Source organism: Hippopotamus amphibius, chromosome 12 (assembly GCF_030028045.1).
Source record: "Hippopotamus amphibius kiboko isolate mHipAmp2 chromosome 12, mHipAmp2.hap2, whole genome shotgun sequence".
Lineage (NCBI taxonomy): Eukaryota > Metazoa > Chordata > Mammalia > Artiodactyla > Hippopotamidae > Hippopotamus > Hippopotamus amphibius.
In genome coordinates this window covers 1,220,921-1,289,914 of record NC_080197.1, presented here as the reverse complement: position 1 = coordinate 1,289,914, position 68,994 = coordinate 1,220,921, and the positions used below count along the sequence as shown (strand labels likewise).

General features: G+C 63.8%; 1 long non-coding RNA gene across 1 annotated transcript; it reads left to right on the top strand.

The window, feature by feature from the left end:
* The first annotated feature begins 59,072 nt into the window (after positions 1-59,072).
* LOC130832480 (uncharacterized) lies at positions 59,073-61,102 on the top strand. Its single transcript, XR_009048291.1, has 3 exons — positions 59,073-59,332; positions 60,384-60,548; positions 60,980-61,102. It is a non-coding gene; the product is annotated as an uncharacterized LOC130832480 (long non-coding RNA).
* Positions 61,103-68,994: the final 7,892 nt, after the last annotated feature.

The following is a 68,994-nucleotide window of genomic DNA, read 5'->3' as shown; positions in this document are numbered from 1 at the left end:
ATGTCAAAGTTAATTATTTCTGGGAGAAATGTCAGCCGGGCCCTAATGAGTGGGAAATGTGCAGGCAGAGCCGCTCCCTGGCTTTGGGTGGGGGGAGGGTTGGGGGGCTGCGGGGGGGGGGTGCAGGATGGGGGCGGGGGTGCAGGACGGGATGTGGGCACAGGGGGCATGGGGGTTGCTAGGGAGGACACAGGATGGGGAGGTGTAGGCTGTGGGACGGGGGGCAGCGCCTGTGTTCAAGCCTGGCACCTCTGTGGGCAGTGGGAGTTTGAAGCCCCTGCTCCAGGCCTTGGTGGCCTTGGTGAGTGGGGACGAACTGGGGTGGAAGAGGTCACTGCTCCGGGCTCAGAGTGCAAAGGACCCCAGGCCCAGAAGCGAGGTGCTGTGCAGGCGTCCCTGCCACGCCCACCTCCCCTCTCAGCCCCAGCACGGCCCCTGCTCTGACCTCCCACCAGCTCCCCTCCTGGACCCATCATTCTCGCCTCGAGAGAACGCCCGAGGGTTCCTGTACCCTTAGAATAAAATCAAAGTTCTCATCTTGGCCTGCAACCCACGCGGCCCCTCCCGTCTTTGCTCCTTCAGCCTCTGGTGTCTGCATCGTTCTGTTGTTCATACACGTCTCTGCAGCTGTGCCTGAGCCCGGCCCCCCTCATCCCTGGGAGCACACTGCACATGTGGAATTAAGCAGAATTGCAGAAGACATACACTCTGATCTGTCAGGGGCGCTGGGGAGCCCTGCCACCCTCTGACGTGGAGGGTTTTTATTTCAGTGCCTCCCGTGCGTCTGAAGTGCACGTGTTTCTGTAACAGCAGCTGCCCAGGCCCCTCAATGCACCTAGCCGAACATTAAGAACATCCTGGACTTTTGTGCATGTCGTTAGAGGTTTATACTCAGAGTAACGACCGCCCTTAACTGAACGAACGCCCCAAGGCAGGTGCTCCCGCAGGCCGTGCCCGCGTCCCCGGGGCCAGGCGAGCCTCCTCCAGGTCGGTATTTCACTTTAGGGACGAAGAAGCGGTGGCCCTGAGGGGACTCGCCCAGCGACTAGGAGCCGGACACGGCTGTGCCAGGACCGACCCTGGGATTCAGAACGGGTACCATTTCCTGCAGCCGCACCCCAGGTCGGCCACCCTGCCCAGGGGCCTGGGGGCCCGGGCTCCTGGGAGGACAGGCCTCGTGTGTGGAGCGGGTGGTGTGGCCCCCACCAGGCCTGCCCTGCGATTGTGGATGTCAAAGCCCCACGCCTGCCCCCGTGCCCCAGCTTCCTGGGAGGGGACCAGAGATTAGCTGCTTAAACAGTTAAAAGTCCTGTTTACCGGCAAGGGGACTGCTGCAGGTTTCGCCTTTCAGCCAATCAATGCTCAGTCTGCACGGTCAATACCAGGCTTTCTGGTGCTCAGGAAGGCAGCCGGAGGTCCACCTGGGGGATCCGAGAGGGGGCGGCGGGGGTGTGTCTGGGGGCTGCGGGGGTGGGGGCACGCTCTGGGGGCCCTGGGGGGCCTGCGTTCTCCAAAGGAGTCAGCGTCCCTCCCCCCCAACCCTGCCAAGCCAGAACCGGGTACGGCTATATTGTGAAGATGCTGTGTGAGGAATACAAAGTGCAGGTATACAGCAAGCGCTCAATGAATGTTGGCTGAGCCAATGGTGAGAGCCTCCAACTGCCTCCACATCCGCCTGTGTTCCGTGGCCTCGGCTGGGGCTTGGAGGGGAGCGTGGTCCAGGTGCCCTGGTGGCTCTGGGCCCAGGCCCTCCGCAGGCGGTGGGGAGGGGGCTTTTCTGCCACCCGCCTGGTCCCTCAGCCCCGCTCAGGGCACTTAGCCTCCTCTGCCTCTTTCTCTTCCTCGTCCGGGAGAAGCTTGCAAGGAGCCGTGGGCAGGTGGAGGAGGCCCCGCCTGCAGTGGGCCCCGCCCCCGGCAACTCAGGACCTCCACCCCTGTCCTTCCCTGCCCAGGGCCACCCGCACGCTGGCAGAGCCCCTGGCGACCCCTGCACTCAGCGGGCCCTGGCTTCGAGCAGCCGCCTCGATTGGACAGTGCCACCTGGAGAGGGCAAGGGGGCACCCGCTGGACTTGGGCTCCCACCCAGGCCAGGCGATGGGGAGAACGAGGAGGTTCTGGACCCTCCTAGGAGGTAGAGGGGTTCTTGAAATCACCCTCCGCCCGCAGGGGGAGACGCCAGGTTAAAAAGCCTCCATGCCGACCCCACTCCCTTCCTCCCAGGAAGCAGGGGCTGGAAAACCAGGACTAAGTTGTGGATGTGAACGTCTGCGTCCGGTGTCTCTCTGACCCGCGCGGTGCCCACTGAGAGCGGGGGCTGGAGAGAGGGGTGTAAAGCCAGTTACAAGTCCCGAGAGGGTGGGCACCCTCCCAACATCCCAACAGACCCCGGGACAATTCTCTTTGGAGAGACACCCCCCCCCCAGGACACCAGGATATCCCCTAAGACACGGGTGGAGGCCGAGAGGCCCAAAGGAAGCAAACGCCTGCCTCCCAGCCAGGGCGGGGGTTTGCTGCCGAAAGGGGCGCTTCCAGCCTGCCGGCCGCAGCCCCGTCTCCCCACCGTCCCGGGAGAAGCTGGGGCCCCGGGGCTCCCACCATGGTCAGGGTCCTGGCGGGGCTGAGCATTTAGACCCTGGTGGGTGGGGGGGGCTCCTCCATCCTCAGGCAGGACCCTCGGCATAAGGAGCTTGAGGCAACCAGGCCTGGTTTCTAAGCCCCTGCTTACGTCGTCACTCAGTCTGGCCTGGGGAGACAGATATATTTTTAAGGGGACGTCTGACATATTTATTGGTGGGGCTCATTAAAAAGCGCGACCTGATCCGAGGGGCAGGGGAGGCAGCGAGGTGGTCATGCTTAATTACACCTCTGGAAAGCACGATCAGAAATTACTAGAGAAGTGGTGCTGCCGGCGGTGGGGGCTCCTGGCGGGGGCTCCGGGCGAGGCCGAGGTGAGTCCCTGTCCCTCACAGCTGCCCAGCGGCCTGCGGCTCTGGGAAGGCTCCTTCCTCCCCTTCGTCTCCAGCTCGGAGAGGGGCCCAGAGGAAGCCGGGGGGACCAGACTGGGGCGGGGGTCTGGGGAAGAAGGAGGGGGAAGCCCCTGCAGGGGAGCCGGGCCCCAGCCGGTGTCTGATCATCCCTGACTGTGCTGCCCCAACACGCGTCGTGGGGCCTGCGAAGACGTATTGAGCACCTACTGTGTGCCAGTCCCATCCTCGGGCAGGTCTGGAACATGCCAGGAACGAGCCAGGGTGCTCTGGGCTCCGGGCAGACGGCCCGCAGCAGAGTCGCTGTGACGGAGGTGGCTGCGGTGCCCACGTCATGTGACTCTCACCGTGCCGCCCTGCTCGCCTGCGGGGGAGGCGTGGCTGGGCTGAGAGGGACGGCAGGCCCCTCGGCCTGAAGGGGAAGGGACTGCAGCGGCTGCCCTCTGAGCTTGCCCCCCAGAGCCCCCACCCCCCAGCCCTCCGATCACCCAACCCGACTTGGCTTCTTGGGGAAGGTTATTCTGGGCCTGCCCAACAGGTGCCGAGGTAGAGCTGGAGATCGTGCTGATGTCAGCCTCCCAAAGTGTCCTGCTTGGGCGCCTCCGGCCCGGACTGGACAAGTGGCCCTGGGCTGGCTCTGCAGGGATGGCTCCAATCTCACCCAGGAGCTAGAGAGAGGGCCTGAGCCCTGGCCTGGGGATGGGCACTGCCCCTTCCAGGAAGTCCTCCCTGCCCCGCCTCCATCCTGTTACCACGTCACTGCTGATTCTAAGCTGGGCTCTCCGAGTAGGGGGTGGAGGGAGGCCTGGGCTGTGTCTGAGCTAGCATTTGGGTCTGAATCGACACCATTCCCTGTGCCAGCCCCCCTCCCCAGGGGCGCAGAGCTGACCCGATTCACAGAGGAGGGTCAGAGCCCCGGCACTCGGCAGACAGGGCACGTGGTGTGGGCCCAGCCCGTGTCTCCTGAGTGACCGCGTGAAAGGACATGCCCAACCTCAGTGCAGTCCGTACAAAGGGGGCACAGAGGACCCGCTTCAAGGGGGTTGGTGCTGCTTCTGGGAGGCCCTGGTTCCTGGGGAGGGGCCCAGGCCCCAGTGGGCACAGCCTTCAGCCTGGCGCCCTGCCCTGAGCCCGCACCCTTGGTTGGAAGGCACAGCCTTCCCGGGGGCCTCCCCATCCCAGAGCCGCGGAGACCACCCCACATCCCCCCGCACCCCACCCCCCGCTGCCGGCCCCTGGCCTCTAGGAAGGAGCCCCGGGGCCTGGAAGAGCCTGGCATGGCCCCCTTGTCTCACTAATTAATGAAAGTGCAGGGAAGGAACCAGAAAGGAGGCCGGCGTGGAGGCGGAGGTGTCAGTGGTGGACGGAAGGAAATTTATATTTTTTGGCATCCGCCGGCCTCTGCAATGACATAATCAGGAGGTTTTTTTTACTGACGGGGCAATAAAATAGCTCATAACCGTGAACACAGCGCTTCAGCAGAGCTGCCTGCAGGCCTCCCAGCCTCGGCGAAGGTCACTCCTGGGCTCGAGAGGCTGCCTAGGGGGTGGGGGCCCCCGGGGTCGGAGCCCCCAACACAGCGGAACGCAGAGGGGGGCTGCGGTTGGTCCTGGGCCAAGCGCACGGCAGAGATTTTCATCCCCCCCCGCAGTGCCCCTTTGGGCTGACCCTGCCTCGCCCCCTGGGGCTGCGGGGATTCTGCCCCACCAGGCAATGACCCCAGCACCAGCGTGAGTTAGCTGTTTGACAGTCTCAAAAATCTTGGTGAGATTAGCTCGGGGGAAGTTGCTGGGGTGTTGTTGTTGGGGAGGAGGTGGGGGTGATGAAGGGTCTCGGGGGAGGAGACGCGGTGGACCAGGGAGACCGGCACCAGGTCACGAAAGGGGGGTGGGGAGGGTAGTGGGGTCTCCTCTTGCCGCCCTGGGTGGGACCACCAGAAGCTGTGAATCCCAGCTTTGCTGTCCTGGGGCAGGACGCTCACTGCTGCCTGGACCAGAAAGCAGGACTGACGACCCGTCACCCCCGTGAGGAGGCACAGGATCTGTTATTCTCTTCTCGCCCTGGGGTCGGGGGGAAGCACCTGTCGGGGAATCTCCCCAGCAGGCGCTCGTACGCCCCATCACACTGTGAGCCTTCTGAGCACTGAGCCTGGGTACAGGGCCCACGGGGCACCTCTGCCCTGTCGCTGCCCTTCCCACGGAGCCAGGGTGCACCTCAGCATCCTCGCAACACTGCCCAGCAGCCCCGGGAGACGGGAGGGGCCGAGGACGCGGAGACCAGCTGCCCAGCTTCCCTAGAGGAGCCAGTGGACGCGACTTGAACCGTGCCCTGATATTTTATAGTTTGAGATTTGGTTTTGTGTTAGTTTTCTGCTCTGCGGGACAGATGACCGCCCAGGTATCCTCTCCCCGCCCCCGTGGGCTCAGGGTCTCCCTGGGCTGAAATCAGGGGTGTCCGGGGCTGAGGTCTCTTCCAGGCTTGTGGAGGTCGTGGGTGGGGTTCATTCCTGCAGTTCCATGTTGTCTGCAGCTGTGGGCCGGGGCCACCCACGGACTCTTGCCACGTGGCTCCTGTGGGCAGGTCACAACCTGGTTCCTTCCCTGAGGCCAGCAGGACAGGCTCTTCCTGATGCTTTTCCTTTTGAAGGGCTCACCTGGTTAGGCCTGGCCCACCGGCAGCATATTCCTTCTGATGGACTTGCAGTGGATAGAGTAACACCCTAATCTTGGGAGTGATTCCCCATCACGGTTGCTGGTCCCGCCCACACGCAAGGCAGGCAGGTGGCTGATGGGGCAGGGATTTCTGCCTCCCACCAGTTTGTTTTCAAAGGAAATAGGGGAAGTTCCCCAGGAGGGCTGGCCAGAGAAATACTGACACCCTGGGCCAGGGGGGACATAGGGTTCCAAAGACCACTCTGGGGGTGCCTCTCAGGCTTTACTGCCCTTTGACCCGGGATTCTGGATTTCCAGCCCAAGTTCCCAGAAGAGCATTTCCTGGGCAACATTAACCCACAGCAGGCGAGTGCCCAGACCCTCAGGACCTGGAGTGTGAAGCCCAGCTGCCAGGCCTGCTCCAGGTAGGGGAGGACTCGATTCAATAATTTATCAGGTCGCATAATAAATTCAAGGAATATCTCCAAGGTTTTGAGAACCCGAATTTGACTTCCTCTGGAGTTTTACGACCCGGCAAAGCCATCCATCAGGGCCGAGCAGGGTTCCATTTGTTACGTGGACGGCTCCCTTCAGGGCCCGGTCTCGTCTGCACACCTGCTATCAGGGCATACGCGGTCAAGGAGCAAACTCTCCCCCAGGGGCCCCAGCGCGTGGCTGCCCCCGCCCCAGCTGGGGACCGTCTGCTGCTCTAGGTGCTAAGAAACGTGGCCAGGCAGAGGCCGGGGGGGTGCGGGGGGGGACACAGACAGATGCGGGTCTGGAGTTTGACGCGCAGGGCGCAGAGGGAGAGAGGAGTCCTCTCACAGAACTCCCAGTGGACGCAGCGGCCCACGTGCACGCAGGGCGGTACACGCGGTACAGCCTCCTCTGGGGGGACTGGCCAGCGGGAGCCCTGCCTGGGCAGTGTGGGCAGGTCTGCCCAGCCCCCTCTCTAGGCCAGGCAGTGGGCCGCCCTGAGGCGTGTCCACCTCCCCTAACATCCAGGGCCCAGGCGAGACAGGCCCGCGGGGCCAGGAGGGGCCTGGGGGGCGGGGGCGGGGCAGGGCTGCCTCAGGCAGGAGAGGGAAGGCCTGTCACCGTCCCCGTCACCGTCACCCTAGGGCCAGCTGCCGGCCGGACTGAGACGCCCGTCAGTTATTGGGGTGCTTGGTGAGGGGCGGATCTGAGCGGCTGGGGGGCCCTGGGGCTGGGCGGGAACCCCTTTTGCCAGCTGCCCTGGACAAGTGGGATGGGCCAGGCCATGCCCACCAGGACGGCGGCTGAGATGAACGTGCGGGGATCTGGGTCTGCTCACAGGAGGGTGCGAATTGCTGAGGGAGCCGCCCCCCGGGGCCCCGAGGGTGTGCACGCCAGCAGGCACCCCTGCCCCTCTCTCCCCTGCAGGGGCTCTGGGGTCCCGGCTGCCCAGCCCTGCGGGGGCGCCCACGTTCCCGACCCTGGACTCTCCCCCAGGCCCCGGTGAGGTGGGGGGTAGGACGCGTTCACATTAGGGGGGCCCCCCAGGACGGGAGGAGAGCGACGAGGGCAGCTCTTCCGCAGCTGGGGGTCTGAGCCCAGGTCCCTCAAGGGACTTCAAGCTGTCACTCCAGCATCGCTCCCCAAGTGACAGGGGCGGGACCCTGGGAAGCTGGTCGAGGCGAAGAGTCCTGGCGGCAGCCCCAGACCCCTGGACCGGGGGAGGCTCTGGGAAGGCTCGGGAAGTTATGTAGAGACGCCCCCACCCAGGACGCTGGAGCCGCCATCAGGAGCCCTGCGCCGAGACGCCGACTTCACGCTGGACACGCACCAGCCTCCACCCGCACCCCCCCTGACCGTCACCCGTGGTGGAGCCGGCGACGGGGCAGCCTTCGCCCCGCCAGGCCCAGGACGTCTCGCTGGGGCAGGTCTCGGCCTTCCACGGATGTGTCTGACGTGGCCCCAGAGAGGGGCCTGAGGGCAGAGCAGCCGCGGTGCCAGGAAGGGCAGCTGGAGAGGGAGGGGGGCTCCTGAGCTGTCCCTGCAGCCAGGCCGGGGTCATGTCCCTCCACACAGGGGGTCGTGGCTGTGAGGGCGGCCGTTCCTTCCGCCGATGCTGCGCTTGTGGCCGGCTGCTGGGGACGGCGGCATTTATGGGTGGGCAGGTACCTCGCCCTGGCCTGGTGCCCGCCGGGCTTCGATAGCCTGACCAATGGCCAGCATCGTTGCTGCGTGCCCTGCCGTCAGCTCTTGGCTCCCCGAGGTGGACCGCTGACTTTGAGGCAGGCAGGCCACCTCTGCGGTCGTGAGCACCCGGCACCGGAAGCATCTAAGCAAAGCATCCAGCTACTGGTGACAGGAGGGCCAGACTAGGCGACCTCCAGCTCCATCCCAGATCCGATCCAGTGCGACGTCCTCGGGCTCATGCAGGGGGCTCAAGATGGGCCGTAAACATATGGCAAAGCGGGCGGGAGCTCTGGCCTCGGGGTGTGGAAGCCGAGGTGCAGGAGGTCAGCAGAGCCGGCTCCCAGTGGAGGCAGGAGGGTCCCCCGCGGGCGGCAGCATCCCAGCCCCGCGGCTGCAGGGCCCACCACCCTCGGGAGGCCACGCCCCCAGGCAGCGTGCATCCTGGGTGCCCTGTGACATTTATAAATGTTACATGCAGGGAATGAAAAAAACTGTCCCGAATTAAGCAAAACCCCAGAGAGCGCCTGTGTGGGCCCTGAGAAGCCATCCTGGCAGCGGCTGTGTCACGCCGTCGACAAGGGGACCCAGCGCACTGGCGGCTGCTCAGCCCCTGACTCCACTTGAGTGTGCCTTTTCTTTTTTCTCTAAAGCACCCGGGTAACACTCGCACAATGCAAATCAGGCAGTGACGAGGGACCGGCTCACTGTGGCTGAGACGAACACTCCCGGGTCCCTTCGTCTCAGGGCTGCTGGGCTGGGCTCCCGGGGGGCCGGAGCATCGCCTCCCCACCCCCGACAAGCCTTAGCCACCTGGTGCGGACGGGGCGTTAGGGGCTCTGGGGCCCTGCCTGCCCCAGGTGATTGCTGGGCGATGACCGGGGCCCCGCTGGGCCCCAGGCGTCCAGCAGGGCAGCCCCAGAGCCCTGCGGCCTACCTGGGGGGAAGAAGCTCTCTGAGCCCCAGGGAGGGGAGGAGGCAGGGGCCAGGTGCCCGCCAGCCATCGCCCCTGCGTGTGCCCGGGGTGGGTGGGAAGGGACGGCGTGCAGGGAGTGCCCAGGCCTTGGACACAAGGGGTCCACTTCGCCAAATGTGCCCTGGAGCCTGTGCCCAGGTAAAGGGACGCTGGCCTGCCTGGTGGACATTCTGTCCCCACGTCCAATAGCATCAAGGGGAAATGTTTTGGAGGCTAAATGGGTTTGCAGGTCAGTGGCCTAAATGCCTGTGTTTCTGTCAATTCCTCCCACCCGTAGGCTAGGGGAGCTGGCTCCTGTGTCACGAGGGGGCCCGGGAGCTCCGCTCAGCCCTGAAGCAAGAGGGAGGTGTGAATTGTAGTAAGAAGGGCTTCCCTGCCAGGTAGCCAGACGCAGACACTCCCGCCCCATCTGCTCTGTGTGTCCACACCTGCTCAGGGCCCTCGGAGGTGCGCTGCAGAGTTGGGGGCAGGGGCTGGAAACCGCAGGATGGACGGTGGTCGTGGCCATCTGGGGCCCTTCCCCTCCTCCCCCAGAGCCCTCCTGTGCACGGCCCGCCCCCAGCTCCCTGGACCCCTGGCCACCAAGGCCATGTCTTTCTCAATGTGAGCTGCCCCGAAACTCCTAGGAGCGCAGACCAGGCCCCTGCCAGTCCCCACGGCCCTCAGCGGTGGCTGCGGTGACTGGGACCACCCTGTGATGACCATGACGGGGTGGGAGCCCCCAGAAAGGGCAGGCAGCCCGTGGAAGGGAGGCCACCACCTGCCCGGTCCCCCAGCTGTGCTGGGCCTCAGGACCTGCTGCAGAGCCGCGATCCCCTTGGTTTCAGGCCTTGTTCTGATGGCGGCATCTCTGCGGGAGCCGGGAAACCTTTCTGCTGCGTCTACATTTAAGGCAGGTTTTCTTAAAATGCGGCCAGAATGGCCCCCCAAACCTCCTCACCCCTGCCTGGTCTTTTTGATTGGGGGCTTCTTTCTCCTTGGAAATAGGAGTCTGTCCCTTGACCCAGAAAAATACTTCCCCGAGGGCCAATGGACCCCGTGGGGTGAGGGGACCTGGCCGGCCCCCTTCCGCACCTTCCTGCCCCTTCTTCCCTGTGGGACCAGCCACGGGCAGAAGCGGAAGCGCCAGCCCTGACCTTGGGGCGATGCTGAGGTCAGCTGGGTGGTGAGGGTCCCCCCGTGGGCATGTCTGTGAGGAGGGCCGGGGCACCAGGGGTGGGGCTGGGGGCAGCCCAGCCTGGCTCCTTGGTTTTGACTGACAGTTCGCTTTCCTCTAAGAGAGTCCCTGTGAGTCCCCCCCAGGGGGAGGCTTCTGTAGGCGGAGAAGCCCTCGTCAGCCTCAGCACACACATGGAGGTCCGGGGTCGGGGGGCAGAGAGCAGAGGGAGGCGGAGGAGGAAGCCTGAGAGCCTCCGCCCTGAGAGCCGGGGGTGACCCCCGAGGGCCTGGCGCTTAGCCGGGACCCCAGCATCCCCGCCTCCCGCAGCCCGCGCCCTCGGGGCCCTCCTCTGCCCCGCCCTGGGGCTCTGGGCTGGGGGGGCTCGTCGCGGGGCAGGTCCCAGGCCCCCCGCTGACCCAGAGCTGCAGTAGCCGTCACGGGGGCTCCGGTGGTGCCGCAGGGCCAGGCCCCCCGAAGTGTCCCGTGCCTCCACGACGGTGGAGCTGTCCTTCCGCACGGGACGTCTCCGGGGACAAGCTGCCCTCTGCTGACGTCATGGCGGTGAGACGTAACCTTCTCTACGGGCGTCAGGGAGGTCTTCCCACGGCCGTCAGGGTAACGCACGCGCGTGCTGCGCGTGTGCGCGATGTGCACGGGCGCGCGCCTGTGTGTGTGCGCGCCTTTGAGGGGCTGGCGGCAGGTGCCCGCACAGGCCGCCTGCCCTGCGCCACGGGCCTCCCCGCCGTGCGCAGCCCCCTCCGAGCGCCCCCAGAGGCCGCGTGCCTGTGTGTGGGTGGCCCGGAGCTGGGGGGGGGAGGTCAGCTGAGGCTGGGCTGCTGGGGACTCGAGTGCACACTGGCACTGGCCTCAGAAAGGCTCTGAGAAGTCCTGCAGGCGGACGTGCCCTCGACTGGCTGAGTGCAGACAACCCCCGGTTGATACAGGAGCCCCTCTGTGCCTGCAGGTGTGTGGAACCTGCATTCACAGAAGGGGATGCATTCTCGGGTTCCCGGGATCAGGATATGGGCCTCTCTGGGGAGGGGCATTATTCTGTCCACCCCACAGGGAATGTTCCAGCAGCAGTGGGACTGGGCAACGCGACATCCCCCCCGAATCTGTGACTGTGGCCATCCTTAGCCCAGAGGGGCAGCAGCCGCCTCCGCCTCCCTCCCCCGGCTGCTGCCCCTCCCCCCCACAGCCTGAGTGGAGCCAGGTGTTGGGAGAGGTAAGCCTGGAGCCCATTCAGGTCCCTATGAGAGCAGGAGCTCAGCCTTCACAGCCTGGGGGCCATGGCCGGGTGGTCCTGCCTCCAGGCAGGGGGCGGGGGGTGGGGGGGGTCAGTGGGCAGAGGGGACGGGCGGGATCCTGAGCTCCACTTATCTTTTTCTGCTGGTTTTTAATTGAGGTGAAGTTCACATCACATAAAATCAGCTATTTTAAAGTGAACAGTTCTGTGGCATTTAGCACAGTCGCAGCACCCTGCAAGCACCATGTCTCTCTGGTTCCAGAACGTTCTCCACCCCGCGAACGGGGCCGGGTTCCCGTCGGAAGGTCGGTCTCCCCCTCCCCCAGCCCCAGCAACCTCCATCTGCTTGGTTTCGGTGACTTCTCCTGCCCCAGCGGCTTGTGTAACGGGACCGTGTTTGTGTCGTTCACTCAGCACGCGTCTCCTAGGTGCGTCCACGTCATGGCCGGTGTGGCCGGTGTGGCCGAATCCCTTCACGGTGCGGTCTGCGCATCCATCGGCAGCCAGCACTGGGTCTGCCCTGCTGGCCGCTGTGAGCGCTCGTGTGCGAGTATCTGCGTGGGTCCTGTTTCACTTGGGGCACATACGGAGGAGCGGAATTGCTGGGCGTGACGGTTTCACGTTCTGAGGAGCTGCCAGAAGATTCTCCACAGTGGCTGCACGTGTTACGTTCTCACCAGCAACACCTGAGGGTCAAACTTCAGCACATCCTCGCCCGGAACAATAACACTTGTCGTGTTCTGGTCTCCGAGCGGTCGCAGTGGCGTGAGGCGGCATCACACTGTGGTCACTGTTCTGCGGACTGGTGACGACAGGCATCTCCCCAGGACTTGCTGCAGAGACGTCTGACCGCCCAGGTGGTCTGACGGGGACGCTGAGCTCGTCCCAGCAGAGAGAGGCCATTGCAGATACTGTGTTGGGTGTCTTCTGAAAGTACAAGTAAAATTTTAAAATAAAAGCTAAGTTTTACTTTGTTTTATTTAAAGACTCAGGGTAGAGCAAAGTGAGCAGGAGCAGGGTCTCGTCAGAGGGAACAGCGCTGACTGGGGACGGATGCTCCCGAGGGCTTTGGACGCCTCCCGGGGGCGCTGGGCGGGGGGCCAGGCTGGAGTGAGGGCCTTCCGCCCTCTGACTGTGGCTGCAAGGGCTCTGGCCCGGCCCTGCCCCTCCCCCTCCAAATAAGACCCCAGCCTCACCTCCACCCCCAAAGCTGAACACACACTGATGTGGGTCTGGCCACGCTCCCCCTCCTGCCACGTGCTGCCCGCCGCCTCGGCTGCCCAGTGGTCCAGGGATGGATCGACCCATTGATTAGGTCATCCATCCAGTAGCTCCTCTTGTGGGCGAGACAGTGATCCTGTCTGGGGGCCTCCCCGGCTGGGGCCTCAGCCAGGGGCTCTGTCCACACCTCAGCTTTGTCACCACCCAGGAGGGGCCGTGGCCCCACTTCACAGACGAGGAAGCTGAGGCTCTGAGGTCAGAGTGGCGTCTCACGGCCCCGTCCTACCCAGGCTCTCGTGGGGCCTCCTGGGCTCTACACCCCCTCTTCCCAGGCTGGCAGATGGGGCGGGATGCACGTGAGGGCTGCCTGCCCAGCCCCAGCCCCAGCCCCCCGCCCTGTGCCCCCAGGGGTAGAGCTTCAGGAAATGCTCTCCGGCAGAAGCCACTGCTCCCGGGGGGCCGCTCAGACTCCATTACTGTCCTCGGTGCTTCCAGGAAACCGCTGCTCTCCCGCAGCTGCTCCCCCCAGCCTTGGCTGGGGGGTGGGGGTGAGGAGTCCACGGGGCGAGGGACCCAGAAGCCACAGCTGCCTCCAGCTACCCGAATTCCAGGGGCTCCTCACTGGGAGATGCTCCCCCAGGCCGATCGATCCTGGGGACCCCCTCTGAGACTCGCCACAGGCTCTGAGCAGGGAGACCCCCGCAGCCTGTTCAGATGCCTCCTGCTCCACGGAGGGTGGGGCGGGGTTTTCCACGCCTTTGGGGCAGAAGCCCCTCCCACCCTCCCCCTCTCCTTAGCTTCGCAGGAGAAGCATCAGATCCCTCTGAGGACAGCTGACCTGACAACACCCCCCCCCACCCCTGCGCCTTCTCTGTAACCACCTCCTCTCCGTCAGCCGATCTTGTGGACAAACTCCAAGGTCTGGCCACGACCTGCGTGCCCCTCCCTGCAGGACCGTGGCCTCACTGGGGAGCATCAGCCCTGGTATCTGGGGCTCCTGCTGGCTGGACTCCGTCCCCTGCAGCACTCCCAGCTGAGCGCCCGCCTCTGCCCGGCCTGGCCGGCCATAGGTCCACCTGCCCTCTCTCCTGCCCTCCGCCCTCCCGGTGCCCTCTGCCTGGTTACTCCTCCCTAGGCCTTCGCGGGCTGCACCTCCGACCTCCCTTGGGCCCCTGTCCATCCCCCACAGAGGCCTTCCCTGACCGCTGACCTGCAAGCCCATCCCCTCCCTCAAAGGCTCCCTCTGCGCCCCTGACCGCCTGCTTGGTCCTCCAGCCTCTCTCCCACCGCCCGGCACAGTAGCCACTGCTCACATGTGGCGACTGAAACTAACCTTAAGTAAACGACATCAAATGGAAGATTCAGGTCTGCAGCCACGCCAGCCTCACTACGAGATCTCCACAGCCACGTGTGGTGTGGGGGCCCCTGGGTGAGCATGGCGGAACGTGCCACAGGACACGCACGGCCAGCCCCACATGGCCATGGTGGGCGAGCTGTGTGCACTCGCTGGTGAAGGGACGGCGGGGGGGGGGCCTTCGGGCTCTCTGGCTGCGTCGTGCGTCCTCGCACTGGGAACGCTGGCACATCCCGCGCCACCTTGCGAGGACACCCAGGAGGAAGGCCTTCCACACCTGTGCAGCGCTCGGCGCCCAAAGCAGGAGACGCCGGGTCTGTCTTTCCTGCCCTGGCGAGGGGGCCAGAGCAGTGGCCAGACTGCAGGGCACTGCCAAGCTCTGCCCCTGCTGTGTGACCTCGGGCAAGTCAGCTCCTCCTCTGAACCCCACGCCTCCCCAGTAAAGTGGGGACAACGGGACACCTATCGCTTAGGGATGCTTTGAAGATAGAGATACTCCACAGAGAAGCTTCTGGAACAGCCATAGACGCTGGTTGTGTGGATACGTGAACGGGGTGCTTTGTCCTAGGGACCTTGGGGACCCCTGGGACGGTCCGCCCCCCCAGAGCTTCTCCTGGGAAGAGAGCCCTGTGCCCCGTCCTGGCCTGGGAGGGCTGGGCTGCCGCCAGGAGGTGACTATTGAGGCGATTCCCTTACGGCGGCACCTGCTTCACACCCTGCCCGCCCCCGCCCCCCGCCATGGCCTAGAGCGTCACCCACAGGGGCGGCCTCAGGGACAGGCCTCACCTCAGGCCCAGCCAAGGGTCCCTGGACACCCGGACCCTCCGTGCTCAGCCTCTGTGGTCCCCCTCCCCTGCACCCCCCGCCTGGAGAGGGAAGCGGGGGGTGGGGGGAGAGCGAGGGTGCAGGGGGCGTGGGCAGTGCCGGCGTGGACGCCGCCCCTCACACGGGCCGCTCTCCCGCTGTCAGCTGGACGACGAGTGGGTTTTGGGTTCCCAGAAATGCGTGTGGATGGGGGCAGCTGGAAACCTCGCAGGGTCCCCCCCCAGGAGTGAACCAGGAGCCCCTTGGCTGGGCCTGTGGGCCTGGGAGCAGGGCCTGCCTGGGCCTCCCAGCCACTTAGAGCGTCCCAAGCGTGCTGGTCCCTGTCTCCCCCGGCCCCCCACGCCTCCCTGGCCCTGCTCGTGCTCCAGGCCCCCCCCAGCCCCCACCCCCGCTCTCCTGGGCCCGCGGCACTGCTGGGATGCGCTGCTGTGCCTTCCCAGCTCTGGGCGGCTTTGTGGGCGGGGCGCTGCCTCCCAGGGGACCGTCCGCACGGACCGTCCGCACCACACTCCCTCCCAAGGCCTGGGGTGTCACGGGGGGGCGGGCAGCACAGGTGTGGACCGAGGGGAGGCTGCTCTGAGGGGCACAGACGCCCCACGTCCCCGGTCGGGCCAGGCCTGCGAGGCGCAGGGCGCGGAGGGTGAGGCGCGGCTTTCTGCAGCAGTGCCTCTGGAGCCCACACTCTGGCCGGGACTCCGGGAAGAGGGATGCTCACTGCCCCCTCCCCCTCCCCGTGTGAGCCCTGCACCCGGCCTTTGGGGAAGTGGGTCCACCCTGTCATTGCCGTCCCCCGCCCTGGCCCTGGGTGAGCCCAGGGAGGTGGGGAGACCTGCCCGGCCCACACATGGTGGGGGACGGTCGGCCTCTGTGTCTCGGCCTTGCAGGGACGTCCCTGCAGGCTGTGCCCAGCACACAGCATTACATCATGCAGGCCTGAGAGCGGGCGGGGGTGCCCGGCCGCCTCGGGGCGTCCCGCTCACACGCGCCCCTGGCTGCAGGCAGGGTAGAGGGTGGCCCACTGTCCAAGGTGACCTGCCGTCATCAGGGGCTGGCGTGGGAGCCTCTGGAAGCCTTGCAGCCCCCTCACCACCTGACTCGGGCCCCAATTCTAGGCTGAAGGACCAGGCAGAGGGGGCACTGGTGGGGCCCAGCCTGCTGGACCACGGATGTCGGGAGGAGGCAGCAGGCCTGCTGCCCGCCTGGGCTCTGGGAGCCGCCCGGGCCTCCCCAGGGCACCCCTAGGGAGGGCCGTGTGGCCAAGAGGTGGCTGCCCGGCTGCTGCGGGAGGCACCTCTGTGCTGGGCTGGGCTAAAAATAGCAGGGGGGCGGCAGAGCAGGGCCGGCCGGCCGGCGGGAGGCCCGTGGGGAGGGGCCGGGAGGGGCCGCGGCCGGCCGCCTGGGCCCAGGACCGGCAGTCCATGGTGCTGGCGCTCCCACCCTGTTCCCGGTGGCCGGCAGCCGCGGCCCAGCTGACAGGCTATTTTTTCCCCTGCTTGACTAAATATGGTCAGAGAGCACAGCCTGAGGGGCCACTTGGCCGGGGCGCGTGTTTGGGATGCTTGGCCGGGTATATAAGGGCTGCAAAGGTGAGGCCGGCTCCTGATCCGAGGGGGGGGGCCCACGCCGCCCGGGGCCCTCGGGTCAGCCCTCCCCTCCCCTCCCCCGCCCGCCCGCGTGGGTCTCGCGTGCGGCCAGCGCTGGCCTGTGGGAGCCTGCACACCCGCGGGACCTTCCCCTTTTGTTCACCTGACCTCTACCTTGTGCTGACCCCGGCCGGGGTGCAGGAGCGTCCTGCAGACACAGCCCAGGCTGGGAGGCTCAAGGTGTGCGGCTGAGAGGTTGCTCTCCCTCCGTAACTCCGCAGAGCCTGCCACCCTGCGCCTCCTCCCTCCCTCCCTGCCTGCCTCCCTCCCTCCCTCCCTCTCTCTCTCCTCTCTCTCTCTCAAGATCTCCCTCCCTGCTAAGTCTTCGCTGCTGCAGGAGGGCTGGGGGAAGGGCAAGGGTGCGGAGAGGGGGTGCCTGGTGTCTCCTTTCTTTCTGCCCCCCCACCCCCACCCCCCAAGCGCGGAGCCTCGGGAGCTGCGGCCCCCAGCCCTGCATTCGCCACCGCTCCGGGAGGAGGTGGATGGCGCTGCCGCGGCTGCAGCATCTCTCCGGGAGCCGCACAGGGCGCATCGTACCGGGAGCCGCGACCCTGCGCCCGCGGCCGCCGTCACCAGCCCGGCCGGAGGGGCTCCGCGGTGAGTCCCGCTCAGCCCGCCCGGACGGCCCCGCAAACTTGCCGGCCGCCGCGGTGGGGGTGTGCCCGGTGGCGGCGAGGTGGGAGCTGTGGTGCCGGCGCCGCGTGGCGCCCACCGGGGGTGCTTTGGAGTTTTCTCTTGGCTCGCGGCAGCGTCCGCATTTGGAAAACTGCAGAGCCAGCAGCCAGCAGGGCCGGGAGGGCGCGTCCAACCGGGATGCGAGAACTTTGACATGCGGGCGTTTTGCAGGGAAGCGGCGCCTGCAGACGCCGCTGGGGTGCACGGGGGTCGAGGTGCCGTGATGGGGGCCGCGGAGGATGGAGGCAGCCGCGCTCCACCTGCAACAAAGCGCAGCTCAGATGGGAATGTGGTGGAACTTACCTTGGAACTTGGAGCGTTAACCGTGGAGATGCTGGGGGCAAGGGGTCGCGCCCGGAGCAGGGGCTGTGGGGAGGCTGCCCCGAGGGGGACGCTGCCCTTCTGGGGCTCTCGCAGCCTGGGTCCGGATAGGGAGGCTCCCTGTGCTGAGTGTACACGGCACGGGCACACGTGGGTGGAGACTGGGGGCTGGAGGGGGAGCACCCCGGGGGTCTCTGCGAGAGGTCGTGACCTCTACCCGGCTGGGGGCGGGGAGCACTCACAGCCGAAGGGCCTGGACTTGGCACAGGGCCCGGTGCACGCTCCCTGCTCCCGCGGGGGCCCCTTGGAGGTGGCAGGGTGCTCCTTTTCTATCAAGACGGGAAACTTTTTGAAAAGTGGCTGCGCTTCATTTCTGAGTAGATGGAAGCCTGATGGGGCTCTGGCTGGACCTGGGGTGACTCTCCTGCCCTTTGGGGCCCCCAAGGTCCCCCTGATCTCCAGACGCCATCCATACGAATGCCTGGGGGTGGGGATGGGGGGTCCTGGGCCTGAGCCTTGGCCACGCCTCCCTGCCTCCGAGGCCTCATTTGTCACAGGGCAGCAGGGAAACTTAGACTTCAGACTCCCACGACCACGCGAGGTTCCAGGGGGGGCGCCCTCCACTTTCGGGGGGGGGCTTGAGGAGAAGGGGGTTCTCGGTTGCCCTTTCCTATCCTCGGTTGCATGCAGATGACAAATGACAGCGGCCGCACAGAAGTGGGACATCGCGCCTGCGTGTCCTGCCGCTGGGCGGCTCTTTCCTTTTCGTGGGGGTACCCCTTGGAGCCCTGATCGTGCCCCCCCCCGCCCGCCATGTACACTCCAGCTCCGTCGTGCCCAGAGCTGCTGCCAAGCCCAGGCACTTGAGACATCGCCCAGCTGCTTCTGCACAATGCAGGCTCTGCAGACTCTGCCCTGCCCTGGGGGGGCGGCACGCTGCACACCCTCCCTGGGCCCATCTGCGCAGGGATGGCGGGGCTGTATGGTGGGGAGGGGCGGGCAGGGTCCCTCCGGACATCGTCTTGCTGACGGATGGAGAATTAGAAGTCCACTTGGGCCCAGGGCCTTGTCCTCAGGCTGGGGTCAGCTCCCGGCCACACAGGACCCAGGCCCAGTGGGCAGAACCTCTGTGTCTGCACCCGGCCGGGCCCCGTCCCCGGCGAGCGTCCGGCCATCGGTGACGCCCTCCTTTCAGGTCCTACCTCCTCACCTGCGGGCCTCACCTGGGCCACGGGGAGGCCTCCGTCCCATGTCGCTCCTGACACCCCGTGGGCTCCTCTGTCCTTCCAGCGCCAGCTCAGGCTGGGGTGGCTTCCCTTCCTGCATGGGGACCGGACCCCAGGGTCCTGTTCCTCTGCTTTAGACTCTCGTGGTTTTCAAACTCCTGGCTTCGTGTTGGCCGTGGGAGGTGACGGGGTGGAGGGGCCTCTACTCCATCACGGAGAAATTTTGAAATGCAGTGGAAAACAGTATCGATACAATTAAGTATTCCAAAGTGCTTAGTTGGCCGCTTGCTAAGTTTACTTAAACCCTGTTTAACGGGTTCATTAGAAGCGGTGAGCACTAGGGAAATTCATTAACAGGAAGGCACCCCTGCGTCTGACTGTAAGTTGGTATTGGTCAGGCCTGGTGGAGGCGGGGCGCAGGCCACAAAGAGCCAGGTGAGGACCAGCCGCCCTGGGCGCCCATGTGAGCCGCCCGCTGGCGCAAGCATCACTGTGGGTGGTGATGCACCAGGAGTGGAGGAGAGAGGAAGAGTGAAGAAGAGAGAGAGGGACGGAGGGAGGGAGTCAGAGGAGGAGGCGGCCAGAGGGGGAGGTCGGGCCAGCACCAGCCCCTCAGCGGGCTGGGCGTCTGCCGTGTGGCCAGGCTGAGGCGCCGAGGGAGCTGGCCGCAGCCCGGGCCACTTCCCAGCAGCTCCCAGACGCCCTCCGGGGATGCGAGGTCCACCTGCAACTGCCCTATCTCATGCACATCTTCAAAGACAGGGGCACGAGCCCTGCCCTCAGGGGCGCTGGCTCTCGGGCGGCCGAATCCCCAGGGAGCTGCCCAGGAAGCTGCCCAGCTGCCAGGTAAGGCCCGTCTGCTCCTTGGTCATCTGCGTCTGTGGCCGGGGGTGCTGGGCTCCCCGCTGGCTCTGGCCCCCTGCTCCCTGGCTGCTCATGGCGGGGTCCTCCTGAGCGGCCGCCCCTCCACGCAGCCCTCGCCGTGCACTTGGTCAGGACGGGGACGCCCAGGTGGAGCCGGAGGGAGCCGGCAGCGGCTCAGGCGCCGTCTCTGGGGAGGGGGGTGGCACAGCCTTCAGGGGCCGAGGGGGGGACGTGGCGGCCTGGGTCCTTTCTTGTGTCATTGACGCAAAACTGAACAACGGCAGGGCTGATCAGAGGGATTCTTGAGACTTTCTGGAGTGTGTTGTCTGCTTGTGCCCTCCCTGACTGTGTGTGTGTGTGTGAGAGAGAGAGGGGGGAGGGCTGAGGTTGGGGGGGCCAGGGGCCGTCGAGCTGCAGGGCGGAGTGTGCCGGCTCCAGCGCCTGGCGCGGGTGGAAGACCCCTGGCCTCTGTGCGGCCTTCTCCGGGGGCCCCGTCCCCAAGCCCCACAGCCGTGCCCGCTGAACTACCTGCTTGGGAAACATACTTCTTTATGTGCCCATATGGACGTGCTAAGCTATGGAATGTAAAGAAGTATGTATTTCAGGTTGGGAATTCTCTCACGGGAAGAGGAGGGGAGTGCGCCCGAGGGGCCGCCCGGGGGGCAGACGGGCGGGCAGCTGTGGCCAGCGGGGCCTGGGCGGCGGTGGACGGCCTGTCCCCTGCCGGTATTGTTCTGTCACTTTCCCTGTGTCAGCAGGTGGAAGCATTCACCAGACATTAAATATTCAACGTGCTGACTGCGGCAGAGGGGAGGCGGCCTGTGGCGGGCCTGGGGTCTGCCAGGCCGGGGCGTGCGGGGCCTGGGGGTGCAGGGGCGGCGGTGACCCTGGATGTCACTTGTTGCCACGCTGGAGGGGCTCATTTGCCGGCAGAAAGGGCTGTCTGTGTGATGGGGGCAGAAAACTGCCCAGAGGCCCAGCAGAGTAACCTCTTCCCCAAAGGATGGGCCAGCTGCCCCGGAGGGAAGGGGCTCGTGCAGCCACGTGCCAGAAGCTTTCTGAGGGAAAGACGCTCAGTCTTTGCTCTCAGCCCACCTGCAAGGCAGAGGCAAGAGCCCCCCGTGGCTTGGCCCCCTTGGTCGCAGGCCCCACCGCCTCCTCTGAAATGCACCGGCCCAGCATTTCGAGGGCACCTCGGGCGCCTGTGATGCTTAAGACAAGAGACCAGGGCTTAAGCTGGGCGGCCCTAGCCCCTCCTGGGCCTGTGAGGCTCCCACCTGGGCCTGCCTTCCTCCCCCTCCCCTCCAGACCCCATGCTGCTCTGATTTTAGCAACTCCAGCCGAAAGCACTTTGCTCTATGAAGGACGGTGGGGTCAAGCTGGCCGGCGTCAGGCAGACCAGGACCTGTCCCACCTGCCCTGCCACCAGCCAGGTCCCAGTCAGGACAGGGGCCGGGGTGATGCCCTGTGGGTCCCATGGCTGGACCATGACCGCCCAGGCGCCGGGGGCAGGTGCTGCGTCCAGGTCCATGAAGCCTGTCTCCACAGTGCCGGTCCCTCTCCGGCGAGGCAAAGGGCAGGGGGTCTGGGGGCAGCTGCCAGGGTCTGGGTGCTGTGGGAGGGGGTGTCCTTGTCAGTTTCTGGCTCCCGGAGTGGTGGCGTCTGAGCCAGGGTGAGGCCGGCGTGCCTGCCCAGGGCGCGTCCTCCTCAGGCCTCAGGGCTCTTTTCCCAAAGTGTGCGTCATCCTGTCTTTCCTGCCACCCCTGGCCTTGCTGCCTGGGCCCAAGCAGGTGCCCCTGCCCCCCCTGCACCCTGACCTTTGGTGGGAATTTGGCTCCTGGGTTGGGGGTGGAGCAGGGAGGAGGGGTGAGCAGGCCTCCTCCTCCAGCTGCTGGAAAGGTCTGGGGCAGCCAGGTTCCCTGAGCCACTCAGGCCCCTTCAAGGAGCTGGGGACAAGGAGGTGTGGGCAGTCCCAAGCTCGCATGTGGCCGCCACCTCCTGGGGAGGTGACTGTAGTTGAGGGTCCGCGAGGGCTAGGTGGTCTGTGGTCCCTTCCAAGCTTTCAAGTCTCCCCACCTCTGGCTCCACCGGCCCCCACAGCAGGGAGGTGGGACTGTCCTTGGGCACTGCTTTCCTTCCTGCCACTGGGCCCAGAGGGGTCAGCGCCCAGTATCCCCGGGAAGGTCATCTCTGACCCGTTTGCTTCCAGCTCCGGCCGCAGGGAGGGAAGGAGCCGGGTGCGGCCACCGAGGCCGCCGCAGACACGCGCTCGCTTCCCCTGCGTGTGTCCCGCTGCACATTAAGGCTTTATTGCAGGATGTGGTGTTTAAATAAAAGCATTAGTGTTTTGGAATTAGGTTTGACTGAGCAGTAAAACTTGAGAGTTTGCAGGGAGCGAGCTGTGGCCTTCTCAGCTGTAAATCACACCGGGTCTCTTATCTGTGGAATTAAAAAGGGCAGCACTTGGACACCTCCCTGAGGCAGCCAGAGCCCCTCCCGGGTGTGCACCCCCGCCCCGTGGTCCTGCTGCCTCCGGGGGACACTGAAGGGGCTGTGTTTTCTGTAGTCGACGTTCCGGCCCTTGGCTTTCCAGGGGAGGAGCAGGGCACGGACCCGAGTGGGGTCTTGGGGCCTTTCTGTGTGAAGCGGGGGAGAGGCCAACGGGACCGGTGTCTGCGCTCGGCCCAGAGGGGCTTTCGCTGGACAGTGCACCCCCAGACACGCGGCCGCGGGGGCTCTGGCACTCCGGTGGAGGGAGAGGAGCCTGGGTGGGCGGGCAGGGGAAGGGCACAGCCTCACGCTCTCGGGGCTCGCCCACAACCTGGGGACCCAGGTGGCTTTGTGTGGCTGCAGGCAGAGACCCAAGGCGGGTCCTGGGGGAGGCTCCCGGGCCTCCCGGAAGCACTCCAGGAATTTGGCCCATGGCAGGGCGGTGGCCGCCCGGTTCTGGTTCCACGGGTGGAAACGGTGGGTCTGAAGGCTGTGGAGCTCATCAGGTCCGGGCAAAGTAGCCAAGGGTTTCTACGCGGTGGCTCCCCGAGTCCAGCCGCGCTCCCAGCGAAGCTCCCAGCCTGGAGGGTGGGCGGCCGGAGCTGCGCGCGCGCGCCCGTGCGGTGCCCGAGCGCGTTGTGCGCGGAGGGCTGGGGGGCTTTTCTGGCGAGCCGGGCGGACACGGGCCTCGAGGGGCGGCTTCCGAAGAGGCGCCTGGTGGCCCTGGGTGGACGGTCGGTCGAGCTCAGGAGCGCACGGGCTCGCAGGAGGCTTTCACGGGGGGCGGCGGCGGGGCCTCGGTGGAAGCATCTGCCGGCGGCGGCCGCGCGCCTTTTTAAAAGTGTCGGCCGCACGTGAAACGTGACATTGACGAGCAAACTGCCAGCGAGATGGTGGGACGGACCCGCAGGACGGATGCTTGAGCTGCCGCAGCCCCAGCCCCTCAAAGTGAACACGGCTTGAATCGCAGATGTTCCCCCCAGATGCCCTAAAGGGAGAAAGGAGGGAACCGGAGCCGCGTGGGGGCCCGCGCGAGGCGGGGAGACGGGCCTGGAACCCCGGGAGGCGGGGTGGGCGGGGCCAGCGGGCCGGCGGGCGGGGCCGGGGGCGGGGCCGGGGCGGGGCCAGCCCTTTGCAGTCACTGCTGCCACCGTAGCACAAAGGGTGAGCGCGGTCCTGTCTGAGGTTGTGCTGACTCAGCCTGGCTCGGCTGGCTGCACGTCCCATTGCAGAGGGCCTCCTGCCCCACTGCAGCCCTGCTCCCGCCTTGGGGGTCCAGGCCTGAAGCCCCCGGGGCTTTCTGAGGGACCGCGGCCTGGCCCACTGTCCTTGGCCGACCCGCAGCCGGCCCCCGCCCCGGCTGAGGAAGGGAAGGGTCCCCAGCAGCTCCCAGAAGCTCGTGCCGTTCGCTCCGGCCCGCGGCCCGCTCCGGGCCTCTCCCAACGGGGCCTGCAAGGCCAGGACCCGGCCGGGCAGAGACTGGGCTGCCCTGGGCCGCGTCCCCGGCTGCCCAGCGGGGACTGCCTTTGGTGCTCCGAGTTCCAGGCCTCTCTGACCCCGGGAAGGCCGGGCCGCCGCAGGGAGGGCCTGGGGGGCGGAGCAGTGCAGGCGCTGCAGTGCGGAGGCAGAGCTGCGGGCGGCGTGCAGCCTGCGCTCTCAAGGGCAGGGACGAGAGGGCCACCTCGGACAGCCCCGCGGCTGCCCCTCGGGAGAGACCCAGGCAGCGGGTCTGGCAAAGGCGCCAGCTCCCCGGGCTGACCCACCCAAGGCTTCAGAGGCCCCACTAGGTCTCAGGCCGGCTCTGCTTCCCGGGCTGAGGGGGGTGGTCCGACCGGGTGCGTGTGCCGGTGCGGGCCGGGGAGGCTGGGCGCCCAGGCACCCCCGGGCCCCTGTGTCCAGCGCAGGCAGAGAACAAAGGCGAGAAGGTCCGCTACACAGCGCTGCTGGGAAGGTCACTGCTTCTCCCCACCCAGGGGCGATGCCTAAAGGACCTGGAGGTGGGGAGTCTAGGGACCTCCTCCCCCGGGGGGTCAAGCCTCTCGCTTGGGGTGGGAGCCCGTGAGGACAGCCGGGGCCAGAGGCAGGTGCGTGCGGGAGCCAGTGCGGGGAGGACAGTGTAGGACGGCGGGACAGTGACTGGGTATTTTTAACAGCAGGGCGGGGTAGAGGACAGCTGTCCTGGGAGCCTGTCACCAGTGCCTGTGGGGACTTTTGGAGGTTGAAGGACACCCAGGACGGACACGCAGTTCTGGGCGCGTCCCCCTGGCAGGCCTGCGCACCGTCGGTCATGCCCACATATGGCGCCCGGGCTGCGTGTCCCTCCAGCCGCCCATCCACCGTGGCCGGTATAAATAGTCCACATTCTCAGCTGTCCGGTTTCAGAGGCTGAACTCGGATGACTCCTGGCGGGGGAGGCCCAGGGCGGCCCCCTCGCGCCCCACCCGCCACCAAAGTGCCCGAGATCGCAGCTGTGGTGGCACCAACTGGACAGGCGGTGAGGCTCTGGGCTCTGCCCCCTGCCAATGTTTTGTCCCCCTCGCCACTTGCCCCCTGTGTGGGTATCAAATCCAGTGGGACGCGGAGACTCCTGCTGTCCGCGTCCAAGGGCATGGCAGGGCCTTTGCCCACTGAAGGGTTGAAGAGGGCCAGGACCCCAGCCCGGGTTGGGGCTTTGTGTGCTGTGGGAGGCGGGGGTGGGCTCAGTCCTGCAGCAGGTGGAGGCTGGCGCTAGGGTCCCCCGAGGCCCGACTCCCTGGGGTCCTTCTTCATCTGTCTCCCGCCATTCCCTCCTTTGCTGGATGGCCCAGAGGCCTCACAGCCCGCAGCGTGTCACTCCCCTTCCCAGGGGAACTTGCTTTCCCTCCATCTCTAACCCAAGAAGTGAATCTCTAACCGTGGAATTTCAAACCACCTCCCCAAGGCCAGTGGAGCAGATGACCTTGGGTGAGGAAATATAGGGCCTGCTGAGTCCCCCTCGAAGCACAGGTGCCAGTCCCGTGGCCCGGACTACACGTCCATGTCTCCCCATCCAGAAGACCTCACCAAGAGTGGGAGGGCAGAGAACGCGGGAAGAATTTAGGGACAGATGTGCACAGGCTGTTCGCGTGTGCGGCTCAGGCCTTCCACCACGTCCCAGGCCTGCGGGCGGCCGCACCGGATCTCCCGCATGTTTGTCTGTGCGGTGACATGGCCACCCCTGCGCTCTGAGCCCGGTGGTGCCGGACACATCTCTGCAGGCAGATGGGATGCCGTGGGGCTCCCGCGAGGCTCTGTAGTGCCGAGTGCCTTTTCCTTATCTTTGAACACATCGGCCGTTAATTTGCTCTGGAGCTGCACCCCGCCCCCCCCCCTCCCCCGCCGACCTCAGGGCTCTCCCATCTGGTGTTCAGCCAAGCAGCTCTTTCCGCACATCATACCAGCTTTTACCCTGGCCCAGTCTTTGAGATAATGAGACACAAAAATCTATCTTGCCGTTTTTGCAAAGAACAGCAAAACAATCGTGCGTCCTCTCCCGTCCCCGCCTCCCGTCGCCCTGTCTCCCCTGCTCTTTGGGTCTATTTGAGGCGAAATTTATCTCTAGGAGGGGCCCATCAATTTGCTCTGCTCTTTTGTTGACACGTTTATTAAAAACCCGGGCAACTCTATATTAAACTTTTATCAGTGTTGAGAAATAATACGTTTTGGGGGAATAGACAGGAAAGTTATGGAGCTGGGCGGAGTGGAGCCTGGACAGCATCTGGCTGGGTCAGTGCTGGCCATAATAAGAAACAGGCTGTTTTGGGGTTGCCTTTTGGTGAGGGGGGTCTCCCTCAAGACCCCCCCGTACGGTCCCAGCAGCCGGAGCAGAACCCCTGGGAAGGCTCCTTCGGCCGGGGCTGATTAGGCTCCCAGGACTAACCGTCGTTCTTTGCTATTTATTTTAATAATTAACCCAAATCTGGAATTAAAAATTAATTTAGTGGTGAAGCTGTGTTAATAGGTAACGCTGCCACCAAAGAAATATTAGGTTATTGATGTTTAAATTTTTAAAACTCTGTAGTAAAAACCTGAGACAGATCCAGATATGACTTGGTGACACCTCCTGGGTCAGGAGGGCAGGGGACCTGACGGGGAGGTGTGTGGCCGGCAGCTGCCCCCTGCCCCCGAGGGTGTGTGAATGAGGCTGGGGGGGCTTTGTCTTGGGGCCCGAGTCTCTGCAATGACTGGGGGAGGGTACAGCTTTGCCCCCTCCCCCATGGCCTCCAAGGGCAGCGTCTCCGCTTGCAGGTGCCTCTGGGCTGTTGGTCACCCTTGAGCAGAACTTGTGCCACGTTTTCACTAAGGACATTGACCACAGTGCGCCCTGTGACTGTCCCCTGGGGCGTGTCCTCTGTGGTTTCCTCGCAAAGTGGATGCTGTTCTCTGAGGTCCTGGGCCAGGGCTTGTGAGGCAGCGTGGGTGAGATGCTGCCTGGCTGTCCTTGAGGTGCAAGTGGGCAGGGGACCCCACTGAGCTGTGACAGTGGTGACAGGGCGTGGAGTGACAATGACTGGGGTCTGGATGGGGCTGACGCCCCCAGGAGGGAAACGGAGGCTCAGAGGGGCTGAGGAAGCCCCCAAGAGCTCTCTGCTTGGCGTGCAGTGCTTCAGAGCTCAAGGTCACCCTCTGCTCCCCCGAAGGTCAGACCTGGGGACCGCGGAGGGGCAGGGGTGGCGGGTGTGGAATTCACGCGGTCAGGTTTTGCTGAGTTGAACGCCTGCTCACTGAGTCTGCATTCTGGGCCTGGGGCCTTATCAAATGCAGGAGGGCTTCCTGGGTGAGGTGGCCTCCACGGCTCCAGGGCTGGGGGTGCTCAGGGACAGCTCCAGGAGCCCCACGGCCTTCTGGCCCCGGCGTTGTCGTGTCACCGCCCCACTGAGCAAGGCCGGCCGGCGGGGCCCAGGGCCTCCTGCAGGCGGCGAGTCCCGCACACGCACGGAGCGCTGGCCTTTGTCCACACGGCTGTTTGCTCCGATTAGAACTAATTGGACACGTATCACATTTTCCGTAGCATCTAATTTTCTATTGATTTTAACAGGGCTGCTGGTGTTTTCGGCAGTGATTCCCCGCATCTTGTGTCAGTTGCTGCTAAAAACTGCTGAGTGTACTTCCCTGTGTGGGATGATTCCATCAGCAGATGTTTTAAAACCTATTTAATTGTTTGGCTGATAAAATGCCCAAACTGTATTGGCTGCAGCCTCGCTCTTTCACATCCTGGTAAAAAGAGAGGCAGGAGGGCAGGGCTGGGAGCGGTCCGTGTGACGACACCCCGGCAGCTCGAGCCACGGCCCCCTTCTCGGGCAAGGGGTAAATTCAGCAGAATGTGGACGTCTCCGTGCCCGGCCCTGCCCTGGGCAAGAGGCCCCGCTCACGTAAATGCAGACTTTGTGGCGTGACCGCACGTCACCGAGCGGGCTCGGCAGCGGCCCCACCTGCTCCCTCCGGCGGCCTCTGGCCTCTGCTCCCTTTGCGCTTCCTTGTGGCCCTGGGGTCAGCAGGGGGCCCACGTGGTGAGGGGGCGGTGCGTGCGGGGCCGGAGGAGGAGGGCTGGGAGGCTCTGGGGGGGCGGGGGGCTCGTGAAGCCCCTGGTCTCTGAGCCACGGCCTGTTTCAGAGCTTGGGGCTTGCGGGCCATTCGCGTCTGGGCTTTTCCAGATAGAAGAGAAAAAATACTGCAAGGAGGCTGGGATCCCCGACGGTAGGTGAGACCCTGGGATGCTGAGAAGGGACGTGGAAATGCCTGCAGGGTTGAGACAACGAACCGCGGTGACAGTCAGAGGCGCAGGACGGTCAGGCCCCGGGCTGCAGGGGCTCCTCACAGTGGACCCCGCTGTGGACACAGCCCCGCCTGCCCTTCAAATGCACGTCAAGTGTGGTCATCACTCATTCAGCAGAGAGCTGCTGGAACGTTCCCTGGACAAGGGCATGGGGTGAGGGGGGCGAGAGGCTGGACACCCGCTGCCCCCAGGAGAGCGGCCGGAGGCAGGGGAGACAGGCGGGGGGTGTCTGGGGAGCCCCGTGCCCTCCTGGCGGGGACAGCGCAGGGTTGCAAGCGGCCGTGTCCTTGCTGCTCACACCGTGCCGGCACGCGGGGGGCGGAGGGCGAGCGCGCCGAGACAGCCCCGGCCGCGGGGCCATCCGCCGTCGCCCGAGGCCACACGAGGTTTTGCAGCCAACACCCTCGCCGTGGTGCCCGGGGGTGAAATATTTGCTGAGCTCCCCTCCCAGCTCCCCACAGGAAAGCATCGGGGCTCCGGACCAAGCCCCTGGCCTGGGGCTCTGTCTTCTCCTGCTTTGGTTTCCCAAAGGCGTTGAGCAGGGACCCGGCCAGGCCAGAGGTAGACCGCCGTGTGCGAGAAGCGTGTCGGGACAGCCCCAGGCCGGGGAGTGGAGGGTCTGATGCGGAGACAGAGGCCGGTCATCTGGGGGAAAAGCCTCCAGGCGCAGTGACAGGTGGGGAGAAATCCAGGGGCAGTGGCGGGCGGCAGGGGCGCGCCGGCGCGGGTGCTGGGGCCAGGGTTCTTGCCTGAGGCTGGACTGGGAATGACATATCCCAGGGCGACGGCAGCGTGGTCCTCTGCCCGGCCCTCTTCCTCCGTCCCCTCGTGGCGGCCGGGGCGCAGAGCCAGCGGGGCAGCTCCATCGTCGTCAGGTCTTCTGCTCCGTTAGGAATGTCGACAGTGGGGATAGATGGGACCTGGCCGCTCCGTCTGTGTGGCGTCTTCACCGGGCCGGGGCGGTCGCTCTGGGGGGTCTCAGGTCTACCCCCCACCCCGCCGCCCCGTGCTCCTGGCCTCAAACCAAGAGAGGTGTTTGCAGAGCTGGGGTTCAGCCAGGGGCCTGCCTCTAGGGCTGAGCTCTGCCGTCCATCACGGGACGTGAGGCGGAGAGGGCCCAGCACCCACCCCGGGCTCCCCGTGAGCTCTGGGGAGGCGGTCTTGAGGAGAAAGGCCAGCGCCATCCACTGGAGGGGGGCCCGCGGCACAGCCCAGCTCGGCTCTGAGGAGGCAGCGCTGCGGCAGGCGTGGGAGGCGTGGCGGCGGCCAGCACGGTGGGGCTGAGGTCTTGGGGGTCCTGGAGTGGCCCGGGGGTGGGCACGGGGCTGTGCGCCCCGCCCCCACTGCCCGAGCACCTGTGGCTGCAGCATCCGGAGGCAGGGGCAGGGAGGGCCCCAGAGGAGAGGCGGCGGGTGGAGGGGGGGCAGCGGCGGGCGCGGCTGGGCTGCAGGGAGGGGCCTGTGTGGTCCGGCCTCCCTGGCCAGGCTGCGCTGTGCTCAGAGGGAGGTGCACACACAGGCCGTCACATTCCCCCCGCCCCACCCCCGCCCCGTCGTCGCCCCTGATGAATCGGGTTTTGGCAGGAAAACTAATTTTCTAAAGAGGAATCTGCTCCTTCTGAGTCACCGAGGGTGACCTGGCAAACGTGGCCCGGGCTGGCCCGTGAGGCCCCACGTTGACCGGGGCAGCCCCTGGGAGCCAGGGGACCACCCTCACACCCCCACAGGGTGCGTGTCTCTGTGTATTTGTGGGGGGGTGTGTCTGGGTGTCTGGACGTGTGCGTGACCCTCACACGCCCACCCTCGCGCCCCCCGCCCTCTCCAGCCGCGACCCGCAGAGCTTGGGGGCCCCGCGGCCCGGCCGGTCTCAGGGGAGGGTGGGGGAGCGGAGCCTGGAGCCCCCGCGGCCCCATCTCATCCGGACGCCGCACGGAGGACGCCGCCATCGACGTCGCTGTGCCCCGGGCCCGGGACCAAATGCTTTGCTGAAGCTGGTAAAATGGAACCAAATCGACTGTCCGATGGATTTGGTCCCCTTCAACCAGCTGTAGCTGCGCATTGATGGCGCCGGTGGCCCGGCGGGAGCACACGCGGGCCCAGCTTGGCCGGGGACCCGGACGCCCCTCCTCGAGGCGGGTTCCCTGGGGACGCCCTCCCCTCGTGGGCGACGTGGCTGCAGTGCTGTGGCTGCCCTGCCCCCGCCATCCTCGCCCGTTTACTGTGAAAATAAATGTCCATTTTCACACCCGAGCGTCACCCGAGAGCCTGTGTCCAGGAGCCTGTGCTGCGTGGGGTCTGGGGTCTGGGGTCTGGGGTCTGGTTCCTGCGTCCTGCCCAGCCCGGCCTTTGCTCTGCTTTCCCCTTCAGAGTGACCTCGGCCCAGGAGGTGGTCCAAGTGTTGGGCACTGATGGCCTTAGGGACGGAGAGGGTGGTGGCCCGGAGGGGGTTGGGGGGAACACCCAGTGAGTCCCTGCACCCACCCGCATGTCCTGGTGCCACTTGGGTCACCCGGGTCCTGGGGCGGCCGGCTGCGGGGTCGCTGGGCTTCTGATGGGCGCCAGGACAGAGGGGAGAAGCAGGGCCTGGGCCCGGGCTGGTGAGCCCGCTTCCGAAACCCCTAGACTGCGGAGCTGGGGCTCCCGGCCTCCTGCCTCCTTCCTGCCGAAGCAGCTCTCAGTTGCGTGTGGAATCCTGCGCACTCCGGGGGCTCGGGCACCCACCCCTCGTCCTCAGGAGAGGAAAACCGCGGGCCTGCAGTCGGCCCCCCCAAAGCTGGCTCCCGCCCCAGAAGCTGATCAATTAGCTTTCCATCGACTGGCTGCAGTTCACATCCATCTCCCATGGTGGCCGGAGCTGTCAGCAGCCCGGGAGTGGAGGACCCGTCCCTGGGGGAGGCTTTGTGCAGACGCTGTGCCCAGACCAGGGCCAGTCTGCTGGCCAGGCACCTGCCCAGGAAGCCCCCAGACTGGCGGAGGGCCTGTGAAGATGAGTCGCGGTTCGAGTCAGGACACGACCCTGGCCGTGGACGGGGGCGCCAGGCCCCCTCTTCAGGCCCAGCCTGACCCCTGCGTGCTGCCCACGCCCCACAGTGCCCAGCTCCCGGTTGGTGCCTGTGGTTCTGGTTCTGACCCACACTGACCCTGCCAGTGGTGACAGCACAGCAGCCGAAAGCCACGGCCACAGAGGGTCCCCACCCCAACAGGCAGGGCCTCAGAGCAAACGGGGGTCACCCGAGGGTCCCGTGCCACCTCTGCTCCAGCTGGCCGGGCGCCCAAGCCCCAGGCCCTCTGCTCCTGGCCTCGGCTCCCCTGTGAAGGCAAGGGTGACCTGACCTCCACCCAGGCCATGGACGTCAGCGCGAATCCCTGGAGAGGGGGTGCTGCCCAGGGTCGGGTCTCCAAAAACCGCTGCCGTGGCCCAGGTCAACTTCTGCTTCGTTGACCACGGGTGACCACACAGGTGCTGTGGCTTAAATGACCGAAAACACCACCAAGCCCCTGCCGTGCCGGGCAGGGGCCGGCCAGGGGTCGACAGCCCCCCGAGTAGCCGCGGGCAGCACGGGGACAGATGGGTGTGGGTGGGTGGACACGGAGTTTGAATCATATTATTTTTACCACTCGCGGAATATTACTCTTCCTTGGATATTTAACCCCCCCCCATCTTTAAAAACGTAAAAGCCCCTCTCGGCTCTCGGGCAGCGGAAAAGCAGCTGGCCGGGATCCCGCCTGGGGCCGCGGTTGCCACCCCGGCAGGTCGGGAGGATAAGTGAGCAGAGACGCGCGTGCTCCACGCCGTGTCACAGACGTGGCCCGTGTCTTCTTGCTGTCGTGAGCTGCTTGGTGTACATGTGGTGAGCAGAGAAGGGGAGGCCCCAGGAAGTCCCTCTCCCACCCCTGGGGTCCCGCACGTGGTCTCCCGTGCTGAGCGTGGGCTGTGTGCGGGGGGCTCCAGGGGAGAGCGGGCAGACGGGGGCAGGGGCTCCCACGCTGGGGGGGATGTTGTGCTCTCCCGGCTCGGGCTCCTTCTTTCCTCGTTCCCAGGGAGAGGGTCCGAAGGGCCCGTGCTGGAGGGTGACGCCGGGTGCGGTCCGAGGCGGAGGCCCGGGAGGTGGAGGGAGGGGACCCCACCCCGTGCTCAGGGGGCCTGCGGGGACCCAGCCCCCCTCCCCCATGTCCTCAGCTACTCTGCTCCCTTCCTGCGGGCGGCTCTGGGGTTTCTCTGTGTCCACACCAGCGCGCCTGACGGGCGGTGCGCGCGGCCCCATGTGGCCTCTGCCGCCCTGTGCACGTCCATGTCCCTCCAGCAGCGATTCCGCACTTGGCGGGCGCTCCGGGGAGGCTCCGGTGCAGGCCTCCTGCAGGCGTGGCAGCCGCACCTTGCTCGGGCCCCCGGCCCGGCGCCCGGCTGCCCGCTCGGCCCCTGCGTCCGAGCCTCTGTGGACGATAGCTCCCCTGCGCTCTGCTCCCCACCCAGGCCACGTCCAGCGCCCCGCCCCTCCCCAGGCCTTGCTGGCCGGGGTCACTGCCAGGTCCTCAGGGGTCTCTTGTCCCCAGAGCTCGGCTGCAGGTCCCTTGGCTCCGTGTGCCTGGCCGGGACTGTCCTCCAGGCGAGGGCGGAGGCGCCTCCAGGATCTGTCCAGGAGTTGGGGACGGGTGGACCCGGCACCCGGCCTTCCAGTTTTCCGGGGATGACCTGTGATCTCGGGAGCTTTGGAAGCTCTTGAAGAAGAAGGAAAATGACACACGTCAGAGCCTGGGATGCCAGCGGTCACAGCCGACCCCCACCCCACCCCCCAAAAAAGGCCGAGGCTTTGATGTCTGGGCTGCTCTTTCGTCCTGGATCTTGAGCTCGTGGAGAGAGAGAACACCCAGCCCCCGCTCCTGACTCCATCGTTCCCTCTCGGTGTCCAGTGGTTCCCGCGGGTGGACGTCTGTGCTGCGGAGGGGCCTTGGGCCGCAGCGGCCGAGGGCCTGTGGCTTTTGGACGGGAAGCCTGGTCCTCACGCCTGTCCCGGACGTTGCTTTCCCACAAGGTGGCCCTGAAGCGCCCCTCCCATTTAGTAAAGAAAAGGAAACATGCTTGAAAGAGCCTGCCTTCCTCTGTCTCTGACAACAGGGCTGCTCCTGCCGTGACCGGGGTCGGTGTGAGGAGGGCGGCGGGCGGCGCTGGGAAGCGCGGCCGGTCCTTCCCACGAGGACGCGGGGCTTGGGGGCACTGAGGCCCACGGGCTGCAAAACCTTCTCCCTGTCGTGTCAGCAGCCCCTGCGGAGGGAGCCTCCCAGATCAGCTTCCAGGTTTGCCCCTCCATCGGGGCTCAGCCTGGTCTGTCACCCCTCTTCCCCCACCTGTCCTGGGGAAGTCCTCCCACGGCCAGACTTTCAGATAAACACGACAGTCACGCCAAGTGCCAGCAGAGTCCTCGCGCGCTGCTTCCTGTCACGTCGCTGGCCCTGTTCTGCCCCGAGTCCCAGCACTTACGGCCGGGGTCACACACACGCAGGAGCGCGCCCTCACCCCGCACGCTCAGCCAGATGTGTGGGCACACACGGGGCACACTCACACACACACCCACAGGCACACGGACACGCGTGCATGACGCACGTGCTCACACAGACACGGGCACACGGGCACACGGCAGGCACCGCCACCCCGCACACGGACTCAACGTGCTAGCCCCCTCCATTCGGGGGCAGCCGGGCTGGGCTGGCGCAGGCAGGTGGCCTGGGGGGGGAGGGGGAGCTGGAGGGACGCGGGTGAGGGGGGTCGAGCACCCGCGACGGGCCCGGGGACGGTGGAGCCGGTGAGCTCGCAGGCGAGGCTCCGAGCGAGGCGGCCGGGCCGGGCTGTGTGTGTGGGCCCCCGCTTCCCAGCCCCTCTTCCAGGAAAGCCCCCGGGCCCGGGGCCACTCACCACCCTTCTGCTCTGCTGCCTCGGGGCGGGGGGCTCCCCTGCAGCCCCTGACGTGTGGGGTCCTGCCTCCCCTCCCCACCGGCCCGCTCTCTGTCACCGGAGAGCCGCGTCCAGAGGTCTGAACGATGGAACTGCACAGGATCTGCTGGCCGCTTGGCGTCTGTCTCCCTATACGCTGTGCTCGTGACGCCGTATCCGTGGGTCTGTATCTGTGGCCTGTTTCTTCCCATTGCTGAGCAGCATTTCGTTTCCTGGGGTGGACACTGCCTTTCAAGGGGGCCTGGGGGCCGTGGCGCCCCAGGGAGGAGGGGGCTCCGGCCCGGCTCAGGCACAGGGACGCATCTGCTTTCTCTCGCGCGCGGACCACCCTGTGCTGGCCGGGAGCGTGAACCCAGGACTGGGTCAGAGCCTCCATCCACGTCACCAGAAATCTGTTTCCTCCACATCTCAGCTCCCGTCCCCTGGGGCTGCAGCCCTCTCCCCCAGGTGGGAGCACAGGTGGCCTCGGGCAGCTCCAGGCCCATCTATCCGACCAGGGCAGCACGCAGCACCCGAGGGAGAAGGGGAGGGGTGCAGAGGGGGCAGGAGAACGAACAGAGGCCCCGGCTACTCGTGGGCCAGGCCCGGGTCACGTGGCCGCTCACAGGGGAGGCGGGCAGGAGGCCACCCCCCGGAATCGCCCAGGCTCTCCAGAGAAAAACCAGGAGCTGTTAGCAACAGCGGAGGCAGACTGGGGGCAGACAGAGCCGGCTCCCTGCATGTGGAGCTGCCCTGGCTGTGCTGCTCTGCTGAGGGCCGCGGGCGTGGCCGCGCTGGCCGCTGGCTGGATGTCACTTGCACAGCTCAGCCATCTCGGTACGGCGGTGGGTGGCTGAGAAGCTGCTTTACTGTGCTTTGACTTCACTTTGTTTCTAGAAATAAGTAAAAGTAGAAATATTCGAATGTGGACGTCAACCACAAGAAGCACACATTTTGTAAACTTAATATAATTGAGGCCAGGATGGACGAGGTCAGGGCTGTTGAGGGGCTGGCTTTTTTTTTTTTTTTTTAATTATTTCTCACACTTCTTTTTTTTTTTTTGAGACATCTTTTTTTTTTTTAACTTTTTATTTTTTTATTTTTTACAATAAACTGCATATATTTAGAGTGTACAATTTGGTATCCCAATCTTGCAATTCATTCCCCCCCAACCCTCCCTGCTCTCCCCACTTGGTGTCCATATTCTCACACTTCTTTAAAAAAATTTTTTTAACAATAATATTATTGTTTATTGGCTGCATTGGGTCTTTGTTGCTGCACACGGGCTTTCTCTAGTTGCTGCGAGCAGGGGCTACTCTTCATTGTGGCGCAGGCTTCTCATTGCCGTGGCTTCTCTTGTTGCGGAGCACGGGCTCTAGGCATGCAGGCTTTGTAGCTGTGACACTTGGGCTCAGTAGTTGCGGCCCACAGGCTCTAGAGCACAGGCTCAGTAGTTGTGGCGCACGGGCTTAGTTGCTCTGAGACATGTGGGATCTTCCTGGACCAGGGATCGAACCTGTGTCCCCTGCATTGGCAGGCGGATTCTTAACCACTGCGCCACCAGGGAAATCCAAAGGGCTTGTTTTAGTAGATTTTAGTATGTGTTCCAGGACTTGGAAAATATGTGTTGTGTCCACAGTGAGAGAGACCCACAGAAGGACACAGGCTGGCCCCTGGGGCATGTGCCTCCCATGAGGATGGTCAAGCATCCGAAGACATGTGGCGCCTTCCCGGAGGCGGGTGGGAGCGTGGGGCCCTGACAGGCACCCGGTTCGGGGGGGTTTCTCCGGTCTGTGAGCGAGGTCTGTGGTAGGGTCACCGGGAGACGGCGGGGTCGTGTGCTCCCAGTCAACATCAGAGTGAAAAGCAGACGACAACAGACCACAAGGCGTTTCCTGCCACGCAAAACTGGACAGTATTTCTCAGCTCTCCTGCCAGAAGTGGACTTTCTTGGGGGAGCTGGGCCAGACCCTTTGGATTCTTCTGGACAGAGGCTTTCTGCGTCTTCCAGCACCAACCAGGGGACGCAATGACCGGTGGGCTCACTTGCGTCTTTTAAGTAAAAGCCTGACATCACCGCAGAGACGTCGATGAGGACGTGTGTGGATCTGCTTGTCCCTCGCTTTGGCTTGGGGCCCCGTCCTGCGTAAAGATATCCGCGCAACAGCCACAGACTCGCTCTTCCCGAACGAGCCAGACGGCAGCATCCACGACCTGCCGCTTGCCGGCCGGGCCTTTTTCCTCTCCTCACCTGCCGCCTGCTGGTGTTGGGGGCTGGCTCCGGTGGGGTGGGCGCAGCAGCTCCCTGGAACAGCACCCACCCCCCACCCCCCACAGCCCTTCTGGCATCTCTCTGGAGGGCCACAGGGGCTGGGCTGAAGAGGGGATGTTCTGTGTCCCCCAGAACTTGGAAAATGCTTGGAAAGCAGCTTTGGGGGGCTCTGCACTCTTTCTGAGGGTAGCTGGGCTTCCCCCTGCCTTTGGATGAGGTTTTCTGGAGGTTTCACAGGAGCACCATTTCTAGGGTAATTGCTCCAACTTGGTGTCCCCCGTTCCAGAGCCCTCCTTCCTCCTGAGGCTGCAGAGAGGCACGAGGGGCAGGCAGAAGACGTTGTTCCCCCAGCCGGCTGGTAGGTCAGGAGAAGGGGAGTGAGGCAGGGGGCTTGCAGCTCTGCTCGAAGACCTGTCGACGTTGGGGCTGGACGCTTCGGTCCCTCAGGGAGGGAGGGGGCCTCTGGCCAACACAGAGGGGAAGGGGGCCCAGTGGGGACCGCACGTCCAGGCCCCTCATTCCTGGGCTCACCAAAGACACAAAGGAGGGGCTGAAGCCGTTGGCGGTGGAGGCAGGGCCGGCGGGCGGGCCAGCTGGTGTCTGCTGAGGAAAACCAGGGCCACGAACACCTGACCTTTGCCACGGACCTGAAGGCACTGGGTCCCTGGCTCAACTTGTCAGAGAAGCTTCTCGGCTCACAGAGTTGCAAGGGCAGCAGAGCCCAGCATCCCCTCAGAGAGTTCATTCCTGGCACTGAGAACGGGGGAAATGGCCCCAAGGATCGGGTTCCTCTGTCCTCCTTACTCCACCGTGAATCAGAGCCAGGGTGAGCTCACGGGGGCGGGGCTGCCACCCACGGCCCGCGCGTCCACCGGGTGGCTGCAGGCTGGACCCCTGTCCATGTGGCCGCTCTCCCGCGGGAGATGAGAGCCAGGGAGGAAGATGGGGGCCAGCCGAGCGGGGCGGGGGGGGGGCAAGCCCACCAGGAGGTCAGGAGAGGCCTCTTAGGTGAGCCTAAATGCGGAGGACAGCACCGGGAATCCAGCCGCCGCAGCCACGAGGGAGGCCACGTGCTGCCCTGAAGCCACCTGGGCCCGCGTGCGGAGACCTCAGTGAAGCCCTGGTCTGGGACCTCGGGGAAGGTCCCCAAGCCTGTCCTCCTCCGTAAGCCAAGGCTGCCCTGCATTCCTCCCTGCGGTGAGGGCGAGGGACCGAAGATGTAGGGCCAGGGTGCACAGCGCACCCTATCCCTGCTGTCCCATGCAGTCTGACGTGCGGGGAATCTGGGGGCACAGAGAACTGGGGAGCCCCCAGGACACAGGACGTGCTCCCTTGAACATCCAAATTCCCCTGGAACCTACATCTCTCACTACAGGGAAGGTGCCGTGGTCTCCCTGCACACCTTGCTCCTGCCCCTCCTTCCAGGTCAGCAGACTCCCCCCCCCACCAAGAGGCCCTCCCGCAGACCTTCATCCATCCCAGTGGCCGTCCCCATCCGCAGCACTGACCTGGCCACTCTCAGCAAAGGACACGTCCGCTCTTGACTTGGCACAGTTTGCAATCAAGCCTGTTGTAATAATAACGCAATAATAAAAATAGCATCTGCACATCGTGTGCCTTGTCACCCCCAAACAGGAAGTCCTCCTGCCCTGACCAGGAGGTCCCTGCTTGGGAAGAGCCTGCTCGGGGCACTGGCCGGGGCACAGAGGAAGGCTCGGGGACAGGAAGTTCCAGGACCGGCCAGTGGTTCATGGAGGGACCCTAACTCGTAGTCTGCTTTCTGCACCTGAGCAAAACCTGCCCAGGAAGGCCATGCGGGTCAGGCCGGGAGGTGCAGGCACAGCGCTTCATTCAGCAGTAGAAAAATGCCCGGCAAGCGCCTTTTCAGGACCTGCCTGCGGACAGCTCCCCGCCAGGCGCCTGCTCTCCTCCAGCCCCCAGGGAGCCCTGGGCTGGGGGGCAGGGGCGGTGCTTGCCGGAGCCCCGCCCCCGATTCGGTCCCCTCCGAGCGTCCCTGAGTCCCAGGCACTGATGCTCTGTCCAGAGGAGGACAGGCCCAGCTCGGGCCCACAAACACGGGAGCTGGAAGACGAGGCCATTAATCTGAGTCTCAGCAAGTTAACTAAACCGCTTGCTGCTGATGGTTCCAGGCACAACTCAGAGTGAGGCTCACGACTCGTGGAGGCTCCCTGGCCTGAAAACAGGCCCGCCAGGCTGCCGACGCGCCCTCCACAGGCAGAGCGCCAACACGTGGATTACGCCTGCGGCACTGTATTAATTGTATCGCTATATTAATAATTAATAATGACTTGCTAATAACTGCCGCCATGGCTAGCCTGCACTGCCCGCTCACGCCCTCCCTGTGATGTCCACCCTGGAATGGGAAGCGCATGGCTCCGAGGGGCCGGAGCCTGGCCAGGGGGCAGCAGGGAGCAGAGGGCACGTCGCCCGACGGTGCCCCACCTGCTGGAGGGGGTGCAGGAAAAGCAGCCCCAAACGGCATCGTGACACGGGCACCCCTCCAGGTGTGCCTGGGAGGGAGCCCGAGGGTGTAGCCAGGCGTGTCCCGGAGATGACCGTTCGCAGTGTCCCCGACTGTGAGCTGCGAGCTCTGTGCTGCCGGGGCAGGCCCGGGGCATGGGTTGCATAAGCTCTGGGCCCCCGAGGGTCCGCGTCGCCATCTGCAGAGTGGGCACAGCACCGGGTCACCGTGCAGAGGGTCGGACCCGGCAGGCATGCGGCAGGCGGCCAAGCAGGTGCTTGGACCAGCTTTATCATCCCCAAGGGCTTCGCCTGATTTCTTTCCCCGGGAAGCACGGGAGCAAATTCTAGAAATTGCCTCATTCCCTCGCATCATTTGGCTGGGACAGGAGGCGAGGGGTGGAGCACTGGCTTGTTTTAAAGCGAGGTCTGGGGCCGGTGCCCGGAGCCCTCCTGACACAGTGCGCAGCCCCTCGTCACGCGGCACGTTCACCCAGATCACTGTTATTGGCCCCGTTTTACAGGGTTGAGACTCTGGCAAGTTAAGCGCCTCATCCAAGGTCACAGCCCCCAGAACGGCCAGGCTGGGCTTCAAATACAGGCAGCATTTCCAGAACCAGGGACCATAATCCCCAGCTGCCCCTCCCCCACCCAACAGTTGGAGGGTGGGCATGTGGGTCCCACGCCCTCTTTCTCTCTTCCTCCTCCTCTTCCCTCTGGGTCTCTGCCTCTGTCTCTCCCCACCCCCCTCCTCCCGAAGGACGGCTCCAGTGTCAGGAGGGGCCCTGAGCACATGAAGCCTGTGCCTGATGGGGGCCTGTGGGGCCCCCCAAGCACAGAGGGGGCCCGTCGGCAGCCCCACACCTGCCCGCACGGGCGTATCCTTGGCCTTCAGGCTGCTCTGGGGCGGCGTGACTTGCAGCAGAGCTGTCACAGTGAACAAAAGCCATGGAACTTGCTTTTATACCCTTTTGGCAACTTACCCCAGACCAGGCCTCTCACTCCTGAGCAAAGCATCCCCTTGGCATCTCGGCCAGATCCCAGAGGGGCCCTGCGAGCCTCGTCTGTCAGTGCTTCCTGGGGGCAGGGCAAGGTCATCAAGGACTCCAGGAGGACAGGAGGACGTGAGATGGGGCTCCTTTGTGAGAGAGGAGCTCTCCCCGGGGGCTGGCTCTCGTCCCAGCCGGGAAGTGGGGTTTGCTCTGCCAGGCCCAGCCCAGGGCAGGGCTCCTGTCCAGAGTGGTCCAGCGAGGGCTGCTGGGCATGTCGGTCCCCCCAGGGCAGGCTGTGCCCCCGTGTGGCCACCATGAGCCACGCGCCACGCGAATGCCTTGGGTGGCACCTCCCCACCAGGCGGGGACCTGAGACTGAGCAGGCGGGGCTCGCGGTGGGTCGGGTGGGGGCACTGGGCTCCTGAGTGGCCCGCGGGTTCAGGGGCAGGAGGCCTTCCAAGAGAAGCACACCTGCAGAGCCGATGTGACGCACGGGGCCTGCTGGGCGACTGTGGCCAAGCGACCGCATGTCCTGACGTCACTGTCCCAGGCCAGCCGTGCACCCTCATGGCCGCCCGGGGGTCGGGGGGAGACCTTGCTCAGCATCTGGTGGGGGGAGCTGGGCAGGTGGGCGGGACAGCCCAGCTCCTCGGAGGCCCCTGGACCCAGAGGCCTGTGGGTGCCGCGTGGGTGCCGCCCCCCTTCTCAGGCCTGGCCCCCTTCTCGGTGCGGAGACGCTGTCCCTGCCTGAACGGGCCTCGAGGAGGGAGCTCCTGACGGGGAGAAGGGGGGGGCGGCGCCCACAGGCACGCGTGGCAACAGCGCACCTGCACCAAGGCCTCGGCGGCAGCTGCAAAGGCTGCGGGGGGTCTGCGGGCACCCAGCCCCAAACCCGGGGAGCCTGCGGTCCCGAGAGGCTGTGCCGCCCCGTCGGGGGATTCGCTTTACCATGAGTTTTGTTGCAGGAAGGGGGACCCCTTCCAGGGCCCGAGAGAGGGCTCTCGTCTAACACTCGGAAGTGAGCTGTCCGAGGAGACGCACGTGCGGACACAGCGGGAGACATGACCGGGGAGGGCGCCCAGGCCGAGAGCAGGGGCCGCGGGCGCCGGGGAGGGCTGCTCTCCGCGTGGCCCGCGGTCCCAGGCTTAGGGTGACGGGGGTAGTTTCCAGGTTGCATCTGGCCCCTCACTCCGACTCAGGGTCCTTCCTGGCGGCGCCCGCATCGCTCAGCCAGGAGGACTGCAGTGGGGAGGATTCTGGGGGCGGGGGTAGGACGTGTGGACGGGCGTCTCCTCTCTCCTTTCGACCTTTCCCGAGTTCCGTTTGGTGGTGGCTCCAGTTCCGTGTTCCTTACCAGGACCTCCTGTGGTGAAATAACTCGTGCAAGTTGCTGCTGTCTCTGCCTGGCCAGGGCGGGCGGCTTCAGTCCCTGTCTCGCCTGACAGTTTCACCAAGAAGCGGCTCCCGGGGCGTTGGAGAAACTGCTGGGCGGACGACTCGGGGGAGGGGCAAGGGGCTGGGGCGGGAGGTGCCGTGGGCACTTTTCTCACAGTCTGGATGCAGAACTAGCTGCCACGCCTGCTTTTTTTTTTTCTTTCTTTTGGCAGCATCGGGTCTGCGTTGGGGCACGTGGGTTCTCTCTTCCCTAGTTGAGGCGCGGGTTCAGTAGCCGTGGTGCGGGCTTCGTCGCCCTGCGGCATGTGGGATCTTAGTTCCCTGACCAGGGATCACACCCGTGTCCCCCGCATTGCAGGATGGATTCTTTACCACCGGACCCCCAGGGACGTCCCCAACGGCTGCTTCTATTTAAAAATGAGCCCTGAAAAATTTTGGAACACAAAATTCAGGCAAGAAGGGAGACTCCAGGTCCCGAGAAACCAGGTTTGCGTGCCCCCCCCGCCCCCCGGCACCCTTCCTTCGCGAAGCCCCCGGCCGGGTGGAGGCGTCCCGGCCCCCCCGCGCCCTCCTCTGGGAGGACGTCACGAGGGCACTGCAGGTCTCTCACTTAACTTCTATTTGCTCCTCACATCAGGGCTGTTTAGAAAGAAAGCATTTAGTACTTTTCCCAGAATTTGCAGCCCAGCGTAGGTGTGATATGTGCGTGTTCTGTGATTCACACCCACAAACCCAGGCTGCCTGTAAAATGCTCACCCAGGGACCTGGGCGTGTGCGGGAGGGGGGGAGGCGGGGGGCAGACAACCCCTCCCCGCTCCAGAGGTGCGTGCCGGCGGCTGCCTCCCTGGGCTGAGAGGAGAGACGGGTGAACAGGAAAACCTTGGCCGGTACATGGTAGCCACCCCTCCCCCTGCACCAGGGGCCACCGCTGGGCTGGACACAGCCACCCGCGTCTCCTGCTGAAGGGCCGCCCCCGTGCGCACAGACGGAGGGACCCTTGGGAGAGACGTCCGTCTTTGCTCTTAAGGCCTCGGCTTCTTGGACAGGCCCGCCCGCATCGCAGAGGGTCACCCACTTTCCTTGAAGTCGGCTGGTTTAAGTGCTGATCGCGTCTGAAAACACCTTCAAGCCACACCTGAACTGCTGTTTGACCGGAGAATTGGGCACCGAGGCCCAGCCGATCGACCCATGAGATCACCCTCGTCCTCCCCAGGGCGATGGGGGGGGGTCTTCCAAAGCCTGCTGCCCAGGGGCGCGGAGGCCTGGTGTTCCTGGGAATTAGGCCAGATCTTCTGCCCGTTTCCCCAGGAGGCTGGTGAGCCAGCGGCGTGAGGCTCAGACGGCCTGCGGCGCTCTGTCCACGGGAGCCTGAAACCCTGTGTACCGCGGAGCCCTGCGCTCGTCTGCACCTTAACTTACCCAGGAAATGCCTGAGGAGGTTCTGTGCCAGGCACCGCAGGGTCCCGGGGTGGGGCGGGGCACGTGGGAGGGGGTGCTCATGGCCGGCACGCCCTACCTGCTGTGAGTGAGTGGTCAGGGAGGACTTCCTGGAGGAAGGGACGAGGGGAACGAGACCCAGATGATGGGTAGGAGTTCTGAGCAGGTGAATTCTCCCCAGGTGTGCCCAGACCTGCTGGCTACCTGGGACTGAGGTGCCCACTGCGCCTGGGGGCAGGTGTGTACAACGTGTTCCGAGACCCAGCAACGCACCCCTGCAGGTCTCGGCCACACCAACGCGAGGGCTTGCTCTGTGGTGACTGGACTCGTCCTGCTCTCCCCGGGCTCCCCTGGATACTCACGGCCGAGCTGAACACACGAGGTGTGGGCGGTACCCCCTCCGACCCCGCTTGCTGTGTGAGGCCCACCTGAGCCACGGGTCAGGTGTGACACGGCCGCACACACACACCGCACACCCTGAGACACACACATCGCGCACACACGTCCCCCTCGGGTGGCACAGAAAAGGTGGTGGATGGCGTCCAGCGCAGTGTACATTTGACCACAGCCAGCGGGCATCCAGAATGTTCCGGCCCAAGGTGGGAGACGGCAGGTGGCCCGTCTCCCGCTGGCCGCACTCCTCAGCGCAGCTCAGCAGAGCAGGGGGCGGGGCAGGGGCTGAGGGCCAGCGCGGCCCAGGCAAGCTGCCGCCCCCACCCGGGCCTCGGTCTCCTCGTCGGGAAAGTGCGACCACACAGAACCGGCACACTGGAGGGGGCGGCGCCCAGGCCCAGACCCGGGTGGGGAGATGCCCGAGGCGGCGGCGCCTCAGGTGGCTGCCTGGGGCCGGCATCACACGCGGCCCATCCCCGCGGCCGGCACGTACCGCGCAGCCCGGGGCTCTGCCGCGCAGCTCTGGAAACACAGACAGGGATGAAGCGTCCCTGCCGCTCCGGGATTTCACACACGCGTGAACTACGTGCTCCTGAGGCCGAGTGTGGAAATCTAACCTGGTGGCTTCACGCTATTTAAACACGCTAAGGAAAGCCACACTGAGAGCGTGTCTGGTCCGTCCCTCTGTGAGCCGAGAGCCACCAAGACGCGCAGGCTCCGGGAGAGGGGCTGACGGGGGTCGGCAGAAAGGCTTTCCTGGGCGCGTTCGTCCGGGGAGCACCTGGTGCCAAGGTCACACGGCCCCTCCCGCTGGCCCGCAGGCCGCCTCTGGGAAGCCGTGTGCTGGGGCTCTGGCCACACGGCTTGGGCAGCGTCCCCGGGATCGAGTGTCCCGAGGACCCACTGTGGGAAGAGCTGCTTCAGACTTCACCCCGGGACTGTGAGGCTGGGACTCCGCGGGCACGGGGAGGCTGGAGGGCAGAGGTGGGGACCCTCGCTCAAGGAAAACTCAATGTGACACGCGCTGCCCAGAGCCAGCGCCTGGTCCGCTTGCCACAGGTGGGGAGCGCTGGTGTCTTCGTCTGGGGCCCTGGAGCGGGCCCGGACAAAGGTCTTGGGCACGTAGTTTGCGTGGAGGTGGTGTCAGCAAAGCCCGCATGGAGCCGGGAGGAGAGACCGGGAGGGCGGACGGCAGTGCGGGGAGCCGCCGAGGGGCGGCCGCTTGGGCACCGGGCTCCGTTCTGCCAGGGACCCTCTGGTGCTGCCCCGAGCGGGGCACCCCCGCGTGGGGGATGCTGGGTGTCTGCCACCAGCTCCTGCCCCTCTTGGTTGGGGTCTCTCCTGGAGGCTCTCCCCCGGCCCCACATGCCATCCACCCCGGCCAGGGGTGTTCTCGGGGGGGTGGGGGAGGCCGGAACCGTCCCAGGCGGCCCTGGGCCCGTCCGCGGCCCCCCGCCGCCCGTTGCATGGCTCGCTTCCAGCACCGAGGGGAGCGGCCACCGGGCGCGGGCTGGTCCCGCGCCGGGATCCAGGATCCGTGTCCTCCGGGGAGCTGAGGCCTGGGCAGGCAGCAGGCTGGCTCCCGTCGAAGGCGTAGTGCCCCCGCCTGCCAGGGCGCCCAGCGTTTCAGGCAGCCATCTACGTGGAGGCGAGGTTTCCCTTCCACCCGGGCCGTGGCACACCGGTTCCCTGCTCATCCGCCAGGGCTTTCGCTGTTAATTCTACGAAAGTGCCAGGAGGGGGCCCTACAGCGGGCTGGCGTCTGTGTGCGCTGCACATGGTCACCAGCGCACGTCCAGCTGTACCCCCCCAGCCGCTCCCGTCTGTAATAACTGATCTGGTCTCTGTAGCTGTGAGTTTGCTTTCGTTTCATTTTGTTTGTTGTTTCCTTTCGTTTTGTTTTGTAGTTTTAGATTCCGCACGTGAGTGAAATCACATGGTGTCTGTCTTTCTCTGCCCGACTCACCTCACTGAGCACCCGACCTTCCAGGCCCATCCGTGTTGTCACAAATGGCAGCATTTCATTCTTTTTTACAGCCAAGTAGTAGCCCATGGTGTATACACTGCATCTTCTATTTTATTTTCATTTATTTATTTTTATTTATTTTATTTTTTAAAGGAAGATATTTGTTTTTGTTTTTTAAATAAATTTGTTTATTTATTTATTTGCTGGCTGTGTTGGGTCTTCATTGCTGCACATGGGCTTTCTCTAGTTGTGGACAGCAAGGGCTACTCTTATTGCTGTGCACTGGCTTCTCATTGCGGCAGGTTCTCTTGTTGCAGAGCACGGGCTCTAGATCCGTGGGCTTCAGTAGTTGTGGCATGCGGGCTCAACAGTTGTGGCTCACAGGCTCTAGAGTGCAGGCTCAGTAGTTGTGGTTCATGGGCTTAGTTGCTCCTCGGCATGTGGGATCTTCCCGGCCCAGGGCTCAAACCCGTGTCCGCTGCATGGCAGGCGGACTCTTACCCACTGCGCCACCAGGGAAGCCCCCGCATCTTCTCTATTCGCTCATCCATCCATGGGCCCTTAGATTGCTCGCATGCTGTGGGAGTTCTCTACCGTCTGCCTGTCTGTCTGTCATCTACCTATCTACCCATCCATCCACCCATCTATCTCTTGTTTACTGGGGCAGGACAGGGCTGACACAAGCGTGGAGATCTGAGGGGCCCTTCTTTCAGAAGAGCTTGTTCAAAAAGCTTCCAGGGCCCAGATATTGGGGGTGATTCTGGATAAATCAGCAGGAAATGACAGACGAGCCCTGAACCCAAATCTGGGGGCATTAAGGCTGAGCGGGCCTGTGGCACACACAGCCTGGGCGCCAAAGCCTGCTCGGCTGGGACCTCTGCACACATGTGCGTGCGTGCAAGTGCGCACACGTGTGCACAGGGGAGCCAGAGGGCGATGGAAGCTGTGCTGAGCGCAAAGTGTTGCACACGTGACATGCATGAGCATATGCTCACACAGGCGCACACGCGGGCACGCCCCGAAGTAAACACACAGCCACCCTTTCTGTGCTCCTGGGAGGCACTTTTTGAGAAAACAAGGCAAAATCGTGCACCGTCCCAGCCCTGGGAGTCTTGGAGCCCGTTTTTGTCCCGAGTCCCTGCCCGGCTGGTGGGGGTGGGAGGGGGCAGCGGGGTGACTGGGTGAGCCCGTGTTTGCAGCACGGGGCCGGCACAGTGAACGTGGCCCGGCAGGCAGCGGAGGGAGGCCCGGGGTCCAGAGAGATGGGCCGCGGGGGAGGGAGGGCCGGCCAGGCTGCGGGTCCATTAGCAGGCCCGACGGAGGCTCCGCGGCTGGAGCCAGAGATGACTTAAGAGCGTGCCAGGGCGGGTGGGGCGGGGGGGATGTGGGGACATGGTCCAGGAGAACGTGCCCCCCCTCATCCTGCCAGGGCAGCCCCGAGCCAGAGCTGAGTGAATGATTCCGTGGGCCGGCGGCCGAGGCAGGAAGGGCGGGCGGCCAGGCAGCCAGCGAAGGGCAGGCAGGACGAGGGACGGGGGCCTATGTGCTCCGTGGTTCCGTGTCAACCCCACGCCCCCGGAGAGGGCGGGGACCACTCCAGAGCTGGGGAAGCCCAGGCCTAGAGGGCTCCCCATCCCCCGGACCCTGGGCCGGCTCCCCGCTTGCAGGCCTGCTCCTGCCGAGCTGAGCGAAGGCTCCGCCGCAGCGGTGACATCAGGACCCCAGGGCTTCCAGGAGCAGAACGCACCTCCCAGGAGGAGCAGCAAGGCTGTCCGGCCAGGACAGGGTGGCTGTTTCATTCCCCCCTGGCTCCAGCTCCTCTGACCGGCCCCTGGCTTGGCGGGGGGCATCCCAAGCCCCCGAGATCTGGAGGCAGCGCCCAGCACCCTCCAGGCCCAGGCAGGCAGCGGTTCCTGCCGCGGCCCCGCAGAGGGGTCGGTGTGGCTGCCTCTGGGGATCTGGCCTGGGGTCTGCAGCCGGGCGAGCCTGGTGGGTTCCTCAGGCGTCCTAGCTGGTGGGGACAGCGCTTCCCCTGCCCCGGCCCCCTTTCCCGGGGAGGCCCTGCCCAGCCCAGCAGGAGCACTGCCGGACCCCTGGCAGCTGCCTGGAACCTTTCTGGGCTGGGCATGGACCCGTGGCAGCAGCCTCCCTCCAGAACCTGCCCGTGGCGTGGACAGAGCAGCCACACGAACACTACGTCCTGAGACAGGATGAGGCCATGCCCCCCAGGCTGGGTTCAAGCCCCGCTCACCGCTCACCGCTGGGGGTCTTGGTTTCTTCAGCCACGAGATGGGCAGCACTGATCCAGGAAAACTCAGCGAACCACACAGACAGGAGGTCGCTGCCCCAGGGGCTCACATTCTAGGTGGAGGTGTCGGGGGGCAGCTCCTGTAAAAGAGCAGCTGAGACAACGTTAGGTTTTTATAAGAGGTAGGCAGATGGGGGGAAGGCAGGCCAAGAAGGACCCCCCTGGAAGAAATGTCTACCTCATGCCTGAGGTGCCACACAGCCTCGGGGGAGAGCACTGCAGGAGCAGCAGGTTCAAAGGCCCTGAGGCACATGGGATGGGGATGGGGTCCACGCCCAGAAGGGAGGCCCCTGAGGCTGGAGCCCAGGCAGAAGGGGTCAGTGGCAGGTCTCAGGAGGCACCGTGGACCCTAGTAAGGGGCAGGTTTTGTTCCGAAGGGGGGGCTGTGCAGAGACGGCAGGATCTAAACTGTACTTTCACAGGGTCCCTTTGGCTGCTGCGGGGAGGGAGCTGGAGGGGTGGTGCCTGCGGGCGGAGGGGAGGCCGGAGTCGCCATCACCTCGCAGGTGGCGGGTGAGAGGGAGACGTGAAGCTTATTTTGAAGGTGGAGCCACAAGCACAGAAGGGACTGGACGCGGGGGGCGGGGCTGAGCTGGGGGCGGGGCCTTAGGATGGCCCGGATCTGATGGGGCGGGAGGACAGCGCTGCCTGGCCACACCCGTTCCGAGGCTCCCGCTGGACCTCACGTGGGTGAGTGGGCAGCCCAGGGCTCAGATGAGCTCAGGGGAAAGGTCTGGAAAGTGGGCATGCATTTGGGGTCATCGACGTCCAGGTGACCTTGAAGCCTCGGGACTGGCTGAGGCCATGGGGGTGTGGTTATCGGGGAGAGGAGGCCTGAGCCCTGTGGCCCTGGGAAGCAGACAGAAGAGGAGACGCCTGGATGGGGGGTGTAGGAGGGGACATTGGGGGACAGTGTGTGCAGCCAGGTGGGGCACACAGTAAGTGCTCAATAAACGTGAAGTCAGTAAGTTATCTGCACAAAGCTCCCTGGTCAAGAGACAGTGGGACTCACCTGCCCGAGTCCAGATGGACAGCGATCTGCTCCCTGGTGTCAGTGTGGAGCTGTCACCACAACAGTGCACCCATGTGGCTACGGTCCCCTCTCCTTCACCACAGAGGGACACTGAGGCTTGGGGTCGCATGAGCTGCGGGAGTGTAGGGGCTGCACTATGACACATGCAGGCTATCACCAACCCCGTGTGCTCTCCCTTCGAGGCCAGGGAAGGGCCTCCCACAGACATTCACTCCAGGTCAGGCCTGGTGCAGGTCAGGCCTGGGTGCAGGTCAGGCCAGGGTGCAGGTCAGGCCTGGTGCAGGTCAGGCCAGGGTACAGGTCAGGCCAGGGTGCAGGTCAGGCCTGGTGCAGGTCAGCCTGGGTGCAGGTCAGGCCAGGATACAGGTCAGGCCTGGTGCAGGTCAGGCCAGGGTACAGGTCAGGCCAGGGTGCAGGTCAGGACTGGTGCAGGTCAGGCCTGGTGCAGGTCAGGCCAGGGTACAGGTCAGGCCAGGGTACAGGTCAGGCCTGGGTGCAGGTCAGGCCAGGGTGCAGGTCAGGCCTGGTGCAGGTCAGGCCAGGGTACAGGTCAGGCCAGGGTGCAGGTCAGGCCTGGTGCAGGTCAGCCTGGGTGCAGGTCAGGCCAGGATACAGGTCAGGCCTGGTGCAGGTCAGGCCAGGGTACAGGTCAGGCCAGGGTGCAGGTCAGGACTGGTGCAGGTCAGGCCTGGTGCAGGTCAGGCCAGGGTACAGGTCAGGCCAGGGTACAGGTCAGGCCTGGGTGCAGGTCAGGCCAGGGTGCAGGTCAGGCCTGGGTGCAGGTCAGGCCAGGATACAGGTCAGGCCTGGTGCAGGTCAGGCCAGGGTACAGGTCAGGCCAGGGTACAGGTCAGGCCTGGGTGCAGGTCAGCCTGGGGGCAGGTCAGGCAAGGCTGTAGGTCAGCCTGGGTGCACGTCAGGCTTGGGTGCAGGTCAGGCAGGGGTGCAGGTCAGCCTGGGTGCAGGTCAGGCCGGGGTGCAGGTCAGGCTTGGGTGCAGGTCAGGCCAGGGTGCAGGTCAGGCTTGGGTACAGGTCAGGCCTGGTGCAGGTCAGGCCAGGGTACAGGTCAGGCCTGGTGCAGGTCAGGCCAGGGTGCAGGTCAGCCTGGGTGCAGGTCAGCCTGGGTGCAGGTCAGGCCAGGGTGCAGGTCAGGCTTGGGTGTAGGTCAGCCTGGGTGCAGGTCAGGCTTGGGTGTAGGTCAGCCTGGGTGCAGGTCAGGCTTGGGTGCAGGTCAGCCTGGGTGCAGGTCAGGCCAGGGTGCAGGTCAGCCTGGGTGCAGGTCAGGCCAGGATACAGGTCAGGCCTGGGTGCAGGTCAGCCTGGGGGCAGGTCAGGCAAGGCTGTAGGTCAGCCTGGGTGCAGGTCAGCCCTAGGTTCTGGAGGGTGTGCTGGGGTCACTTGGACAGCCTGAGGTTAGGCCAGGGCACAGAAGCACCTTAGCCCACTAGGCAAAATACCACAGCCTGGGTGGTTTAAACAACAGAAACTCATTTTCTCACAGGTCTGGAGGCTGCAAGTCTGAGATCAGGGTGCCGGCACAATCTGATTCTTGGTGAGGGCTCCCTTATGGGCCGCCAGACAGCTGCCTTCTTGCTATGTCCTCACAGGGTCTCTCTGCCATGTACGTGCAGAGAGAGTGGCCCTTCTCATGGGGCCACTAACCCCACCACGAAGGCCACGTCCTCATGAGGTAACCTCCTCCTGATTACCTCCCAAGGCCCCGTCTCCAAACACCACCAAATCAGAGGGAAGACTTCAGCGCTTGTGTTTCGGGGGAACTTTAAGATTTAGTTTATGGACCCAAAGATTTAGTCCATAATATGCAAAAATCCTCAATAGATGGTAGGAAATGGAGTCTAGCAAAAGGGGTAAGTGTGCTGTAATTGAGTGGAGTTATCCCTGCGACGCACGGCGGGCTCAACACTCAGCATTCCGGTCTCAATACCCGGGCAGGGCCGTTAGCTCAGGGAGGGGGTGGGGACTCCGTGGGCAGCGCTTTCTCTGGGGCGCTGGCCCGAGCTGTCCTGCGCCCGGCCAGGGAGGCCAGGGAGGCCAGAAGCCGGTCAGGTGGGGAGTGGCGTCAGCACTTGGAAGCAACATCTTCCTTCTCTGTGTCAAAGTCAGGCCCACATCCTCGGACACAGGCAGCAGCTGCCCAACCGCCCGCCGTGGCCGTGGGGACAGGTGGGCGGGGGCTGGACCCCGAGCCTGAGCCGGGGGCCACCGGGCCTGGCCCACGCCCACCATCCTCTGAGCCTCTCCCGCTGTCTGGGACGGCCAAGTCCTCGTCAGCCCAAGTTTCTCACCCCACGCCCCAGCTCCTGGGGCGAATAATGGATGGTAGAGCCAATGAGCTCAGGGCTGGCGGCGCTGGGGGGGGTCTGGCTGGATGGCGGTGACTCAACGGGGAGGAGGAGGCGGGAAGGGACGCATCTCACGCTCACCCGGCCCAGCGGTAACGGGCAGGAAGGGGCACGTGAGACACGTGGGCCGTGACAGCTTAATGGCCTTTGGTTAAAGCAGCCCCGAACGTGCTAGCTCGGGGGCCCTGAGCTGAGGCCACTTTGTTGGCCTGGCTGGGAGGGGGCGGCGGGTGGGCAGGGAAGAGGGTGCCTCCTGGGGACCCGCACCAGCTGGCCACACCTAGATGGGACGCCTCTGGGCCTGACCCACCCCTGCCTATTCACCGTGATGCCCGCCCCCTGTGGGGACCCTCCCGGACCCGCCAGCAGAGGCTGGGAGGCCAGGGTAGTGAGGGCCTGACGACGTGGGCGCCTGTCACCACTGCACCCCGGGCGCCCAGGCTTGGGCTGCGAGAGGACCCCAGACGCTGCTTTCGGAGTCTGTGTGGCAGGTTCGGACAGACTGCATGGGGCAGCTTGACTTTGCTCCTCAAGGTCTGGGAAGACTTGAGCCTGGGGGTCCCAGTCACCTTGGGGGTGTCTCCTGCAGTCTCGGCCCCTGTCGGCTGGAACCTTGGCTGGGACACTGCCCAGGACCCTGAACGTGGCCCGAACTTCTGCACCTGGCACCCAGCAGAGGCCAGTGCAGCCTGGGTCACCGTTGATGGCCAAGCGTCTGAAGTGGAATCGTTTATGCCGCGGTCACCAGGCCACCGGATTCCAGAAGAGGGGACAGAGCCCCCCAGCCGTCCACAGAAGAGGGTCACAGTAACGTTGCAGAAGAGCCTGGAGCTGGGAGAGCCCTGTCTTTGGAAAACTCTGTCCGCCTCTCGAGTGGCCGCCAGCAAGACCAGAGCCACACGGCCGCCGCAGGCCCCACTGCCAGGCCCCGCGGGACCGTCCTGCTCCACCAGGCGGCCCTCCTGCCTCTGAGCTCTGGATACAGCGGGAGGTGATTCTCCGACTACTGTGACCCCAGGAGGAAGGGTGCCCCCCCCCCCCCCCCCACCCAAACAGCCCAGGACTCGCCCAGGACAGGACTCAGGTCAGGGCCTCCCTGCTCAGAACCCGGGGGGAGAAAGCACACCTGCTGCCAGCGGAGCCCAGACCAGCTCCCAGGCCCCCGCTGCCTCTGCTTCTGTGCGGGCGCCCTGCCAGCCCTGCTCCCAGGTGAGAGCCCCGGCCCGTAGCCACTTTAGCTGCGGCCACAGGAAGCAGACAGACGCCTGGGCGGGCCTGCTGTGCTCAACCGTCTGTGAAGTCGGGGCCCCTCCCAGGCTGGGCCCGGCTCTGCACCGTCCGCCCCGCACCCCGCCCCCCCAGCCTGGAGAGACCCCAAGGTCACAGACATCCTGCCCCAGCCCCGCCCAGCGATCCCCTGGCCTCTCTCGGGAAGTCTGCTTTTCTGTCGCATCAGTGATGGCGGGGAGATGGTGACAGGTGGGGTCTCAGCCCGGCTGGGGTCTGCGGACGAGGCCCCTACACCCCCTCCAAGGAGACTGTGCCGCCTCCCCTCGAGCTGTGCGGGGCAGCAGGGGCGCGGCCAGGCGGGAGGGGCCCTGAATGGGAAGATGGGGCCACCTGGACCAGCCCTAAGCCCCAGACCTCCGGCATCTCCCCCACCTGGGCCCCCTTTGGGGCCTCCTTCGCCCACCCCTGCAGCACCCCTGCGACCCTCAGCGATGGCCGGCTGTTCCCTGCCAGGGCCGACCACCCCCAGAGACAGTGGGAGGAGGGGTGCCCTGCAGGCCGGTCCTCGTGGGGCCGAGGGAAGGCTCTCGGCAGCTTCGGGACTGAGCTGGCCTGCAGGGGGTCCCTCATGGACGGCCACTGCCCCAGGTGCACGAGCCGCTGGTGGAGACACGCTGGCCGCTGGGAATCACGTGACCTGTTGTTTGTCGTAAACGCTTCTCTGGTGTCACTCTGCGGCCTGACGAATGGTTGGGCTGGGTGGCCCGGAACGCTCAAACTTTTTCGCACTCAGGAATTGCAGCGAAGCACGCCCCTCCGGAAGGTTCTCCCTCACACCTGTCCAAGCAGCTTTATAAAATCCAAGCTGCCACTCCCGCCTTTGGCCACCACTTCCTTAATAACAAACCGAGCGTTGCCGGGCGACACCCTCCCCCAAATGCAACGACTAACGTACTTGGCTTTCATGCACGTGGGCGGCATCACGTGAAATTCCTTAAGGAGAGAGAGACACTGGTGGTCAGAGAGACAGACTGGGGGGGGCAGGGGCTGATGCCATCAAGCAAAATCCCTTGGTGGAGAACAAAGGGTAAAAATAGCAGCCCAGTGAAATGGACCACACGCCCGCGAGCGGTGCCGGCTCTTCCTGCCCCCGCTCTCTGAGGACCTGCGCGTTGACCCTGAGCCGGGAAGCGCTGGGCTGGGGGCCAGCCGAGCACTCAGCGCTGAGCGGCCCCGTTTTAACTGGTGTTATTCATTATCTGTTTTACTCGGCTGGCTGGCAGGGCCCCAGCACAGCCCCGGCTGCCTCCACAGCTCGAGGGACGCGGGACTCTGGGCTCGTGTCCTCCAGGGCCGGCCAGGGTGCACCCCACCCCCATACACCCTCCTCCCTACCCTCTGGGGGCATGTCCCGGGGGACCCCTGACCCCCAGAGCTCACCACCCCTCGCCAGGCTCTGCCCAAGGAAGCTGGCGATGCGCTTGCACTTCCTGAGAATTTGGAAGCCCGGAGAGAGAGATGGGGTTGGCAGGTGAACGAGGAGTATTTGCTGCAGCCTCAGATGTCAAAAATCCCTGTGCATAAAAGCCCCTGTTCACCCCCCGGGCGTGTCCCCTCCTGTGGGTGACCGGGGCCCTGGCCCGGGGACCCCCTTGACTACGTGCCTGTCTTGCGTGGATTCTCCAAGCCGCGGCCCAGCTGGAATCCCAGCTCCTTCCAGCTCACTATTCCCTCCTGAGAGCGTGAAGGCCTGCTGTGTGTCCGCTGTGGGCACGCTCGTTTTAGGTAATTTGGTTTCCTCTTTAAACAGCATTCAAGGGGAATAGCGAACTCACCCCGGACAAGTTCCTGATGGACTAAGGGCCTCGTATGCAGCGCCCTCCCGACCACCTGGCCCGGACGGCCACGAGGCTCGTCCTGCGCTCAGCACCACTCAGCCCCGAGAAAGGCTGAAATGATGCCTTTGCAGCAACACGGACGCAACTCGGGATGATCACACGGAGGGAAGTGAGTCAGACAGAGAAACACAAGGATCATGTGATACCACTTACATGCAGAATCTAAACAAACGAACCTACCTACGAAACAGAAACAGAATCACTGACGTAGAGAACAGACGGGTGGTTGCCAGGCGGGAGGCGGTGGCCGGAGGGATGGAGTGGGAGGTGGGGTGAGCAGATGTAGGCTTTTATATATAGAATGGATAAGCAACAGGTCCTATTGTACAGGGAACTATATTCAATATCCTGTGATAAAGCATAATGGGAAAGAATATTTTAAAAAAAGAATCTCTATATATATATGACTGAATCATTTTTCAGTTTGCTGTTCAGCAGTAATTAACACAACATTGTAAATCAACTATACTTCAATTAAAAAAAACCAAACATAGGGCCTACCTTCACACCAAGGCGACAAGGCCCACATTTTAAAACCCGCTCTTCCTTACTGTCTCTTGCCTGGAGATTATCGCAGGGGTGCAAGCACTGCGTGTCACACTCTATGATGGTCTGAGATGGGCCGATAAGATGTCTCGTAAACCTAAACACAACGCTCCCCTGACTGCCTGCTCTGTGGCCACCCACAGCGGAGTTCTGCAGCTCCGAGGCCAAAGGGAGACGGGGCCTGTTGGGAGTTCTTTCCCGCTGCAGAGGACATGTGCGGGGGCACCCTGTTCCTTAGGCAGGGGACCTGGTTTGGCCTTAGGGATCCATCCCTGCCCCATCCCAGCCACGTGCCCCAGCTCAGGACGGCCGGCCAGGCTCCAGGGCTGGCACGTGACCTTGTTGACGTCAGGGAGACTCAGTTCTACAGGGAGTGATGCGGGGAGCAGCCTCTGTCTTTTCTGGGGAAGCCTCTGCTTCCATCTTGGTGAGATGGGCCTGCGCGGGTGGAGCCCTGTGGGTGGGGTGGATCTTGAGTTTGCAAATGTGTGGCGGGGGCCCAAGAATCACTGATTTAAGGCCCTGTTGGCCATGATGAAGGTGCGATGTTTACATGAATCAGGTGCTGTGCAGAAACAAGAAGGGCGAAGTCAGGGTCCCCCCACAATTGGTCAGGCTGGGGCGGCAGGGATGGAGCGGGGGGAAGGCACCTGCTGAACGGCTGGGTGGGGAGAGACACACGGAGCGCCAAGGGGCTCCCCGGAGTGAAGGGTGACCCCCACCCACGGAAGCCGTGTTCTGGCCGGTGGTCACCTGGTCAAGGGAGCCAGAGGAGCGTGTGGGTTGGGGAGGAGAGGAAACAGGCCCTGGAAACGTCCAGGGGGCCCCTGGGGCATGGGGTGGAGGGCCTTGCCCCCACCGTCTGGACCGGGTGACACTGGGAGGCCCCTGCAGGCGTGCGGGGGCTGGGCCAGTGTGCAAGCCCCAGCTGGGCATGTCCCCGAGCCCCCAGGACAGGCCCGTGCAGGTGAGGGGCCATGCCTGAGGGCCTGGGAGAATTTTAGTTGAAAATGGAAGGATGGGTGGAGATGAACTGGAAAGGAGGAGCACAGCCCAGTCCAGGGGCTCCGTGCGCCCAGAGGCGGAAGAGAACCGGGGCCAGCCCACTGGGAGGGGGTTGGTCTGCTTCTAACGCAATGGGGAACCGTGAATGGGCTTTTAAACTGGGGCGGGGGTGGGGGGGCGTGGAAAGATTCAGCAGCTTGTGTCTTTCAAAGATCGCTGCTCTGGAGACTGGACTGGAGGCGCAGGGCGAGGGATGCCGGCGGTGGGGGGGGGTGGCGGGAGGGGGAGGGGGAGGTTATGTGTCCGGCGACAGCAGGTGATGGCTTGACTGGGGAAGGAGAGACGTCCACAGACAACAAGGACACTCAGGGGCGAAGTCAGAGGGATGGGGCCCTTCCCACATCCGTCAGCTGTCACCGCGTAACCAGCATCTCGCGGCAGGCGCCCCGAGCATGTCCCCTCACTCCCGGGTCTGCGGGTTGGTTGCGGGTGGGCTGACCCAGCTGGGTCCCGGCCATGGACCCACAAGCTCTACGCACTGTGTTTCTTGTTCTCCTGGGAGCAGCAGGCCAGTCCTTGCCACGGAGACGCGGAAGCAGAACACGGCCCTACCCCACCCCCCAGCCCCGACCCAGAGCGAGCCTTTGTTCACAGGGCCCCTCCAGGGTGCGGGGTCCCAGGGCTGCCCCTGGGAACAAGGGGGTCGCTCCCCAAGGGCCCCTGGCCAGGACGGCGCTCCTGCCCCCTGTCTCTCAGAGGACGTCGGGGGTGGGGGGGGGCAGGAATGACCCACGACTTTTATAGTAGGTCAAGGAAAAGCTGCACCGAGGGGGAGGTATTGGCATCCAGGCATCTTACTGGGGGGTAGGGGGGTTGTTCACCAGCCCCTGCCCTGGGGTGTGTCCTTGGGCAGCGCAAACCTGGCTCAAATGAACGAAGACATGTGGGTGAGGGCAGTCGGGGAGCAGGAAGGCTGAGCTGCGTCCAGCCCAGAGGCCGCAACTCTCCCCCCCGAGGGGTCATCAAAGGACCAGGAGGTTTAGGAGCGGAGCGCCGGCCTTCCGTCCCGTCTGGCCAGCCGGCAGCAGCGCAGCCCTCGGCCGCGCGGATGCGAAACATGAAAAGATGGCTTTCCGGGAAAACTGCTGACGCGCCAGACTGTCGGCACAGAGAGAGCTGGAGGCGTCGGCCTCCCGGACCCGCACGACACGCGAGCCTCAGACCATAATCAATTTTCAATCCTTCAAACGAAAATAGTCTTGATTTATGAAATTCCACACGTCGGTTCTTTTCTACATCGCCCGGCGTTAGAAGCAGCGATGTCCTCCCAGGCAGCCCTGTCGGGCGCAGGGGTGGCCTCGGACAGGCCCATCTGAGACCCTCCCGGGCACCCACCGGGCCCCAGAGCCTCACAGGTGGACTCCAGATACAGCGGCAGCGACCCAGGCAGCCACGTCTCCGGCGGGAACCCGGCCACACCCACGCCGGCTGCATTCGGGGGACCCTGTTCTGTGCTCTCCACGGCGCACACGGGCTCTCCTCTCTCAGACCTCGTTATGTGCTCCCTGAGGTCAGCGGCGGCTGAAATTGACCCTGACTGCGGGGTGGGGAGGGTCACTGCCCAGTAGATGGAAGATGACTTTAAATTAAGGGAAAACAATTCTCTCCAAGCCCACTGACCCGGGAAAACCTTGTATCGGGGGGTTGATGAGGATATATAGGAAATATCAGCTTCTACCATTTAAAAACCACATAACGGTATTCGTCTGTCATCTCTGGTCACTAACGTGACACCCTCAGCTAATTGTTTAAGTAAAGTACTTCAAGCGTAGTTTAGAAGCTTCACGTCACCACACACCCCAGTCCAGCAGACAGAGAAGATAGCGGGCACGTAGGTGAATCGTTTATTATTCTGGGATGGTGAGGGCTTTCCAAGCGCCACAAAGGAAAAGACTGATCTATTTGACTACATGAAAATTTAAAACGTCTGTATGGTTAAAGACACCATAAACTGAAATCAAAAGCAAATGGCAAACCAGGAATACGTGTTTCAATCTATGTTACAGACAAACGGTTAACAGCATCTGAACAAGCAGCATGCTTTTGAAGGACAAGCATGTGCACAGAAAACACGCACAAGACTTGCACAGGCGTCTCACGGGCTGCGCGGCTCACAGCAGGGCACACGCTTCCCTTTGCCGGAATCAAAGAAACGGGATGGAAGCCCTGGTGCTAGTCCGTTTATCTCCTGCCAAACCGGCAAGCAATGGTTTAAATTGTAAAGCCGATTCTGGCTAAAGAACAGAGAATAGACATCCTCACGGCCTGCAGGTAGGAGTATAAATTGGCACATTGTTTTTGGAGGGTGTGGGGATGGACTAAAATCCCAATAAGACTCGTGGAAATATGTCCTAAGGAAGTACGTTTCTCCCTGAAGATTTGCATGTGAAACTAGTCATTACACAATCCCCGAAGCTGGAAACAGTCCACATACGTTACATAAATTATGGTAGAGTAGGCTGTAGCCACCGAGAAATCTGTAGAACATTTACGGGCACGGAATGGTATCCATTATACACGCTACGTGGAGCAAAGAGGGTTAGGAAAAACGGCGGGCACCACATGCGTGCTATTTTATAAGACAGGAGTGAGTAGATACATAGATGGTCAAGAGCACATGGACACTGGTCCTTGCTCTCAGGTGACCACGGGACCTTCGTAAGCTTTCTTGCTACAAATCAGAAGAAATTACAAGACAAGAGGATCAGTTTCCTAGCTCCCCTGCTGACTAATCACCTTTCCGTTCCCACTGATTTTGTTCTATAAATCACTTCCGATTGAGTGACTTGGAATGGTAACGCGAAGAGGCACGCACTTGAACGAGACAGGCAGGCACAGATGAGGGAGACGGGCACCCTCCTCTCAGCCGGATTCGGAGAGTCCGTTACTGTAAGAGCAGCGGAGGGAGCGGCGGGGTGGCTGGGGCAGGCCTGCTGTCATAATATTTTCCTTGCGATTAAAACGGAATTTCTAAAAGGCAGCATGCGCGGTGGAGAGGAAAACGAGCGCCTGCCTCTCAGAGGGGAAGCAAGGCTGTGTGGACCGTGGGAACACGTGCCCTGGAGCGGCTCACCAGCCGCGGGACTGGGCAAGCTGCTCAGCCTCAGGGCTTCATCCCGACCCGCGACACTGGGGAAACGATCGCGTCTGCCCCACAGAGGGGTTGTCACAGGGTTACCATCCACTTCGGAAATATTTGGTACTTCCCGAGGGAATTTTGCACAGAGAAGGCTTGTAAAAATCCAGCTAAGGCACATGCACACCCTGGACCATTGGCTCTGCACAGGTCCCCCCAGGCTCGGGCTGCGAGGACAGCAGCACCTTTCACAACAGCCCCAGACTGGAGCCAGCCCAGTGTCCACGAGCCACTCAATGGACGAACTGTTGTGTGTGTGGACAATGGTATACAACACAGCAGTGCAAGGAAACAGGCTGCCACTGCATGTGACAACCAGGATGAGTCTTGTGAATACAGTGTCACATGAAAGAAGCCCGATACACACACATACTGAACGATTCCACTGAAGGTAAAAGACGGGAAAGCTGGAAACAGGATGGCAGTTCCTTAAAAAACTAAACGTAGAATTACCGTCCGATCCCACACCGCCTCTGGGTGTTTACCTGAACGAATGAAAGCAGGGTCTTGAAGAGATATTTGCACAACCGTCTTTGTCACAGCGTTATTCACAATCGCCAAAAGACGGAAACAACGTGGATGGCCACTGAAGGATGAACGGACAAACAAAATGTGATCCACGCAATGGAATATCACTCAGCCTTAAAAAGGAAGGAAATTCTGACACCAGCTACAACATGGATGAACCTTGAGGATGTGACGCTACGTGACGTGAGCCAGGACTTATAGGAGGTCCCAGAGGAGTCAAATTCACAGACAGAAAGTACAATGGTGGGTGCCAGGGATGGGGCAGGGGGGTGGAGGGGTTGGTGTTTAGTGTGTGGCCAGTCTCCGTCCCGGCAGTGCGCAGCCCCAGACAGTGTCTCTCCTTTTCTCCAGGTGGGAAGGAAGGAAGGGACTCTCTGCTTTGCAGCCAGCACCCTGGCATCGGATCCTGCACAGGGATTTGGGAGACCGGCCTCCTGCCCCCACCCCCGGAGCGGCCCCCACGTGCAGAAAGCCAAGTGCCGCCTCCGGCCCTGCCGGCGGCCAGGAGACCGGCACAGAGGAGAGAACATTCAGGAATCCTTCGGGAAGGCGGACAGAGATGTGCGGGGCCTGACAGTGACATCGCTGGAGGCCGGAAAGAGGGGAGAGTGTGTGGGGCGGAAAAAACACGTAAACAAATAACGGCCGAAAACTCCCCTAATTTGGTGAAAGACATAACTTTGCAGATTCAAGAAGTTCAGTGGACGCCAAACAGGATTAACTCAAACAACACCAGGTCCAGACACATCATCAGACTGCCGAAAACCAAAGGTGAAAAAACGCTGCGGAGCAGCTGCCCAGAGGCGGAGAGGGGGCGGAGCTGAGGGAGAGGGGGCGGAGCTGAGGGGGAGGGTGGAGCTGAGGGACAGGAGGCGGAGCTGAGGACAGGAGGGCGGAGCTGAGGGACAGGAGGGCGGAGCTGAGGGAGAGGAGGGCGGAGCTGAGGGACAGGAGGCGGAGCTGAGGGACAGGAGGGCGGAGCTGAGGGAGAGGAGGGCGGAGCTGAGGGACAGGAGGGCGGAGCTGAGGGAGAGGAGGCGGAGCTGGGGGGAGGGTGGAGCTGAGGGAGAGGGGGCGGGGCTGAGGGTGTGAGGGCGGAGCCCCCACGGATGCCAGGCCCAGGGTGGGCACCAAAGCAGGCAGTTCCCTCCGTGGGATGCTTTGTGATGAGGACCCAGACAGCAAGGAAGCCCGCTGGAGGGAAAAAGGAGGCTCCCACCTGGGCTGCCCTAGTTGGGCTGTCTCACATGGAAGAATCAGAAAATGGGATTTCACAGCTTACAGACAGGTGAGACCAACCGGGGGGGTGTGACGGACACCACAGCCTCAGGGCAAGGTCAAGAAGCAGAGCCCCGTCGCTGTGCCCAGGAGCTGGAGGGCGCTGCAGGATGGGTGGAGCCGGAGGTGAGGATGATCCGGCCCCAGGTCGTGGACCCAAGGGCAGAGCGAGTCCTGAGGATGCCTTCCCCCGAGCTGGAGGGCGCTCAGGACCTGAGACCTTTAGCCCACAGGTCCTGGCTCAAAGCCAGCTCTGCCACGAGCTGGTGGTGGGCTCTGGACCAAATTTCTTACTTGGGAGCCTCAGTTATCCCATCTATGAAGTGGGGATAAGACAGTCCGCGTTCCATAGGCTTGTTGTGAAAGGCCGCACTCGGTGCCTCGCCCGTGGCTCCCGTGTATGGCTGGTACTGTTATTTCCACGGTCCTCCTCCAATCCCCGGACAGGCAGGACTCTGGGTGGGATGGCCTCCATCCTGACCAGCTGGTAAGAGTGCGGAGGTTTTGTTTTCCTCAATCTACTCTCTGTGGATTCAAATCTCAGGAAAGATGCCAGGGAGACGCTGCTCACAAAAGAAGAGTGGAAAATAGGTTCCATTCAAGCAGAGCCCGCTGGGTTCTCATCACCTGGGCAGACAGAGGCCAAAGGGCCAGCAGACACCCTCCCCCCATTGCCCAGCGGAGGACGAGACACAGACACTTCCTGCAGGTGAGTCCCCCATCTGTGCGTGGTGCACCCTCCCCCCACCTTTGCACAGGGGCTTCCTCAACCGTCCCCCCCTCCAGACAGCACCCCCACCCTGGCCCCTGCATCTGACAGCAGGCAGGCATGAGCACCAGGTGACAGCTCTGGAAGAAGTGGTGTCCCCTGGGCGTCCCGTGCCCGCCCTCCTGCCACCCTCTTTCTTCTGTTTGGGGGAATGTTGAGGCCAGGCCTGCCCTGGGGGAGCCGTGGCCTTCACGACTCAAGACAAGGCTCAGATCGGCTCACTCAGTAGCTGAGTCCCGAGGACTCGGTCAAGGACACCCCCTCCCGAGAGGATCCAAGCAGACCCCCGGGGCCCTGCAGGTGCCGGGCAGACACGGGAACGGGAGAAGCGAGGCTGCTGGGGGATGTCGTATCTTCCTTTCCTGCTGCAGGGAAGACAGGGACTGTTGGGCGTGGAAGAGCTGTACCTGCCGGGATGCACAGCCGCAAGCCGGAATCCTTCCTCAGCGATGCCGGCTCACCCCCTCCCTCCTGGGAAAGCGAGTCAGCCACGCGGCGCCAGGTCCTCGCTCAGCAGGACCAGCAGCTGCCCCTCCCGGGGCCCCTCGCCTCCAGCCCGCAGACACCAGCAGAGGCGCCCGCTGTCCCGTGGCCTCTGGATCCAGGGCGGCCGGGGCAGGACCGGGGCCCAGGCCGTCTTTCTCACCCGGCGCCGAGGCCCGGGGCGGTGGGCGGGCTCTGAGCCATGAGTGCGGAGACCCATCCCTCACGTGCACCTGCTTGCGCCTCACAGAGCCCTGGCCTCTGAGGGCAGGCTTCCTGCATAGCCAGCCGCGCCCTTCTCAGGGCCCAGGTAGGAGGGGAGGAGGGGTGGCGGCAGGACACACCCAGAGGGCCTGCCTGTGTTCTCAGTGGCTCCAGGGTCCCCCGAAGGCAGCCGGCTGATGTGTCACCTTCCGGGCATCATCCAGCTTCTCAGCCGGATCCCAGGGAGGCACTGCCCGAGGAGCAGTATCAAAGCACAAAGGAAAAACACAGGTAGGAAACACAGCGGCCGGGGGGGCGGGCGTCTAGCTCTGTGGGACCCTGTAAGCAGCCACTGCCCAGGCCCACTGGGCCTGCGCTGCACCCACTGCCCCAGGGAGGCACCAGGAGACGTGGATGTTAGAGCACCTTCCTTCTCATCCACCTCCTGGCACTGCCCCTCACCCTCGGAGGCCTTGGGAAAGGCTGCGGTACCTCCCAGCTTTCGCAAGGCAGGTGACCTTCAGGGGGACACAGCACAGTGGGCTGAGCATCCCAGGGATAAAGCCGCGGTCACCTCAACAGACCCGGGACAGGAGGACCGATGTCCCACCGTGGACGTGGCCCAGCCCTCATCGCGGCTCCGGCTCTGGGGGGTCCCGTGGTGCCGGGGGCCCCGCTTGCCACTGAGCTCCCCCACTTCTCACCTCAGACTGGCTTTGCCACTAGCCCTGGCGGGGACACTGAGAAAATGGGCCCTCAGCCATGCAGACTCCTTGCTGGTACCCGATGGCTCAGGCCGCCGTGCACCCCACCTCCCCAGGCCATTCACAACCAGGGCTGCCAGACCCCAGCCCCACACCCGGGTCAGTCTCGCCACGGGCCCCGCAGCCACCCGGGAGCCCAAGGAGTCGGTGGCCCCTGCCCGGGCCAGGCTCAGGTCGGGTCCCCACCAGCCCTGCTTGGGCCCCCAGCACACAGCAACCCCCCCCAGGCCCACCTGGGGAACTCGTGGCCTGGCACAAAACTGGAGTTTCCCAGAGAAAGGGTTCCGACGTGTCAAAGTCTCCACTGCACTGCGGATGGCAGGTGCCCCCCACGTGACCTCACTTCCTGAGCACGGGGGCGGGGCAGGGGGCAGGCGATGAGTAATTCTGGGGTCCCGGTGCCCCAGGAAGTGGCTTTGATGGGAGGGTGACTAGGCCACAGCTCACGAGCAGTTAGTAACCAGCCAAGCCCGGCCCCTCTCCGGAAATACCGCCCCGCCCCCCGGGAAACGCCCCACTCGAAGTCAACTACCTTGCAGGGGAATCACCTGTCACCCAGATTGGCCCTCCTGCCCAAGCCCCCCAGGGACCCACCTCCCCTGACACGTGGGGGCTGGGGGCCAGGACACCCCACAGGCCCCCAAGAGCCTCTGTACGGTCCAGCCAAGTGAGTCTCGGAAGAGGAAGCTTCCACCCTCCTGGGAGCCCAGAGCAGAGCTCTGTTTCTGGATGGAGATCAGCCCCTCCCCTGGGCCCCAGCTGGTGAGCTGGGGCCCCTCCATGAAGGGGGGGTCAGTGGAGTGTCCACTCTGCCCACTGTGCTGGGGACTGAGACCCAGACCACAGGCTTCGTATTGCTGCGTGGCTGGCACTGTGCCCGGTGCCACACCCGCCTGACCCCCCCCTCCCCCACACACAGACACAGACACACAGAGAAACACATGCACATGGAGACATACACACACATTTGCACCACCCCAGAGACGCTCACGGCGGCCAGCTGCCCTTTCGAAGTTGCCACTAGGTGGTGCATTAAACCTTCAGGTTTTATTTTTGAAACTTTTGTGCATCTAGACCATCGTAGTTCAATAAAAATATAACAGAGCCATATAATTTTCCATGAAACAGGTAAAATTAATTATAATAATGTCTTTTATTTTTAACCCCCAATAGCCCCCAAATTATCATTTCAACATATAATCAACATAAGGAATTATTAATGACATATTTACTTTCCTTTTTTCTGCTGAGTCTTCAAAATCCCATGTATGTTTTATGTTTCAGCACATCTTAATTCAGAGCCGAAATCTTTATCAGAAATCATTGTTTATACTTCAATTTCATAAAATTTTTAGTCAAAGAAGGACACTCATTTTGTTTCAAACATACTTAAAAATTTTCAGAAACTGTACGCGTGTCAATTTAAAATTTTAAATATAACTTAAAATCAGATTACAGTGCTCTGTGGCTGCTCATGGGACTGGGTTTCAGAGGCTGTGTCTCCAGCCCTTACCCGCAGGCAGCCCACCTAAGTTAGCAGCCCTGAGATGATGTTATCAGTGTTCTGAGGAACGAGCAAAGTGGGACGGGAGCAGATGCGTCCCCTGCCACCGCGGCACCAACACAGAGAAGCCACAGGGACCAGGCGTTAGCAGGGCGACCCTGGGGGCCAGCCCCACGCCTGCGGAAGGGACGCCAGCCGAGACCCCGGGGTGAGAAGGGCAGCCAGGCTGAGGGGTTGAAAGCCCCTGGGAGCAGGCACCAAGACGGAGGAAGGACACAAGGTGTCCCGCGGAGGGAGGGTGTCTGGGTAGCAGCTGAGTGGCTGGAGGGTAACATAGGTGCCGGGTGGTGGGTGGGAGAGTGGTCCCGACAACACCGCTGTCCTAACCCCTGAATCTGCAAGTATGTCACCCTACCTGGCAAAGGGGTATGAACCGTGATGAGCCTGGGTGGTGGTCTGGGTGGTGGTCTGGGTGGCCCACTGGTCCCCAGGGTCCTGAGAGGAGGGAGGCCGGAGGGTCAGAGCCGGAGGAAACGCGGCGATGGGAGCAGAGGTCGGGGTGACGCGAGGAAAGAGCATGCGGCCTCTGAGAGCTGGCGCAGGCAGGAGAGCCTGCGGGAGAAGCTCCATCCTGGCAGCCCCCGGAGCCAGCAGGCCCCGGACTCTGGCCCCAGAGCTGCGCGGTGCTGCCGCGTGCTGCCCCTGGCCCGGCTTGGCGATCCGTCACAGCAGCCGAGACTCACTGCCCCCAGGGAGGAGCTGGGTACCAGGAGCCGTGGACGCTTCAGGCAGGGAAGGGACAGTCTAATCCGTGCTTCTTAAGTACGGGCGCGAGATGGGACGGCAACCCCAGGACCAGCCCGATGGACACTCGCAGCGCTCTGGACAGCTGCGGCCTTGTCTCCTGAGTGCCTACGGCCCTGCTGGCTCCTCGGCCGCCCAGATGGACAGACCGAGCCCCACGGGGCAGCCCGTGCGCCGGCCTCATGGGCACAGGATCGCGGAGGAGCCCGTGTGGCCGATGCCATCGTGCGGGCGTATCGTGTGCCCAGGCTTGGGCTCGGCTGCTCAGGTTTGCCCTTGGTTCCATCAGTCACGTTTTCTGGGCCCTGGGGTCCCTGTGACACCCTCCGGGGGACAGGGGCCCCAACCAGGGACAGAGGGAGCTCAGAGGGGAGTCACGTTCCCTCCTCCGGCAGAGCGGAGCAAGGAGGGGACACAAAGATTCAGGTCAGTGGCGTCTCCACACCTGAGCGGCGTCACCTGCATAGGTGGGGAGCTCGCTGGGCTCTGGCCCTGCAGCCCCGCCCCCCGGGACTTCCAGCCTTGCCCAGGCTGATCTTGCAATTACGCTTTCTGCTTTAATGATTTAACCGATACTTAATCCACTTTTGGTATTTACCTGACTTCCAGGTGCTTTGAAAAGGAGTTTACCCAGGGAGGCTGGGGGAGGGCCCGGGCTCCTGTGCACACAGTCACTTCAGGCAGTCGCTGGGGCTTGCCGTGCTTTCTGGAAGGAGTCCCTGCGTCTGAGCTCACAGCTTAGTGTCTGCACCTGTCAGAAAGGGCTGAGCCGCTTCTTTGATACAAACTGGCTTGTGTCCATGAGGACAGCCTGGGACACAGCTTTCCTGCTGCCAGCAGATCAGGAAAGTGGTTCTTACAAAGGCTGCCAGGAGCCAATGTTTCTCCTCGCAGGCTGAGACCAGTTGGGAAATTTCTCTCTCAAACTGCCCCAGGGCAGAAACTTCCCTCGCTTCCTGGCCTGGTAATTTTCCAGAGCTGAAACTTTCCTCTCAAGGGGCAGGAAGGACATTCAGCCACTGACAACTCAACCAGAAACATTTCCGACCGACCAGAAGTCACAACTGCCCAAGCCGGAGCGGGAGGTGACTCAGCAGGAAGGGGGGCGGGCGGTAGAGGCAGCCTGGGGACCTCGGGGGACACGGCTCGGGGCGCCGCCATGTCGGGTGGGGGCTGGGTGGTCTGGCCGCCCCTCACTTCTCAAGTCACGTGCATCTCTGGCCACGTGAGCAGCCTTGATGGTTACAGAGCAGTCCAGGAAAGGAGTTTCAAATGGGCAAAGGCCCAGGATGGGGCCGAAAGTGGGAGAGAGACCTTGGAGGTAACTGGCTCCTGTTCCCAGCATCTGGGGAGACGGGAGGGTCCACGGATGCAGGCTCCTCCCCCTCGCTGTGCGCACGGACAGGGCCGTGTGCCTGAGCTCTGCCCAGCTCCCCCGAGATGACCCCTGGACCAGACCCAAACAGAAAAGAAGTCAAGAGTCAGGCTGAGCCTCTCTCTGCCCTCAGGGCACGTGGCAGGAGGTCACCTCCCCATGCCAGGGGTGGAGGCCCCGGTGAAAAATGAGGTTCAGGTGGGAGCCCTCAGGACTCAGCAGGTGCGCGGCTTCCCTGGCTCTCCTCCACTGACAGCCTGGGTCCCTGCCCTGGCCTCTCAGGGGCCACCCCGGAAGTGCTGCTCACAGAGCTCCTCTTCTAAGCAACGTCTGCAATTCTGTATTTGGATATCTTTAAGGGAAGTTCTTTGCTATTATCTAAATATATCACTATCAAAAAAGGGAAACGGCCGTCCAAACCACACTTCTGCCAGTTTCACCAGAAAGACCAGATACGCCGGAACTTGCATGGAAGGACAGAGGGAGGCCTCTATGCAGACAGGGGCATCTGACATCACCTCCTTCTGCACCCGGGGGGCTGCACTGTCTCCACGCGTGAGCGTCTGAAAGGGACAAGTGGGGACGACGCAGACTGTGTCCCCACATCCCCATGTCCCTGAGTCCCTGCCGACCACTGAAAAGTTACGGGTTGGTGTGAACAGGATCCCGTCGAGTCCACAGAGGCCAGCGGAGCCCTGGCACGTGCTTGCAGGATCCCCCGCGTGGAAGCCCTGCCTTTGCTTTCCTCACCAGAAATGAGGACAAAGAGAGCGTAAACGCAAATCCCCATTTTAGGAGCTCAGTGTTTATCATACACCGTCTCCCCACTTCCAGGCAACTGCCTGGGAGGCAGAACAGAAGCCGAGAAAGCGCTTTAGGGGTTGCAGCCCGCGGCCCTGCGCAGCAAGCAGAGCAGAGCGGGGCCGCGGTCTGCGGTGGCGACTGAGCACCTCGTCCAGTGGCAGCAACGGGGCCCCGCGGGCACTCTCCTTGACCGTCACCCTCGTGAGAAGTCCGCTGCACCGCCGCACACGGTCACATTCCACTGTCTCCCATCCTTTGGTTCATAACTTAATGTTGCCCCGCACGAGACGGAACAAGGCAGGACGCGGAGAAGCCCTCCCTGCCCCCACGGCAGCAGGACGACAGCTGCGGGATGGATTTCCTTGCTGGGCCCGTCTAGCCGAGGTGTGGTCGGCCCGGGAAAGTGGTGCCGAGGATGCGAAGAGGCCGGCCTACCCGACTAGGCGCGGCCATGGGTCATCCAGGCTGGAGACCCCAGAAATCAGGAGACGGGCAGGTGGGTCTCGGTGAAACGGTTGTGACCGCAGGCTCCGTCGTGCCCGGCAAGGGTGGGCGGAGCCTCGCAGGCAGGACCCTTACTGCCCCCAGGCCTGGTCCCCACACCCCACACCCCCAGGGCTTTGCTCAATGAAGCAGCTGAGCCCAGTTTGGGATGTGCTGGGGTCGAGGGGCTGCTCAGAGCCAGGTCCAGGGTGCGGGGCCCAGGGTGAGGAGCCCAGGGGAGGACAGGGTGACAGCTGGCTCAGCGGGCAGCAAGCCCCCCTCCTCCCTGCAGCCTGGCCTTTTCTGGGTGCCCTCCCCCACTTGCTCCAGATAACGCATGGCCCACCGAGGCCCCAGCCCAGGGAGCGGGGGGTCTCTGGGCAGAAGGACACCTGGGGAGAGGTCAGTGGCCTTCCCTTGGGCTCCTTATGTGCTGCTGGCAGCTGCCAGGGTCACGGGGGATGCGTCCACGTGCCCTCCTCCCTCCATGCCCCTCTCCTCTGATGGTGGCTCCTCCCTGCCAACCTCCACCCTGGGGGCCCCAGGCCCCACACAAGGGCCACCTAATTTCCACAGATGACATCACATTTCTTGCATCCAGGCCTGACTGTCTGTGAAACCCAGAGCAGTGTGTCCAGCCACTGCCCCCGGGTGTCTGGCAGGCCTCTCCAAGTGGCTGAACTCAGAAGCTTTGGCCCAGATCTGCTCTCCCCACCTCCTCATCTCACGGATGACTCTCTCTCCCTTACCCGTCACATCTGCTCCAAGAGCCGGTCCTGGGCCCTGCCCCCAACGCATCTCTGGAACCTGCTGCCTTGTCTCCACCCCTCCTGCCCCCATTGCCTCTTGCCTGACCTCCTTGTGTTCCCTCTGGTCCCCTGCACCCAGTAGTCTGACTCCATACCGTACCGTCCCCCAAGAGCACACTTAGCATCGTGTCACAGAGCAGTGGAAACATCTCAATGGCTCACCGTCATTCTCCAGATAAAGTTCAAGCTCTTTACCATGTGCTGGGAGGAGGGCTGGCATGGGAGGGCCTCCATACAACACTGTCATCACCACCACCGTCACCACCATCCCCACCGTCACAGTTGCCTACAAAGCAAGGGAGCGTCTCCCTAGAACTGAGACCCAGGAGGCAGGGACCCCTCCAGACAGTACGTCTCTCCCTGCGACTGAGGCCTGGACAGAAGGAAATCAACAGCTCCCAGGCCACGCAGAGACATAATTGATGAAGGTTATGAGGGCTCTTGGGGTTTTTCCATCTCCCTGATCTGAAGCAGCCGCCTCTGAGTCACTTGTCACTTGCAGTTGAGTTAAGCAGGCTGGGCAGCCCCTACCTCGCTCAGCCAAGTGTGGAGCCTGCCCTCTGGGTCCCCACGCCTGCTCCTGAGGCCTGACTTCTGCTCCACTGCACGGTCGGGCACATTTTGTTTACCTTCACCCACCGAGCATGCTTAGGTTGCTTCCATCTCTTGGCAGTGGTGAATGAAGCCCTGGGTGGGCACGTATCTTTTCAAGGCTTGCTTTCAATTCTCTTGGGAATCGTATACCCAGAAGTAGAACTGCAGGATCCTATGGTCATTTTGTTTTTAGGGGGTTTTTTCGTATTGCTTTTGTTTTTGTTTTTGTTTTTGTTTTCAGAATGGCCAGACTGTTTTCCACAGCGGCTGCACCATTTTACATTCCCACCAGCAACGCAGGCAGGTGGGCTTTTTGAAAAGCCCCCAAAAGGCAGAGGATGGGGGGGGGGGGTGCTCTTGAGAAACGCTGACATACATTCCCTGCAGGTTGAGGTCCTAGCTACCCCCAGGCTTCCACCAGGGGCCCCGACCCACACAAGAGCTGGGCTCCCGTGTCACTTGCAAACACAGAGAGCATGAGAGCAGGAAACGAAGCCTGAACCAGAGCAGCGACAGCTCCGAAGGGGTGCAAGGTTGGTGGTGGGGGGTGGCTTCTAGGAGA